A 72,089-nucleotide genomic window follows, 5' to 3' on the forward strand; every position below is an offset into this window, starting at 1 on the left:
GTCGTCTGCTCCGAGCTGCTGCTACTTCACTCCGTTATCCTCCTTCAACGAACAGCTGCTCGTCGTCCATGGCTGCCCTCAACCAACTGCTTTTGCTTTCTGTTTCAACGACCACAGTCCGTCGACTCCCTTTCACCATCGTTGCGTTCCAAACGTGCTGCTGCTTCCCGTTCCACCTTCTTCTTCACTTCCGGCTGCTGCTACTTCTGTTTCAACCTCGCCGTCCAGCTGCTGCCTCATCGAACAACCATGGCCAGTCTCCAAACGAACCAGCTGCTTCCGTTCATCACTTCTCTTTCGTTCCAGCTGCTTCCGTTCATCACTTCTCCTTCGTTCCAGCTGCTGTATCTTCAGACGAGCTGCTCGGTTGAGTTTTAGTCGAGGTCGTCGAGCGTCGTTTTGAGTTCGTCAAAGTTTACAAGGAAGGTGAGTTCGTCGTTGAGTTCGTCGTCGAATCCGGACAGATTCATTCCCATTTGAGGTTCGTCAAAACAGTCCGTACATATTTCATTTCGATCCGGTTAGTAGTTTTTGAGTTTTATTTTGTCCGTATTTTGCTTTGATATTTTCGAATCTAAAATCGGCAAATGTTTGTTTTGTTTATCGTTTGAATTAATTTTTAGTTCATGTTCATGTGTTGTTTGTTAAATTAATTTTTCAGATTCCAAATGAAGATTAATTAATTGTTTTTCATGTTATTTCATGTTTGTATTATTGTTTAAGTGAATATTTGTTAGTTTAATGTTTGTTAGATTCAAATTGAAATTTAATTAATTATTTCTTCAATTTGTTTCATGTTGTTATGTATTTTCCAGAAATTATTAATGTTGTTTGAGTCGTTAGAATCCGTCATGTTTGTTGCTTAAAAAATAGATTTAGTTCATGTTCATCTTTGTTTGAAGTTCATGTTTAAATCCAGTGATTTAATGTGAGTTTATGTTTGTTTGTGATTTGTTGATTTAATTTGAATCATGCATATTGTTGTTTGTATTGTTGTCTCTTTGTTCATCCATTGATGGTCTAAATTAACCAGGATTGGTTCCCGATATGGTTGATTTATTCCCATTAATTTGGAGTTGTGTTGTTCATCGTGTTCATACGATTTGTTGTTGAAGATTGTTGAGAAATTGTTCATCTTGGCTATATTTTGGTCAAGTTATGATTAATTGAGTGTTTAGAGCTGAAGGGGGTAATTTGGTAAATTGCAATCCGTTCAGGGGTAGAATGGTAATTGCAATAATGTCGGAGGGGTAGTTTGGTAATTAAACATTATTTTGATTCTTTATGTTAAGCATGGGGGACAAATATAATGGGGTGGGGTTTTGATGTACTTGTTTAATATAATGGGGGACAAGACAAAACATAATGGGGAGGAATCTTGTATTTATTTAATGTAGGCATGGGGGACAAAGTTTAAAATAAAGAAAACATTAAGTAGTGGAACAAAGCATGTCATTGGGGGAATAATTTGGGGTTGGGAATTGAAGACTTGTCTTGCTATATATATAGAGTCATTCTTGACTTGAAAGAGAGAGGACATTGACTAAAAAGAGAGTTGAGAGAACTAAAACATTAAGAGAGACTTGGAGAGTTGACAGATTTTTTTACACTTGAGAGTTGACATACTTTTATACTTGAGAGAGTTTTTGAGAGTAAAAGAGAAAGACAATTTGAACTTTCACTCGAACAATTCTGTTTGCTTTTCTTCGAGTGTTATTCAAAAATCAGAAACTACTGCATCTCGTATCTTTTCTCTTCTCTGCTTTGATTGTGCCTGCACTTTGGCATTGCTGATTTTTCAATCCGTTGCTGGGTTATTCTACTGGTTGTTACTGGTTTTGCGGTGTTGCTGAACCTGCTGTTGCCGTGTTATTACTGCTGCTGACTCCTACTTCTTTTGTTCTTGTACTGTTGTTTCCAGGTACACATTTGTACACTCTTGGCTTGAAGCGAAATGAAATATTAATCAGGCTCATGTTCCTGTTGAATTCTTCCTGTTTAGATTTGTGGTTGAATATAATTTTTCTTTCTTCGTATAAAGATGTAGTTGAATGATTAATGAATAATGAGGTTGCATATGTATACTTTCTTCATCTAATAATGTTAGTTTAAATTAATCGGAGAATAATTAATCTGTTTTGATATTATGGTCAATCTCATGTTCTAGTATTATTGAATAACAGAATATAAAATGAAAGCAGTTTTTCTTTGTACAAACTCGATCGCAATTTTCCATTCGCATTAGCCGTAAACTAATAACTAATAAGTTACGTTTTTCAGCATGTAAATAATTAAGAGATTTTCTTTTATTTTAGAGACGAACTTAATAGAAAATATAGTCATTGTAGGTTTATCCTTTAAAAATAAAAATGAGACGAGCCTCGCCAAATAAAACGTATAGATTGCGGGGCCCTCACAAAATGTATGGTTTAATTAGAATTCGGAAGGACCGTTTAGCGAATTTCACGGTCTTCCCCAAAATAATAACGCGATAGTCTCTTTAGGCGCGTGTTTAATATTTTACTTTCTTAAGCCTGGGTGTGCATTTCATGCGACCCGAATCCAAATCCCAAAACATCAAATAAAACGTGTTCCGGATTGTGGGTGCATTTCATGTGACGCAGTCCAAAGACGTGTTTTAAGCGATGTTCACATTTCTTTTAAAAACAATAATAATAAAGCGGTTAAAAGATAAAATTTGCACATAAGTTCATATTTGTATAAAATCAGATAATCAAGCCGAATATAACAGTTGAGCGACCGTGCTAGAACCACGGAACTCGGGAATGCCTAACACCTTCTCCCGGGTTAACAGAATTCCTTATCCGGATTTCTGGTACGCAGACTGTAATATGGAGTCATTCTTTTCCTCGATTCGGGATTAAAATTGGTGACTTGGGACACCCTAAATCTCCCAAGTGGCGACTCTGAAATAAATAAACCAATCCCGTTTCGATTGTCCTTTAATTGGAAAAAACTTCTTGTCCCCTCGCGGGTATGTAAAAAGGAGGTGTGACAATTAACATTTGTAGAAATGCTTTAGGTACGCATTTAATCTAATATTGCGATTATGTATACTTTTGTGTAACATAATTTTGATTCCCAAATTAAATTGAGGTATGCGTTCGCGCAACTTCGGCCAAACAATCTGAAATTAATAAAGCGTGACTAATTGTGTACACGTACGTGTGACATAATTTTAGCGCCCCCAAATAAAGCGGACTTACCCACATGTCTGTTTCAAAGATTAAATCCATAAATGTCATTATTAAAAGCAGTAAAAAAGATAAATGCATATAGGTGATAAAAATACGTAATTAAATAATTTAATTATGACAGGTATGATTAAAGCGACTTTGTTAAAATCACAAAATCCGAGAATGCCTAACACCTTCTCCCGGGTTAATAGAATTCCTTACCCGGTCTTCTGGTTTTGTAGACTTTAGAACAAAGTCAAATTTCCTTGTTTTGGGATTTTAAAATAAACTGGTGACTTGGGACACCATAAATATTCCAAGTGGCGACTCTGAGTTAAATAAATAATTCCATTTTGATTAATGTCACTTTGATTGGAAAAACTCCCTATCCCCTCGGGAAAAAAAAGGTGTGACAGCTCTGGCTACTATGCTGGGGAACGAACCCAGAATCTCTGGTTCAGGGTTCAAAATTCAATCTTATTAATTTAATCCGTACTTGGCTTTAATGTTTGTTGATATTACTGTGTTTATGTGCCTAATTTGCTCATTTCTGCTTATTTACCACTTTGATATTATTTGAACTGTATTAAACTATCTCCTTACGCCTCCCTTCTGAGTCTTCTAAAAATATGGTGCACACGTACACGTGGCCCACTTTTTGTTAGAATTCATACCGAATAGAACGAGGTTGGGTCAGCAACTAGGCTGGGCAGACTTTCGTGCTCCCGGTACATTGCCCCTATTTCGGCTTGAGCTGTCCGCTCGGGTAAGCCATGTCTAGAACGCATCCCTAGGTTTAAACCTAGAATAACATATTCTCATGTCATATCCCTAGTAGGAATGTTTGTTTGCATCACGTGCATTTGACTTTGGGGACTCAACACAGGGGTTGCATCCCCAGCTTTTGTTTTCAGTACTTTGGTCAAGAGAATGAGCCGACCCAGCTTCGGTTGCATCTTGATCCATTTTTGCCGGAATAGCCTTAGAACATCTTCAAATTATCGAAGGGATATTTTCGGAAGAACATATGTGTTTGTCAATGGGACATCACTTTTTCCATAAAGTGCCCTTCTCCTGCCTCAAACTTAATTTTAAAATGTGAAGGGGACATTATTGCTAAAATAGCCATTTCTTGCTAATATTGCATAAGTAGCCACCCTCCTTTGATTTTTCTTTAGAAAATTAAAAACTTGTTTTGCAAAAAGAGTTCACTAGAGTCTGCCCTAACCCTAACCATCCACAGGTACAAAATGAACATTGTCCAGAATCTGTCATTAACGATAGTAGAGCAGGCTCTGCCGCAGCTTTAAATGTGGTGGTATGACTTAGACAAAGATGGTCAGGATTGGATAACAGAGCATTTGGGCGCTCTCATAGACATCATGAATATTAAACTGCGGGATCATCTGATTAAGGCCTTAGTAACTTTCTAGGATCCCGCCCAAAACGTCTTCCACTTCTCAGATTTTGAGCTTACTCCCACCTTGGAAGAAATAGCCAGATATGTTGGTTTTGGTCGGGACTTGAGAAATCAGCAACTTATATTCCTAAGCCCTCCCTCTATGCACCACTTCTTTGATATCTTGAACATCAGTAAGCAAATGAGGAAGACCAATATAAACAAAGGATATTATTCCTTTTACTTCCTCTACTCCAGGTTTGGGCACTCAGCTAGGTTTGAAACACATGAAAAGGGGTTAAACAACAAGCAAAATAAGAGTACCTGGAAAATTCATCGCCGCTTTGCTTTTATAGTGGAGTTTTTGGGAATTATGGTCTTCCCAAATGCAAAAGGGACAATAGATATCTGCATGGCCAGAATTACGCAAGTCCTCATTGCCAAAGAAGATTGCACGCTTGCTCCACTGATACTGGTGGACATCTATCGAGCATTAACATTGTGTAAGTCCGGGGCTAAGTTTTTTTAAGGTTGCAATATTCTTATGCAAATGTGGTTGATCGAGCATCTCCGCCATCACCCCAAATTCATGAGTTATGGCCTGAGGAAGAATAACTTCATTGGGAGTTATGAGGAGAGGGTGAGAGATTAAAATTTGCTAAAAGGTGTTGAAGCCTGGATCTTCCACCTAAGAACTCTAAAGGCAAGCCAGATTGAATGGACTTTGGGGTGGCTTCTGGTAAGGGAATTCATACACACGACGGCTACAAAAGGCTATTTGTTGTTGATGGGTTTAAGAAGTGTCCAACGATACAAACAGTAGAGAGTTTTAAGGCAGTTGGGAAGATATCAAGTGGTGCCCGAAGATGAAGATTTGAGTACCCAAGTCATTGAGCTACACCCAGAAGCTTCATTACCCGAGGCTTTAGTCCAACAAGATTGGAATGGTTGCTGATATCTGAAATATGACACCCAGGTACCAGATCCCGCGAGAGGAGAAGTGGAACCAGATTATGCCATATGGTTTGAGAGAAGGTCTTATGCTTATGATGAGATAGAGCCCGAGCCTAAAGGCCCACCAAAAGATCTCATGTTCAGGCTTTTGATGATCAAATCTGAGAAAGGTTGGCCTGGGGAGAAAAGGAAGAAATATCAAGACACCATTCATACCTTAGAATAAAAGTTGAGAAATGTTGCATTTAATAATGACTTACAAGCGCAAGAAGCTGAAGGCGAAAGGAGAAGGTTGACTCGGAAGGACGAGGCACTCCGAGCCCAACTCCGGGACATGAGGATAGCTGCTGAAATGACTGTGAGGAGCAAGAAGCATGAAAAACTCGTAAGCAGTTTAAGGTTAAAGGTGCATGATTATGGGTTTGACCTGGAAAAGGCCAAGGATGAATTGGCAAAAGCTCAAGCAAAATTGGCAAAGAATGCAAAAGAACAGAGAAGGTTTGCTCAACAGCAAGGCAAAAGTATGACAGAGGAGTCACGTTTTTAAAGAAGAATCTGACTACTCTTGAAAATGAAATGGTCAAGCAAACAAAGAATTTCAAAGTGGAAAGAGAGCATTGCTATACATTGATGTACCGATTGGAAGAAGACATGGTGCAATTGCAAGATCAAAACCATACGGCCACGTAGGTCTTGGAGGCCTGGTCTCAGTAAATTGGATGCCTACTCCAAGAAAAGGGTGTCATTAGAATGAGGATTAAAGAAATTTCTGATTATGTCGCAATGAAGTGCCATGAATGCGAAGATATGACCAGGTCTATGTTCTTTGATGTTGTGATGACTTTTGTCTGTCAGGTGATGGCTGATTTAGAGTACCTTCAAGAGGAGATTTCACGTAGGCCCGCGTCAAGATCGACTGATGTCCTGCGGGCCCCCGGAATAGCATTGGAGGCTCTTATGTTTCCTAATTTTCTTTTGGCTTTGAGTCTATATTTCACCTTTTCGAGTCTGTTAGTCTTTTCGAAAATCTGTTTGTTCTTCTATTTTGAGTCTGTACGTTCTTTTATTGTCAAAATTTCCGAGTCTTTGTAATAGAAAACACCAAAAAAAATTATTAATGAAATATTGAAAACCCAAAAATTTCTTTTCTTCTATTTCGCATTTTTTCCATGAACTACATAATGATCTGATTCATGCGGTGTCGTGATACATAGGAAATCTCCATCGGATTCGATCATAGCTATTGACAATCTGAGTGAAAAATAAACCCAAAAAAAGTGAAGATAGAAAGAGAGAAATACAAAGGAAAATAGGGTGAAAAGAAAGAAAGAGTGAATAAATAAAAGAGCGAAAAACAGCAAAATAGCAAGAAAAGAATCGGGATTCAAAATTCAAGAAAAGAGATAGCAAAGCCAGGATGAAACACACAGTCGTGCAGAACATTTAGAAACGTTTAACTGTTCAGGTGCATTGCATCCCTAATATGCAATCCCCTATATGATAAATTTCTCAAACTAACTGGCTTATTGTGTGGCAATTAGACATGTCCTGTTTAAGATGGTTGGTTTTGTGGTAATATGGCTTCCCATCCTTACTTCACAACATCCAAAGGCGTTATTCCTATGGCTTCTGAAAGTCATTTACCAATTATTAATCCTTCAGAGGCTAGCCCAGTATAGGTTATCTCACAGTTAGAATCAACAACTGCTGAAGAAAACAGAATGTTGTGTTGTCGTATGTTAGAGATGTGGGACGCTTGGTCTAATGGAAAAGAATCGCCTAGTATAATCCCTAGATTTCCTGAACTGGTTCCTAGGACAAGCAGAACCTCCAACGTCCCTATTCCCTTAACCAACCCATTCATCCTGTTTGGGCACCCCACTATATCAGCTAATTTCACCGGTATGCCTTCTGAGGTTCGCCCCCAGGTACTGTTTTCGGGAGTATCTCCTATAGTATTCACCGCACCACCAGTCTCTACTACGGCACAGCCAACAGTTCCTAGACCATGCTTCAAGCCTCCCGCTTTCACTTTTCAAGTACCACAATTTCAGCTAGACATAGCTCATGTCACCCCAAACTCCTACCATTATCACCCACGATACGAGTCTCTAGTAGAACAGGAAAGAACGGCAAGAAACATCGAGCAAGAAGAAATGGCTCGAAAAATGAAAAGTCTCGAACAAAGTCTTAAGATACAAGACCTGAGTGGCCAAAAGCGTGCTTCGTACTACAATCTATGCATGTTTCCTCATGTTCGTTTGCCCATTGGCTTTAAAATGACAAAATTTCAGAAACACGATGGGCATGGAAACCCGATTGCTCATTTGAAAAGATATTGTAATCAGCTAAGAAGGGTGGGTGAAAAGGAAGAACTTTTGATGGCCTATTTCGGGGAGAGCTTGATGGTAATTGCATTAGAATGGTACATGGACCGAGACATGTCCTATTGGCATATATGGGATGACCTGGCCCGAGATTTCGTCAGGCAATTTCAATACAATGTTGATATATCCCCAGATAGGAATTCCTTGACCAATTTCAAGAAGAAAACTACGGAAAGTTTTCGTGAATACACTATCAAGTGGCATGAGCAAGTAGCTCGAGTGAAACCGCCAATGGATGAGACAGAAATGGTAAATGTTTTCTTGTAGGCCCAAGAGGCTGATTACTTTCAGAACATGATGTCTACCATGGGCAAACCTTTTGCAGAAGCCATAAAGATCAGAGAAATGATAGAATATGGCCTGAAAACTGGTCGAATCATAAGTCACTATGCTTTGAGAGCCACTTCCCAAGCCATCCAGAACGGTTCGGGAGGTTTAGCAAATCGAAAGAAGAGGGAAGAAGGAGCCATGATGGCTTCAAGTTTGAGAGGCTCCCGTCGATCACGTGATCATTCTTACCTACCTCCCAGAACCCCACAACACTACTACCCTTATCAAGATGCAGCATATATCGTGGCACCGCCTCCCTATGGGGTGATGAATGCCCAACCCTATACACGGACACAACAGTACTACAACCAAAACTGAGCTCCACATCAAAGAAATAACCATCCTCACCAAGCTCCATATAACCCCCGTCCACCACAAAACAACTGCCAACATAATACACGCCTCCGTGAGACTCCTAGAAGAAACGACTTCACCTTTATTGGTGAGTCCTACTCAAGCCTGTTTCTGAAATTAGTCCAGATAGGTCTATTGCAACTTGTGCCTCCAACCTGGAAAAATCCAGAATCTCCATCATACCGGCCCGGTACCAGGTGTGCCTATCATTCTGGGGCAGAGGGTCATGATACGGAGGATTGTTGGACTCTAAAGAGGGCAGTTGAGAATTTGATAGAATAGAAATGAGTGGTTCTGAGGGATGAGGAAGTCCCTAATGTGACTAACAATCCATTACTAGCTCACAACAATGGGCCGGTTATTGGAATGATTTGTGATGATAAAGAGTTTAATCCAGCCTTGAAAGTTGTCATCGCCCTTGCCTATTCGGAAGCAAGACCTAAAGCAGCGGCGAAACAGACCAGAAATGAGAAGAAGAAAATCACTCCAACTCCTCAAGTTGCAGAAAAAGCCGTGGAAATAAAAACAGGGGAAGTACTTGCTAAGGACGTAATTCTCTATGTTCCTAGGGACCCAAGGAAAGAGCAACTCATGTTGAACACTTCCAAAAGATTTGAGCAAAAGAAAGTCACGCTGAATGTGCCAAAGTTGTATATGCCAAAAGGGACTTATGTGGCGTGGGGGCCGGTAATTTCACCAAGGCTGACTGAGCTCGTAGTTATCAGACGCACACCATAGAGCCCTATGAGAGACCCCACAACAGTCCCATGGAATTATAGCAAAACAGTGGCTACTTACAAGAGGAAATAGATTATGGGAGAGGTGGACGAAATGAACCAATCTAGGAAGTACCATAACCCAGAAGCGCGAAAGAAGTTAAAACTGAACAAGGAGAAACGATATCCACCCAAGAAGCCTGTGAGTGCTAAGAAGCAGAAGAGTTCTTCCGAAAAATGAAAACTTTGGAATACGCCATAATTGATCAACTCCGAAAGACTCCTACCAGGTTTCTTTTTATCTCTATTGTTGAGCTCAAATGAACATTAGAAGGTACTCTTGAAAACATTTAACAAGTCATATGTCCCGATTGAAACCTCAATCGAACAATTGGAGAGAATGGCTGAACGATTCTTCGAAGTCAACATGATTTCTTTCAACCGTGATGACTTGCCCCCAGAGAGAGCTTCACAACAAATCCCTTCACTTGACTGTCAAATGCGAAGGTTATTATGTGAAGAAGGTCATCCTAGATGGTGGGTATGGGGTCTACATTTGCCTTCTCTCAATGCTTCAGAGGATGGAAATTGGAACAGAAAGAATTCGACCAAACAATGTCTGTGTGCGCGCTTTTGATAGAGTTAAACGAGACAAAATAGGGGAAATTAATTTGATTCTGACCATTGGCCCTGTGGATTTCGAAGTGACTTTTCGGGCTCTGGATATGGGTACTTCATATAATTTTCTCCTAGGAAGACCATGGATTAATATTGCAGGGGTTGTGCCCTCCACTCTCCACCAAATGGTCAAGTTTGAATACGAAAACCAAGAAATTGTTGTCCATAGGGAGGATGAACAGTCCATTTACAGGGACCGGTCAGTCTCGTGTCTCGCAGCTAGAGAAGGAAGTGAGCACATTGTCTATCAAGCCTTCGAAATTGTGGTCATCGACCAATGTGAAGAAGGGGGCCCATTTCCTCAACATTGCTTATCAAATGCATCGGTCATGGTAGCCAGTGAATTGATTAAACATGGGTACAAGCATGGGAAATGGCTCGGGGTATCTCTACAAGGCATCAAGAGCCCATTACTTCAACCACCAATGAGAAGTTCTTTGGCATAGGTTTCTAAGCTACAAATGCCGACATAAAATGGGGTGATGAGCGCAAAAAAATGGATGGGTCCTGCCTCAGCCCGTTCCGCATCTTGCCAAGTCATTTGTTAAACCCAAGTATGTAGAAGAAGAAGAAGAAGAGGCATTCACGGCCGAGGAAATTGAGGACATTTGTGAAGCTATGAAACAAATGTTGTACGAGTTCCACACGGTCCAACCGGGGGAAGGCACGAGCACTGCTGAGGTGTTGTACATGGGACCAAATATAGAATTGGAAAGCTACCCCATTCCTTGTTAGGCGGGAATCCCGGTAGTCCAGTTTTGCCATGTTTTCTACATTATGAGTTATTTTAGGGTGTAACTCGAATGTTTTTATTTTATTGTCTTTTGATTTTGATGTAAACCCTCCTATCTTCAAATTCAATGAAATAAAATAATATTTCATCATTAATGGATGCCTCCTTTTTCGTTATTCTGATTTTGTTATTTTTCTTATCTTTTTCTTTTCAGTTCTAATAATGTGGACTTAAATAACATGGCATGCTTGCAGACTTCATACCTAGATCCTAAAATGATGTCTAACCATGAAATAATGAATCAAGAACCAGAATATAATGAAGATAAGATTTTTAGTGAAATAAATCGAGAACTGGAACAATTTGAGAATAATCCTAAGCAAACTTAAATGAAACCGAGCCAGTTAATTTGGGTAGTCCATAAGAGGTTTGGGAAACCACGATAAGTTTTTACGCCTATGAAAGAACTAGAGATACATTGATCCAACTTTTGTTCGAATTCAAAGACGTGTTTGCATGGTCCTATGATGATATGCCAGGACTAAGCATTGATTTGGTAGTGCATAAATTGCCAACTTATCCCGGTTATCCACCTGTCCAACAAAAGCAGAGAAAGTTAAATATGGAAAGATGGGAAATATGGTCCCAGTGCCGAAGAAATACGGGAAAACTCAAGTGTGTGTTGATTATCGGGATATGAACAAAGTAAGCCCCAAGATCAAATTTCCATTGCCAAACATCCACATTCTTGTGGACAACTGTGCCAAGCGTGAGATACAGTCTTTCATGGATTGTTATGCTGGATATCACCAGATTTTGATGGATAAAGAAGATGCAAAAAAGACGACTTTCACTACACCTTGGGGCACTTACTGTTACAGGGTCATGCCATTTGGTCTGAAAAATATCGGGGCAACCTACATGAGATCCATTGTGAGCACGTGATTTTTGCCCTATGAGAACTACTCCCAAAAATTCAAAATAAAATGATTTTGTGTTGTTTGTAATTTATGTGTATTTTGTCTGCGCGCGTTTTAAATGAGAAAAATACAAAAATATGTGTTGCATGTACATTTAGGATTTAATTATGCATTTTGGAATTAATTGAACCATGTCCTATTTTAAAGAATGAAAATCACAAAAAATATGAATTTTGGTAGTTTTGTCATTTTTATTGTTTAATTATGCGATTTTTATTTTTCGATCTTGTGTGTTAATTGTTGTTAAGGGTTAATTAATATCTTTTTAAATAATCTTGGTTTTACAATTCAATTTAGGAATTTTGGTTTTAGGAATTAAAAAAGAAAATGGAAGAAAAAGAAGAAAACAAGAGAAAAATCGGATTGGGCCAATTTTAAAAGGAAAGTTTAGGCCTAGTCCAAATCTCCTTCTACTCGGACCAGCCCGTTTCAAAGACACCCAAACGGCATCGTTTTGGGGAAGCCCTGATCAGGGTCGTTGATATCACTGGATCAACGGTCCAGATCACTCCGCCCTCACCCATAACCCCATTACCCGACCCGTTACCCGGATCGACCCCGACCCCAACACTAAACCAAACAACACGGTATTTGATTAGCTCCTTGATCCTAGCCGTTGGTCGTGCTTGATCCAATGGACAAGATTAAAACACCCCCCCCCCCCCGTATATAACCTTGATTTCTTACCCCCACCCCGGTGGTCCAATGACCCCCATCTTCACACCCCTGAACCACCACACCCTCCTCTTTCCAAATCTACCGTCTGTTGTCCTCGAATCATCACCGTCTTCTTCGAACGGAGAATCAGTCTAGAACCTTAGTTCGTCCAATGACCCCCAAATTAACACCCCTAGAACATCTAACCACCCCCAATCCATATCCAGTACCTGTTTGCTTCGAATCATCCTCAAACTTCTCGAATATTCATTCGAAGATTCGAGCAAAACCTGGACCTACCCCAATCCACCCTGAACTCACACCCTGGAACCCCCTGACCTCCTCATGCCCAAAACACGCTTGGTTCCATTCGAATCATACCAGAACCACTCGAACCCCAAATCAAACCCCCAAGAACCCTAGAAAGCCAGAGGTTGAAATCCGTTCCAACTAAAGGATGATTTGGGGTCTAATCGACTTTAGTCAAAGTTTTCTCAGTTGAGAACACTCGATTAAGTTCCATTCGACCTCGAACAGTTCGAGTTTGAATACAAGTCAGGATCGTCTCGTCTCCGAGTTCCTGAGGTATTTTTCTTTTCCTGTTTGTTCCATTTTTTGTGTTTGTTTATTCTGTTTACTTTGTTTGAATGTAGGTTCATTGATTTTTCAATTTTGTCGATTGATTCTATTTTTCTTCATCAGACCTTTTATTTGGTCCAATTGTATCATTGCTTCTATTTGTTGTCATTGTTATATGTTATAATTTGTGTAATCGATTGAATAAGTGTCGTCGTTTAGTCTGGTATGCTTAAATGTTGGTTAAGCAGGATAATAGTCTAACTCGTGGTTCATTCTCGTCTGTTTCCCTCCTGCTTTGTTGTGTTCTAAAGTTTGTATTAAAATGAGCTCGTTGTTATATTTGAACTTAGAACTGAGCCTGTTGGTATAATCAGTTCATTGAACTGAGTTTATTGGTCAATTGTTATCCTGAATCATTGTTCTTCTGTTGATGCCATTTGATGTGATTTAAACTCTAGTTTGAATGGTCATTTGAATTCAAATTGAATTGGTTATAGCTGAAAGATGTAGTATAGATTAAAGGGTTTGAGGTAGGACAATACACAAGGGTTAAGGGGGTAATTTGGGGATTGAAAAGTTCAGAAATTGGCTAGTTTAAGTGGGCTGTCAGTAAAGCACTTAAGTAACATTAAACTAATGCATTTGTTAGTGCTAATGGGGGAAAAACATAATATCATGGGGGATTAATTGAATATTATAAGCTGTCCATACCTTTGGACACAAGACACATGATAATGGGCTGTAAGAGAACATCATGGGAAGAAGATGGTGGTGGTATTAGTTTAAGTGCTTTTGAGAGGGGGAAGGGTCTGTTTTTGGGCAGATAAATAGAGCAAGGTTTAGTCAGAATAGGGGGTTTTTTTGGAGAGAGTATAGGGGCTGGAGAGCAGAAAATCAGTTTCTCTTTCGACTTTTTTAGAGGCTGGTCTGGCTGTTCTTTTGGGCAGACTTTAGAAGAGAAAAGGTCACTGTTTGAGAGGATTTTGAGGTCAGTTTTAGTCAGTTAAAAGAGACAGGCCAGAAAGCTTGTGAGGTTTCAATTGTGAGAGTGTTTTAACTTGAGTCTAGAGTGTTAGGTTACTGTTTCATCAACCCTTTGAGCAAGGCTTCAGTTCACTTTCAAATCTGAAGTGCTTTGAGTAGCTTGAGATTCTGTTTTGTGCTTGTTTGGTTAAGTGGGAATCCGGAGCTAGATTTTGCTTCAAAGAACTGCATCCCATTGTCTGAGTTTGATTGGTTTTGGTCTGAGTTTTGGTTTATGTTGTTGCTGCATTGCTTGAAGTCCTTTTCCTGATTTTGGTTTGTTGTTGCTGTTGTTTTACAACTTCTCTGGGTTTTTTGGGGTATTGATTGAGTCACTGCTGCTGGTGTATTGTTGTTGTATTAACTGCTACTAGTCTGTTGTTGACCTCTTTCTTTTCTCATTTACATCGCCACTTCCAGGTACACAGTTGTAACCCTGGTCATTTGTAAGCTGAAAACATGAGCACGAATATACATGAAGATTTGAAGCTTTAAGTTTGATCTAGCTCTTCTACTGACTTGTATATTAGGATATCTCACTCATTAATATCATATAAATACCTGCGGGATGTATAACTGGACAGTTCTTGTAATGATTTAATCTGTAAACTTTTGAATGAACTTTATATCATGTATCTGCTCTTGTCTACTTCGAATGTATAGCTGTAGTCAATAATATTTGGTTTGTTTTAGCTTGATTATTATGTAGTGTATTTAGAATGCATGTCCGTTAGAATCCGACCTAATAGACTATTTTATTAATACAGCAGTCTACTTGTAACATCAATGGCTTGAGTTTAGGATTAGGAATAGATATCTAAATTACCTCTTTCTAACCATTGCTCTTCTAAAACCTGTAGTAATATACTTAATTAGATATACTCATTTCACATTTCTGCGTGGCAAATCATTGAATGCGTAGAATAACTTAAGTAAGTTTCATTAAGTGTTTAGTTCGCTTAAAATCGGAAGAGTGATGTGTTTTGTCGAAAAGAGATCGATAGCCCGTATTTAGGCGGATTGGGCCTCCGCACTTGAATAAGATGGCCCAGGTCCTGTTTTTAACACTACATTCATTTGGACCTAGGACCAGGTTGGTGAATAGCCATGCCCGTGTGCGTACTTAGGTTTTGACTTTAAACGGGTGGTGTTCATGACCCAATTATAAAAGCTCTTAAACCATATAATTAACCAGGACTCCTCCTTTTATTTTTGGAAACGAACTAAGTAGAACACTATAGATTACTCTAGGTTTACCCTTTAATCAGCGAACGAGATGAGCCTCGCCAAATGGAGCACCTAGATTTCGGGGCCCTCGATAAACGTATATATTAAATACTTAGACTCCGGGACGGGCCGTTTAGCGAATTTCACGGCCTCGTCCAAAATAATAACACGTTAGTCACTGCAGGCGCGCTTTTAATAACATTACTTCCCTAAACTCGGGTGCGCATTTATGTGACCCAAATACAAATCTCAACGAAGTCGAAATGTGTCGCTAATCACGGGTACATTGATTGTGATGTGGTTCGAGATGCATTTCCACGACGTTGCAAATTCTCTTTTAAATAAGGAATGAGACGAGCCTCGACAAACAAAATACATAAGTTGTGGGGCCTTCTATAAGTGTTTTTGTAAAATTCCTTAGACTTCGGGATGGGCCGTTTTAGCAAAAGTTCACGGCCTTCCCCAAAATGATAATATGTTAGTCGCTTTAGGCGCGCCTTTAATAATTTACTTTCTTAAACTCGAGTGCACATTTATGTGACCCAAATCCAAATCTCAACGGAGTTGAAATATGTCAATAACCACGGGTGCATTGATGTGACGCGGTTAAAGATGTATTTTCACGATGTTGCAATTCTCGGTAAAAATAATAATAATAAAAGCGGTACACAGTTAAAAATTTGCACATAGGTTCAACATGTATTAAAACCAGATAAATAAGCCGAATATGACAGTTGAGCGACAGTGTTAGAACCACGGAACTCGGGAATGCCTAACACCTTCTCCCGGGTTAACAGAATTCCTTACTTGGATTTTTGGTTCGCAGACTGTAAGATAGAGTCAATCTTTTCCTCGATTCGGGGTTCAACCGGTGACTTGGGACACCATAAATCTCCCAAGTGGCGACTCTGAATTAAATAATAAATCTCTTTTCGATTGTCCCTTAATTGGAAAAACTCCTTCTACGCCCCCAGCGGGCGCGGGTGAAAAAAGCAAGTGTGACAGCCATGACTGCCATTTTCCACGACAAGAAACCAAGAAATCGAGGTGTATGTGGATGTGATTTTTAAGAAAATTCTTTGAGCGTTTGCGCAAGTATGACTTGCAATTGAATCCACCTAAATGTGCATTCGGAGTTCCATCTAGGAAATTTCTGGGTTTATAGTCAGCCGGAGGGGTATCAAGTTAGATCCAACAAAGATAAAGTCTATTCGAGATTTTCCACATCCAAGAACCAAGAAAGAGGTTATGAGTCTGCTAGGAAGATTGAATAACATCAGCAGGTTCATCGCTCAGCTGACTACCACGTGTGGGTCCATATTTAAGCTGTTGAAGAAAGATGCGGCAATCAGATGGACAGATGAGTGTTAAGAAGCTTTCGACAAAATTAAAGAATATTTGTCGAATCCTCTAGTATTGGTTCCACCCGTGCCAGGGAGACCTTTTTTCTTGTACCTTACAGTCCTGGAAAATTCTTTCAGTTGTGTCCTAGGGCAATATGATGTGACCGGGAAGAGAGAGCAAGCCATATACTATCTGAGCAAAAGGTTCACTAGTTATGAAGCCAAGTACACTCTGTTGGAAAGAACTTGTTGCGCCCTAACTTGGGTCGCCCCAAAGCTTAGACATTATCTGTTGGCCTACACCACATATCTCATAACCAAAATGGATCCTCTAAAGTACATATTCCAAAAACCGATACCCATGGGAAGTTTAGCAAAATGGCAAATCTTGCTCACTGAATTTGACATAGTCTATGTCACCCACACGACGAAGAAAGCCCAAGCCTTGGTAGATCACCTAGCTGAGAACCCGGTTGATGATGAATACCAACCCCTAAGTACTTACTTTCCGAATGAGTAAGTAAATTTAGTTGAAGTAATTCCAAAAGACACCAATTCTTGGAAAATGTTCTTAGATGGAGCTGTAAATGCAAAACGTGTCAGGATCGGGGCAATTTTGATTTCGCTCACTGGTCAGCACTATCCGGCCACAGCCCGACTTTGGTTCTTCCGTTCAAACAACATCATTGAATATGAAGCCTGCATTATGGGTATGAATATGGCATTTGACATGGATGTGAAAAAATTGTTAATCATGGGAGATTCTGACTTGATTATTCGACAAGCCCAAGGAGAATGGGAGACTCGAGACATCAAACGTATCCCATGCAAGTAACATGTGGAAGATCTTAGCAAATAGCTCAAGTCCTTTGATTTCGGGTATATTCCTCGATTCCAGAATGAGTTAGTTGATGCCTTAGCTACTTTGGCCTTAATGTTGCCATACCCGGGTAATGTCCATATTGACCCGCTAGAAATCCAAATTCGGTAAAGGCATGGTTATTGTAATGCAATTAAAATAGAACTAGATGTTCAGCCATAGTACCATGACATCAAAAGGTTTTTGAAAACAAAGGAATATCTCGAGCAGGCTAGTGGAGACCAAAAGAGAACCATTAGAAGGTTTGCCAACAGTTTCTTCTTGAGTGGAGAAGTCTTGTACAAAAGAACTCCAGATCTGAATCTTTTAAGGTATGTAGATACCCAAGAAGATGAAAAGATCATGAACGAAGTTCATTCGGGAGTATGTGGGCCCCACATGAATGGATATGTCCTTGAAAAGAAAATCCTTCAAGCGAGTTATTATTGGATGACCGTGGAAAAGGATTGCTTCAGTTTTGTCCGAAAATGCCATTAGTTTCAGATACACGGTGACCTGATTTATGCACTGCCTTTAGAGTTGCATCTTATGTCAGCACCTTGGCCATTCGTTGCTTGGGGTATGGACGTTATTGGGCCAATCAAGCCGAAAGCTTCAAATGGGCACAGATTCATCTTGGTTGCCATTGATTATTTCACAAAGTGGGTTGAAGCGGTCACTTTCAAAGTCGTCACCAAGAAAGCGGTGGTGGACTTCGTGCATTCAAATGTTCTTTGTCATTTTGGTATTCCTACAACTATCATTACAAACAATGCTTCAAATCTAAACAGCCACTTGATGAGGTAGGTAGAGGAATAATTTAAGATTACGTACCGTAACTCTACCCCTTATTGGCCCAAAGCTAATGGCGTCGTTGAAGCTGCAAACAAGAATATCAAGAACATCCTTAGGAAAATGATTCAAAGTTCTAGACAGTGGCATGAAAAGCTGCCTTTTGTATTATTGGGATATTGCACAACCGTGCGCACATCAGTTGGAGCCATGCCCTACTTTACGACACGGAAGCCGTAATACCTGCAGAAGTTAAATTCCCTCTCTTCGAATCATTGTTAAAGCCGAGATCGAGGATGATGAATGGATCAAGACCTGGTTGGAACAATTGACCATGATTGATGAAAAGTGGATGGCCACAGTTTGCCGTAAGTTGTTGTACCAACAAAGAATGTCCCGTCCCTACAACAAGAAAGTACGGCCTAGAAACTTTAAAGTGGGGCAACTCGTTCTAAGATGTATTCTCCCGCACCATAAAGAAGCTAAAGGAAAATTTGCTCTGAATTGAAAAGGTCCATACATTATAAGAAGAGTGTTGCCAAGAGGAGCGTTATACTTGGAAGACATTGAAGGAAATGACCCCTAAAGAGCTGTCAATGCAGATGTGATTAAGATATATTATGTTTGACCCTTTTCGCAACTTTAATACTCTCCGATTGGGATGACGAAGGCTTTCATTCCCGCTACCCTAACACTATCAACTTTTGCAAACCTTTTGAGCTGGTTCCTTTCTTCTTTGATCACCCTCTTTGGAACCTGAAAGTTATAGTACAAAAATGTGATGAAAAGAAATCAAAAACAAAAGTTTCTTGAACTACGTTTGACTTGATTCTGAAAGGATATGTAGGCAGCCTGTCTCTGGGGTTCAGTCACACCAAAACAAAAATCCAAATTCCCCAAAAGTGAAACTGGGGTAGATGTTATAATGTTTCGGTAATGATTTCGCCTGAAAGATTCAAAAGTTGTAATTCAGTCCAAATTCTTTTTACCCAAATCCTTTTTAAGTCCTTATGATCAATCAGCAAGAATGTTCAAAAATTGGAGGATACAATCACTTAGATCTGATACAATCAAAATGAGAGTGTCTTATTGGTGAAAACCCTCACAGACATCATAAGGCGATGGTAAATAGAGGAATTAAAAATGAGAGAGTCTTGTTAGTGAAAACTCGCAAAGAGCACTATAAGGTGACGGTGATAAAAGAAATGAGAGAGGTCAGTTGGTGAAAACCGCAAAGGGCGCCACTAATTGAAAAAGGGATCCTCACAGCCATCGGCATCGACAAAATCCTGGCAAGGTTTCTCAATTTTGAGGTATAAGTTATGATAAATTTCTGAGAGTTGGATGGTTTACACAGATTAGGTATCTAGTCCAAATGGCATGTTATGTTCATTGAAGTCCGCATGCACTCCAAATAAGTCCTTATTTCTTTTCCCCGAAAGGGATACCTCTCGTCTAAATTCGTTTGTCCATTCCTTTTCTTGTTTTTCTTTGAATCCCTTTCAGTCTAATTCTATTTTGAAACTAAGACAAAGAAAGGATGGAAAGATTGATTTTACAGGGCTTTGTCTGACACGATCCAATATTCAAGAAATCACCCGGCCTCGGTAGGTGCATCGAGTCGGCTTCGACTGGCCATGATGGCCAATGCTTTCAAATCAAAAACTCTTGGAAAGAAAGAAAATCAAAGTCAAATACCCACAAAGGCAAAAGGCTAAGTCCAACGTGATTAACCATCATGACAAAGTCGGAAAAAGCCAGAGGTTCTCCAGGGTCAGAAATACAATCGGTATTCAGGAAATAACCAGTTGTAGTTGAAAGGGCCGAGATCAAATGACCGAAACATTCAAGGCCACAAAACCAACCACCGTTTCAAACTAACAAATTGTTCTTTGTTTGAAAAATAGGAAATAGGTGCAATCCAAAGCAACTTTGCGAGAAGCAGGTGAAACCAAAAAAAAACTGCCGCAAGGGTTAGAGACAGCTATGCAGCAACAACCCCCAAAAGGGAAGTTTTTCTCCAAATTCGTTCCCGCATTTTACTCATTATCTTAAATAAATGAAAGAAAATTCAAAATCATGGTAGTATAGGGTCCCCAATCCCTAGCAACTTTTTCCAACATAGGGTCTCCACTCCCTAGTTGATTTTTTGTAGACATAGGGTCTCCACTCCCTAGTCTTCTTTTCCAACAAAGGGTCTTCACTCCGTAGTTGATTTTTATTTTTAGACATAGGGTCTTCACTCCCTAGTCGTTTTTCCAACATAGGGTCTCCACTCCCTAGTTGATTTTATTTTAGACATAGGGTCTCCACTCCCTAGTCTCTTTTCTAACATACGGTCTCCACTCCCTAGTTGGTTATTTTTTAGACATAGGGTCCCTTCTCCCTAGTTGCTTTTCCAACATAGGGTCTCCACTCTCTAGTTGATGATTTTCCAACATAGGGTCTCCACTCCCTACTTGATGATGTTTATACATAGGGTCTCCACTCCCTAATCTCTTTTCTAACATAGGGTCTCCACTCCCTAGTTGATGATATTCCAATATAGGGTCTTCACTCCCTAGTTGATGATTTTCCAACATGTGGTCTCCACTCCCTAGTTGATGATATTTTAGACATAGGTTCTCCACTCCCTAGTCTCTTTTCCAACATAGGGTCTCCACTCCCTAGTCTTCTTTTCCAACAAAGGGTCTTCACTCCGTAGTTGATTTTTATTTTTAGACATAGGGTCTTCACTCCCTAGTCGTTTTTCCAACATAGGGTCTCCACTCCCTAGTTGATTTTATTTTAGACATAGGGTCTCCACTCCCTAGTCTCTTTTCTAACATACGGTCTCCACTCCCTAGTTGGTTATTTTTTAGACATAGGGTCCCTTCTCCCTAGTTGCTTTTCCAACATAGGGTCTCCACTCTCTAGTTGATGATTTTCCAACATAGGGTCTCCACTCCCTACTTGATGATGTTTATACATAGGGTCTCCACTCCCTAATCTCTTTTCTAACATAGGGTCTCCACTCCCTAGTTGATGATATTCCAATATAGGGTCTTCACTCCCTAGTTGATGATTTTCCAACATGTGGTCTCCACTCCCTAGTTGATGATATTTTAGACATAGGTTCTCCACTCCCTAGTCTCTTTTCCAACATAGGGTCTCCACTCCCTAGTCGATTTTCTAACATAAGGTCTCCACTCCCTAGTTTATTTTTATTTTAGACATAGGATCTCCACTCTCTAATCGCTTTTCCAATATAGGGTCTCCACTCCCTAGTTGATTTTTATTTTTAGACATAGGGTCTCCACTCCCTAGTCGTTTTTCCAACATAGGGTCTCCACTCCCTAGTTGATTTTTATTTTAGACATACAGTCTACACTCCCTAATTCCTTTTCTAACATAGGGTCTACACTCCCTAGTTGATTTTTATTTTAGACATAGGGTCTTCAATCCCTAGTTGCTTTTCCAACATAGGGTCTCCACTCCCTAGATAGGGTCTCCACTCCCTAGTTGATTTTTATTTTAGACGTAGGGTCTCCACTCCCTAGTCACTTTTCCAACATATGGTCTCCACTCCCTAGTTTTATTTGTTAGATATAGGGTCTCCACTCCCTAATCTCTATTTTCCCAAGGGTGCACAACCCCGACTTTTAATGCTTTCAATAATGAAGTAGTATAGAGTTGTGGTTACAAATAACTCATGAAATTTTTCTAGTGAAAATTGGGGCAATAATATTTTGTTCGTTCGTTTGTTTTGGTGCCTGAGTAGGTTATACCTCGAGGCACAGGGTTCGAGATAACCAAAAGAAGAAATCTCAATTCAGGATAAAGAAAAAGAAGAAAAAGAAAAAGAAGTGAAGTCGAAGTGCAGAAGCGGAGAAAAGATGTGAACTGCTCAAGACATGATCAAAGTCACAAGCTTTACATGTTCCGCCTTGATCTGAGACGCTGAAAAGAATGAACCGGCACCTGCAGCTAACAAGCATCATGATTCAGATCAGAGTTCACATGAAAAACCAGCCAAGACTCAAGATCAAGCTCCAAAAGACTCATAGATATGAATCTTGTAACTCGTAGCTGATAGGCTTAGTTTGTCTTCTTAATTTTGATTTTGGTGTAATAAGGAGCTCAGAAAGCAGTAAACAACAGAAACAACAGTGAAATCACAGTTTTTCGGTAGTCCTAACTACCAAAATTTCCAGAACAACACTGACATGATTCCTTTATAGCTAATTATATGTAGGCAACTTTTGAAGCAAGGTTCGGTCAAACTTTTTCAAAGTACTTCCCATAGAGTGTCCTAACGGGGCAAAAATCGCTCATAATTGCTTACTTTATCTTTGTCCGAAAATCATTCATGTTTCTGAGCAAAGAGGGGCAGTTGTGAGCACGTAATTTTTGCCCAACTAAAATACTCCTACAAAATTTACAAATAGATTTTTTCCTTAATTGTTTTTAATTTTATAGAATTTGTAGGAATTTTTGTTAATTAATTATTTGCATTTAGTTGTATTTTTCATGCATTTTTAACATTTTAAAATCATAGAAAAATACCCAAAAATGTGTCTAAATTACTCGTCGCATAACATTTTAGGTTTATTTGCATTTAGGATTTAATTGCATAAGTTATTTGCATTATTAAACAAAAATCACAAAATGGTCATTTTTACATATTTAGCTTTTAGTTTTAAAATTAATATTTTTCTTTCTTTAGTTTTAAGTTATTTAGTTGTTTTAATGGTAGAAATAGATAATTAATTACTCCCTCTGTTTCATATTAGATGAGGTAGTTTGACTCGGCAAGGAGTTTAAGAAAAAAAAAGACTTTTAAAACTTGTGATCTTAAAAGCTTAAGGGGTAAAAAGTGTGTGGGGCCATGACATTTGTGTGGCTATAAAAGCTTTTCATTAAAGGTAAATGGGTAAAATAAAAGAGTTTAAAGTTGAATTATTTCCGAATTTAGAAATGTGTCATTTATTTTGGAACAGACTAAAAAGGAAAGTACCTCATTTAATATGAAACGGAGGGAGTATAATTTACAAATTAGATTGATTGAGGGCTTAATTTAGGTTTTTAGTTAATTTCATTAGGATTTAAAATCAATCAAGAAAGAAAGAAAGAAAAGTTTGTTTGGTTCCGAATTTGGGCCAAAAGCAATTTCTTGGCGCAATCCCATTAAAATTCCTTCAGCCACAACCCAAGCCCAGACTTCCCAAAATCTGATCCAACCTTCCCCCAGCCCAAAACAACAGCGTTTGGACTAAACTGATCTCAATCGTCCATATCTCCCAATCCTACGGTCCCCAACTCATCACTTCCACCCCTTAAAATGTTGGACCCCCACCCCACCCCAAAACCCTAGAGACGACCCATCATTTTCTCTCCACCTCTCATCTCTCATCTCTCTAAGCCTCCGCCCACAACCGTCACGGAAAATTGCCTGCGGCGGCGGCGCTACTCCAAACCACCGTAAAATTATACCACACCTTCCTAAACCCCAATCCCTCGCCAATTTCCTCAAATAACCACCCAAATCCCTTGAATTTTAAATCTTAGAAGATTTCGAAACCCTAGCCATTTGCCCTTTTTAAATACTCGACCAATTTCACCCTATTTACGGCTGAAATTTACATCAGTTGAAAGCTCTTGATAAGAGCTATCCATTGATGTAAGATTCACGCCGTATCTCGGAGATGGCATTTTGGTCGGATCCGTGTTTGTTCGTCGGAGTTCTATGTCCGCTTTCTTTTAAAGATTAATAGGTAATTTATTTCTTTCTTTCTTACTCATTCTGATCAACTCGCCTTTCTCTTAGTTTTTTTACTGCATGCCTAGGTTAACAGCTAATCGCCTAAAAATGCTTTAGCTTTCTGAATAATTATTTGATTCCATCCTACTTGAATTTCAGTTGATTGATAATAAAGTTTTGGCTTGAAATCACATATGTGCTTAATTGATAGGTTAGCTAGTTTGTTATTTTTGATAGATTAATTTTAAATTAGATTAATTAGTGTTTGTTTAGTAGTCGTTGTTTTTGCTTATTGAAAGAAGATAGTAGAGTTAGGTTAGAAGGCACTAATTGGTAACTAACAAAAGCTAAAGGGGCCAAAAGAAATCAGAAAATTAGGAGTTTGAGATATTTGTATAGGAAACTTCCAGAAAAGGATTGAAATGTATCAAAACAACTGAATTAGGTCAGAATTTGGGATAAAAGGGTTAAATTCAGGAGATAAAAGGGCTAAAACATATAGGGAATATCTGGATAATACAGTTGTCCCAACAACTGTCCATTTTCTGTTAAAAAGATATTTTTTTCCCTAAATTTTAGGGACTGCATTTGTTCAAATTATTCCCTCACCCTTTGTTTATAAAAGAGACCCCCTTTTATATTTTGAGACAGAATTTACACACGGAAAACACTCTCTCCACTTCAGAATTTTTCCTTCATTTTTACACTGATTTTTGCATTTAAAAAGAAAGGACACAGAATTTTCTGAAATTTACACTCACTCACATAAAATTCAGAAGTTCTGGTTTTGTTTTAACCCTTGGTCTTCTTAAGTTGGTTATTGAGCTAAAGTTGAAGTTTATTATGGAGTTTCTTCATTGCCCTTTTTCCTACTTACCTGTTGTTGCTTTTTTCTGAGTTTGTTGAGTTTCCTCCTTTGGTTTTCTGACCTTTATCTGGTCTCAGTTCTGTGATTTCTGCTTTAGGTATGTTAATTTTCACCCATATTATAAATTAAGATTTAAATGTTTGTCTCCATGGCTATATTCAATCTCATGCCTTATCTTTAAGCTGTATTGTCATATCTAACCTATCTCTGTCTTTCTTTTAGTGATTATTTTTGTTTATCTGTTTTTTCTGATAAAAGAATTATTAGTTGTTCCGTGTTTCAAAGAATGTATGAAAGATGATGAAGTATGTCGAAACTTGATGCTAATCTATATGTTATTTTCAATTAAAATGGTAGCTTGTCTATTTGGTCATCTCAAGCTTAAAGCTACTTATTTTTAGAATTTGAACTTGATTCTTACGAATAGATAAAAGGTAGGAAACTACTAAAGGTAGTAGGAAGATTTCTTATGAGTGTTTGGTGGTATAGAGATTTTAGTCATAGCTCTGAAGTGGATTACTGTGTTAAATTTTAGTAAAGATGTTTACATAAGTGTTGATCTGTATAAAGGAGTCTATAAATTAACAGGATTCATTTTGGTTTTATATTCACCTTCAGTTCTCTTAGAATAGCAAGCTTTGTAATAATTTGTTCTTCAAAACAGTTATTTTCCCCATTTATCCTATTGTTGTATGATTTGTTGCAAGGCATCTATCAAATGAAGCATGAATAATCTATCAACTGATTACATGTGATTTGAATATGAGAATGTTTGTTTATATGGTATTCGAATGGGCCCCAAATGAGTTTGTTTAGCAAATAGCTGAATATTCCCTTATTTTGGGCCCATGTCGGCTCATGAACCAGATGAGCCTATTTGTTTTAGGGCCAACATGGAACATCTGATTTCTCTTCTCCTGAATGAAAAACTCTAAATGCCTCTCCCCAATAATTCTAAATTTTATATTACCAAGCACATGAAGCGTGGATTGTTCCTCATTTTCCAAAAAACTGTGCAATTTTAGTGTTTCCCAAGCAACATATAGCTAATCCCAAGTTCTACCCCAATAGTCTAAAATCATGCACAATAAATAACTTATAGGTTTTACTTTATCCCCGAATAAAGTATAGGAGAATAAACAACTTATTTACATCTGTAGAAATGCTTTAGGCACACATTTAATCTACTATCACGATTATGTATATATTCGCGTAACATAATTACGATTCTCAAATTAAATTGTGGTATGCGTTTGCACAACTTCGGCCAAACAATCTGAAATTAATAAAGTGTGACTAATTATGTACACGTACGTGTGACATGATTTCAGCGCCCCCAAATAAAGTGGACTTACCCACATGTAGTCTGCTTCAAAGATTAAATCCATAAACGTCATTATTAAAAGCGGTAAAAAGGTAAATGCACATAGGTTCTAAAAATACGTAATTAAACAATTTAATTAAGCCAGGTATAATTAAAGTGACCGTACAAAAATCACGGAATCCGAAAATATCTAACACCTTCTTCCGGGTTTACAGAATTTCTTACCCGGTCTTCTGGTTTCGCAGACTTTAGAACAGAGTCAAATTTTTTCATTTTGGGATTTTAAAATAAACTGGTGACTTGGGACACCATAAATATTCCAAGTGATGACTCTGAGTTAAATAAATAATCCAATTTCGATTAATGTCACTTTGATTGAAAAAACTCCCTATCCCCTCGGGAAAAAGGAGGTGTGCACAACTCATCTCTGATTTAGGATTGAGTGGTGCTAAGACAATCTGAACTCCCATAGATCTCAACCAGAAGTTCACTTATGTTAAGTTTGACAGACACGCTGGCACTACAAGTGATAAAATCCTCACATATGTGAGTGAATACCAAAGATTGATTGGTAGGTTGATTTATTTGACTGTCACAGGACCAGACATTGTGTTTGCAGTCCAAACTCTCAATCAGTTCATGCAAGAGCCAAAAAAATCTCATTGGGATGTTGCTTTAAGAGTAGTCAAATACCTAAAATATGAACCATGCATGGGGATAATTGTGAGTAGTGTAGGTGCAGATAGTTTGATGTGTTTTTGTGATGCAGATTGGGCAAGTTGTCCAAACACACGAACGTCAGTACCTGGTTATTTAGTCAAGTTTGGCAACTCACTCATCTCTTGGAAGTCCAAGAAGCATCATATAGTGTCAAGAAGCTCTGCAGAAGCAGAGTATAGAAGCCTAACAGCTGTGACAATAGACTAGGAGTGCCTATCAAGCGACATGTGGAAGTCTATTGTGATAGCAAGGCTGCTCTCCAGATTGCAGTCAATCCTATCTTCCACGAGTGTATCAAACATATTGAGTTCGTTTGCCATTTTTTGCGCGACAAGATCAAACAAGGTGTACTTAGCACACAGTTTGTGGGAACTGAAGATCATCTAGATGATCTTCTCACTAAAGGTCTTGGACAATCTCAGCATGCATTTCTACTAGGCAAGCTTGGAGTGCTTATCATCTTGCACCCTCCAACTTGAGGGGGAGTGTGAGCTATTAGTCAGTTTTGTTAGTTAGCATATGAGTTAGTTAGTCGGTTATAGTTGTGGGACCTAGTAGTTAAGTAATTAGTTAAGTTCATACAGAATTGAGTTAGTGTATAATTGTATATAAAGTTGTACTCATCCATTACAAAATACATATTTTATTTTTCTCTGTGATTCCTCTTTTCTCTCTTAAATTCATCCATTCTACTCTCAAACCTAATTTCTTGGATGATTTTGGAAATTAAATTTAGATTCACCAAGCTCACATATATCGACAGGGATTCGTTTATTTTTATAAGTGAGTACTTTTTAATTATGCTAATTGATAATTTTGTACGAATATTGATAATGCTCAATTGAGCTATCATAGTAATCCTTTAGAACTATAATAAAACTAAGATTATCTTACCCACCACAATTTTAATTAAACAAATTACAATGAAGGTACAATAAGAAGGACGAGGATAATATAATAATTGTTAAACATTAAAAAAAAATTAAAGGGAAACATAACCAAGAACAATTACAAATTAACTCAAAATACAAAAAACATATATCTCTATTCTCTAGTAGTACAATAAAACAAGAGGATGCTCTTAGTATTACAGAGACCGGAAGTTCCAAAACGTAGAGAAAAGTAGAAACGTGGAAAAAAGAAAATTATCGAAAATATTTGTTAATAACTCAAACGTTAATCATGGTTTGGAGCTTGATTTGGTTAATTAAATCTTACATTTAATTCTTAAACATGACATGTGGATTTCATCCAAGTAGAAACTTGGGGAAAAAAGAGAATGCGAAATGAAGAGGAGAAGATATTTTGCTGACATTGTCTCGATAAAGCAAAAGCAGACAGCCCAATGCATAAAGCACCTCATATTCACGCATTCCCAAAGGTGTGATGTAGAGAGACTATCCTAATGGAAGCGTTAGTGGTTGCAACAACAATACCTATTTGAGTCTAAATTTTTTTTCCTAACTTGTTTGTGAACAAGTTTGAATGCGGATTCAATTTTGGACCTCGTTCCTTTGGGGAGATCCCATAAAAGAATTAATATAAGAAATTCTTGGACCTTTTTTTTATCATCCTATTTTGGACCCTAGAGGTGAAATTTTTGAACGGATGATAAATATCTCACAGTCACATTAAACGTGATTTTTATCTTAGGGGGAAAAAGCTTCTTGTCTTAAGTTAACTACATAATGAATATCGATCGAGGAATAATATAAAAGTGTATTCTCCTCTACAGTATGTGGAGAATTCTCCACTTATGCTAACCCATTTCTCCTTCTCTTCTAATAAAGTAAAATTAAACACAAAATCAAAGTAAGGGTTGTTGTTTCACAACTGTTCCTTTACAATTATATTTTGCGCAACATGATCACGAATGAAGCTTGAATCTCCACAACATTTATATTTTGCTCACTAGTAGCGGTTGGTTAGGCTAGGTCGGTTAGAATCTTTTTGCAGTTTTCAATTCTTATTGAATTAGGGATGATCAATATTATTTGAAAAATTCCTCATTAAGGATTTTCTTTGAGAATTTTACTTATATATGTCGACATGTGTAAAGGAACTTTTATTTTATCAGGTTAATTAAATAAAATTATATGTAACCCTTCATAAAGAATGAAATCTTAAAAATTAGACAACTTAGTTCTTAGAACATGTAATATATAATTTTACATCGTCGTGAAGAGAAACTTTTATTTCCTCAATTGACAACTTGGGAGATCAATGTTAATATCCAAATATGTTCCAAGACCAAAGTTAACATCCAACAAAAACCAAAAAATTATAATTTCGACCCTATATTCTTTTCCAAGTCTCCAAAACACCCCAAAACAAATTTTGCTCCACCATCACACCCTTTCTTCCTTAGGCTGCTGCAAAATAAGCTTTAACCTGAAACAAAAACCAATTTATATTTTTCGGCATAGCCATGGCCATGAATTCTTTTTTTCGTCAAACTACAAAAACCAATTTATATTTTTCTTTAATGAAGGACACTAAAAGAAGCTTTAGTTCTTTTTCAACAAGTTTCAACTCAAAACCTTTCACATCCCCATTTCAAGGTAACCCTCCATTATAAAGTTGGTATTTTCAATGTTTTTTAATTGTTTTTCATTGGGTAATTTGATCAAACATGTGTTGCTGTTATTTATGAATGCTTCTTATATCTGCATATGGGAGTTGAAATATTAAGGTTGAACTTTATCAATTGTTTTAAGACTCGGGTATTTTAGGTAGATATGCATTTGTTTTAGGGTGTAATGTCACACGGGTTCGAGGTGTAAAAACAGTGTCCTCGAAGCACTTTGTACAAGTGGGATGTGGGGAGGGTAGTGTGTAGACCTTACCCCCAACTTGCCACCTTGAACTATTGAAGGTAGAGAGAAAGTTTATGATAGACCCTAGGCTCACGAAAGACGAAAAGAAAAGGAGTAGCACCAAGCAGTAACAACAACAAGATAGTAAGAAAACAAAGCGAAAGGAACAAGTAATACTAAAAAAAAGTCTAATATAGGCGTTACATATTAGTTGAGAATATATCTTAGACGTTAGCACTTTTACTGTAGGTCCTATACTTTTTAGGAGTGGTTTAGCTTTTCAGAGATTTATAGGTTTAGAGAATATACAGATTTTCTAATACTTTTTATTTATATTTTGCATAATATAGGCATGAGATGAGTTTAAATGGATTAACTTGTCAGTGAAAATTCATACAGCCAACCCCAACTTTTTTTGGACTAGGAGTAGTAGTTGTTGTTCTAGTGTGTGCCAACAATGCAAGTGGTGTTCCATGTTAAAAACATAAAACGAAGACCTTTGTCCCCGCAATGAATTCAGACTTGAAAAATGCAAATGCCAAGGAGGGATTCAACTTTGTCAGTTATTTCTCAAAAGAGAAGCCAGTAGTCCTGATTCTACTTAGGTGTTTGTGTGAGACCAACAACGGAAGATTTGTGGAACCACATCTTTAAAGCCAATTCAGCATTTGAAACCCTGCCTTTTTAGTTTGTTTGTATCTTACTCTATGCATTCTATCAACACCACCCGAGTTCTAATGATAACTTATACTATATCTAGTGTAGCAATTGATTGTTAAGACTTAGGACAAATACGTGGGAAACAAGAATCCGCACAGCTACTTTTGCACATAACAGTAAACAGTAAATGCCAACTTGAATCGTTAAATAGAGCATGAGTTCACGTATTCTTGACATTACAAAGAACAATGTTTAAGATGTTTTATAAAGAACAACTTTGTCATTGTTTTAAGTTCCTCTCATCTTTGTAGTAAGATCGGTTACAACTCCCACTGAAGCTTTTGTTGGCTTCAATGAGATGGTTCGTGGGACACAACGGAAGTATTTCATGTTAGGCGGGAAAGGAGGGGTCGGGAAGACTAGCTGTGCTACTTCTCTGGCAGTAAAATTTGCAAATCATGGTCACCCGACTCTTGTTGTTTCAACTGACCCTGCCCACTCTTTGAGTGATTCTTTTGATCAGGTAACTGCTACGTACTTCTCTGTTCCAAAAGAGGGTAAAAGTTAATGTATTTAATATTTTGTGTTTTCTGTAGGATTTGACTGGAGGGGCACTTGTTCCAGTTCAAGGAGTGGATTCTCCATTATATGCACTAGAGGTATATCTCTTTCTTATGATTGCGATGCTGGTACTTAGAGCACAGTATCCACTTGTTTAAGACAAATATATCATATAATAAACTGCTGTTCAAATAGATAAACCCTGAGAAAACAAGGGAAGAGTTCCGTGCTACAAGCCAACTACAAGGTGGCAGAGGTGTCAAAGATTTTATGGATAGCATGGGTCTCGGAATGCTTGCTGAGCAGGTGACAGCACTAGCAAAATGTTTCATTTTTTTTTCTTTTCCAAATAAATCCCTCTCATTTCATTGGTTTTAACTGTACATGCCTAGTCTTGGTTTCTCCTTGTTTTCTACTCCCTTTGTTCCCCTTTACTTGGCCAGTTTGGATTTTGTACTCCCCTTAAGAAAGCATTAGTTAAGTGTTTATTTTACTAAATTATCCTTATTAATGGTATTTTGGAAATCTAAATTTGAGTACTGCTACTCCAATTAGTTCGGGAAATATTTACATAAAGATTAGGGTAAAATTGGAAAAATATAATTAATTCTTGATTTGCTAAGGAGGACAAGTAAAAGGGAAAACCTATTTATAGTATACTGATACTTGGACAAGTACAAGGGAACTAATGGAGTACTACACAACTACCAATTTAACTGTATCTGATTTAATCATAGATCTTTAAGCAATTCACCATGTCTCTGGTTGTTGTTTCAACTTTCAATTGATAAAGCCTCTAAACTCGACGTTACATGTTAAGTTCAGGTTCAAGTTTCTTTTTCTATTGCAGCAGTTGAAAGAGCAACTGTTTAAAAAAAGTTTCGATTTTGGCGATCGGCAAAGTATGTTGTTCGCAAGATTCCTTGTGGTATCTGACTCTGCTCTTATTAACTTGTGATAGTTGGGAGAACTAAAACTTGGAGAGCTGCTGGACACTCCTCCACCTGGTCTAGATGAGGCTATTGCAATTTCCAAGGCATGTATAGTGATTGTTCGATGCTGTTTTTAGTATCAATGCTCCACATAAACAACTGTCTTATTGTTGTCTTATTCCAGTCTCTTTGACCATAGGATGGTTCTGCAGGTCATGCAGTTTCTTGAATCAAAAGACTATAGTAGCTTTTCTCGCATAGTTTTTGACACAGCCCCAACGGTGAGTTGAAAGAAATTGGCTTAATGTAAAAAACTTGTTCTCTGGGCTTAAAGTTTGCATTTACATGTTGATACTGCAGGGGCACACACTTAGACTACTATCGCTTCCAGATTTCTTGGATGCATCAATAGGCGAGATGATGAAGGTAAATACTGTTATGCTACTAGAAGGACATTACAGGTTATTTCTTCCATCAAATTGTTTCCATGTTTAAGAATGAGAACTCTCAAGCCGATACGTCTTTCTTCTCCTCTTGACCATAACTTATTCCAGTGGTTTTAGCATGTTTAAATATGAGACTTTGTGACAGTCCTTTCATTTCAAGTTTGTCAAGCAAAGTATTACTTTTGGGCACTTCAGCATTATAAGTACTATTTTGTGTGTCACAGCTTAAAAAGAAAATAGCATCAGCAACTTCAGCTTTAAAATCCATGTTCAACAAGGCGGAGCCACAAGAAAATGCTGCTGTAAGCATTAAAGTTGCAATATTAGCTTTCCTGCTATGCTAATTACTTTGCATTGAGCATCATTTCTTTCACTGCAGAGTGACAAGCTTGAGCAATTAAGGGAGAGGATGGCAAAAGTTCGAGATCTTTTCCGTGATTCAGCAACTACAGAGTTTATCATTGTGACAATCCCCACCGTAATGCGCCAAATTCCTTGTCTTCTTATTTTAACTTGAGAACTAGGCAGCATAAGTTTGCAACAAATCAATTCCCTAACTTTAGTGTCCAATCATAAATAGCATCCCCCAGCTCTTGTAATTTCATATAATGTGATTCGTGCTCCTTAGAGTTGGGTTGTTATACCGGCAAGTCCAATATTATTCATCGTATGGAGGCTTCTACAGAATATTTTCTCAGGGTTGAAAAATATGGATCAAATTAAGTAATGCATATTAGAGAAACTAAAGAATAAAAAAAAACATTGCTATCATGCTGCGGAAAGATTTGGAATCTTGGTGACTTCATTGGTTGAAAAAGGCTGCTTTTGTGACAAGTTCTTGAACTCTTTAACAATTTTTCCTTATTTTCACTTAATCTTCCATTCAATTACCCAACAAAAAACCTTCATTTCTTTGTGCATTCATCTTAATCCTCCTATATCACGTGGTGGGAAGATAAGATTGTACAGCTTTTGTTGGGGTCTATCTGAGATAAGATGAGTGCAGCTAATTGCTGCATAAATATCTTTCTGTGCTGCTCACCTTCTTTTTAGGGCTTTTCATAATACTTGGAGCAATAGATAAGCAAGTATGCTGCCCTGTGGTATTGTTTATGCTTATTTTTTATTGTCTCAGAGGCCAGTGTCATTTCTATTATATTTGCTTCTCATGTATTATTATCATGACTTCCTTGCTCTGTTAAACGTTTACCTGTAGTACCTCTAAGTGCTACTTATGCTCAACCAATCAATATGAATTGATCAAAACGTCAATCATGTAGGACAAGCTATTCTTTGCTTGTGCTTGCAACTTCTTTTTGAAAAATTGTTGAGTGACCTCTTTGTGGAAAAAAAACATTCTGTACAGGTTATGGCAGCAAATGAGTCTTCACGGCTCTGTGCATCCTTGAAGAAGGAAACTGTCCCAGTAAGAAGACTTATTGTCAACCAAGTCCTACCTCCGTCTACATCGGACTGCAAGTTCTGTTTGATGAGAAGAAAGGTAACAGTTGACTCTTCAAATGGTCCGCCTAGCGAAAAATATTCTGATTCATCCCATATCTCGAATTAGTGAATGGTTGATTCTGATCCAAATGATTTCTCTTTTTTAAGTTAAATCCTTCACAATTATACTGCTAAACGAGATTTTTCTTTTGTGAAGTATTAACCTAAGTTGCATGAAAGAATACCCTGTGCACAGGATTTGCAGGAGATTCCCTTGCATATCTTTTTTGCATCACCTGGAAGTATGTATTAAAGGAAGTTGAGCTAGGTGTCCGAATTTCTAATAGGGAATAAATTTCTTTTGAATCATTTATATGTGTCAAACCATTGATATATCTCAGTTATTGAGCAAACAAGATGTAATTCTTGAAAAGTAATTTTAAAAAGGCCCTGTAGATACCCTTTTCGGAGAAGTTAGGGAAGAAGGCATGGAAATCCTGAATGTACACTTCCACCATGTGTATGTTTCATAGTTCCAAGATATCCTCTTCAATGAGGTTTTAGGGGAAACACATTGGTTCTGTTGTCTTCATATGGAAATGCTAACTGTTTCATAACTTGTCGTATGGTGGGTTGCGCCAAGTTTTTTCCACGTGTCACATTATCCTTTAATTTCTACATCTGCAACTTTTAACAAACTTTGCACGAGAAAAGGTACTCATGACCAAACCAATACATCATAAATCAAGCATGCTTTTGATTTCATTACGGGGGCACTGAGAGCTACTATATGTTATAACAGAAATAGGATGTCAGATTGGAGATTCACAAATGAAAATGTACTTGGCGTTGATAAAAGAAGTGGCATTAATTCTTTAACTTGAATCCAAGTAATATGAATGTTGATTTAGATTAGGTTGATGTTTTATGCTGTTACATAGAGTGTGTAAAACGAGAAGATGTAGAAGAGAAAAATTACTAGGATTTCTGGGTATTTTCTCTATCTCTCATGGGAAGTTATTCTGTCTTATGGTACCTTTCCTGATGCAAATTTCAGTCATTTAACAAATGGCCCAAATTTATCTGTCATATAAGGGGTTTATATCATGACAAGATGTCAACACAAACCAATCTAATCCTTTACATCTATATTCTAATCTTACAAGTGCAAATTCAAGACCTTGAAACTTTTAGCTTGAATTAGAAACTGCATTATACTATGAATCTCTAATTTCCCTGATCTTCTCTTGCATAGTTTTGCTGATGTCTCAGTTGTTCTATACGTTACAGGATCAGATGCGTGCTCTTGATATGATCACTAAAGATCCAGAGTTAGCAAGTTTAAAGATAATCCAAGCACCATTGGTTGATGTGGAGATAAGGGGCGTCGCTGGACTAAAATTCTTTGGCGACATGGTTTGGGAATAAATTTTGTTCCAAAAGTTGTTGTATTTTACCAATAGTAGGCATTCTAGTTATAGATTTCTGAACATTTTAGGAGTGAAAAATATTCTTCATCCTTTTTCGGGTAGGGGTCGGGGGGTTGGGGAGGGGGAGGTCCTAGGTAGGCTTCATCATTATTCTAACTAGGCATTTTACCAGGGAAACACAATTTTTTTAAATGAGGCAACAGTAGTTAAAAGTTTTGTTATTTCTTTTGTTATTACTCTAAAAGTTTTGTTAGTATCCAATTTCTTTTGCTTTGCGAAACTGATTTTTGTGCACGCACAAATGTATCTGATAATGACTGTTGGAGCAGTTTTTTTTATGTTGGTTTGTGGGGGGGGGGGGGGGGGGTGTTCAACAAGTTGGAAATATACTGCCTACTCAAAACTGAATTTATGCTGTCAACAAGTTGGCATTATGACATTTGGCTGCAGTTGCCATTTCTATAATTTGATGTTTTGTATCTTGATCTACATCAACTTTTGGGTACACCCTCAAATTCTGAAGTGTATTCTCAGTCATATCCTTGACAACTTCACAAAGACGAGACGACATTCTCGGTTATCTCTCTTGATGATTATAGCTACATCATGAGGCCCAGGAAGCAGGTAGCATCAATCTCCAACAGAAACTACTACTAGCACATATGTTACACTTTTTTTTTTGGCCAAACAAAGAATGATAACATCTAACCTTTTGATAGACTCTTGCTGCCATATACAGTTTGTTTTGAGTAAATTACACTTTTGGCAAGAATCATATCTAGGTTATGTGCAATAATTTTCACAAGGGACCCAACTTTGAAGAGGCTTCCCAACATTTTTCGGCATGGTGGTGAGCCTGTAAGCTGGCATTCTCGTTTGTGCTAATAGTATGCCAACCGATGAAGCAAGAGAGCAACAACACAAGACTTATTTTTTCTGGAAAGTTACCAAAAGGACAAATGCTACGCAGCGACTGATAACACCAAGAAGCAGGAGTGATATTAAGGAAGGATACCAATGATCAAGTGCATAGCCCTTTTGCTTTAGTGCACCACATCTTGTGATCAGCCACACTCCAGAGTACCTAAAATCCGCGAAAACAAAAATCAAGAGGAAAAAAAAAAGAAATTAAAATCTACCCGGGAATGAATAGATCAACATGTGGAGACTTGTTAAACGCCTGATATCAGGTGCATTTGATATTCAACAGCTGATGGCTAATGATTTACTAATAATACTCCAACTTTGAGCAAGTATTAGTTAGTAAGGTAGCCAAAATGCAAGAAGAATTCAGATATAATGGGATTATGGGAGAAGGATACAACAAACCTCTTTGCATTTGCAATTATAAATGCTTCCATGGCCCACTTTGTATAGCAATAATCTCCTATTTTCCCCATTATTGAGCTACTGTCCTGTCTAGCTACGAGAGTTAAAACAACTGGTAGCAACACCGACAACTGAAAGACAAATTAGCTTGTTAGTAAAGAATGATGGAGATAGAGGATAATGGCATAGAGATGAAATGTATTTCATGATCAAAGTTCCAAGTACACACCAGTTGAGCTTGACCAGGGTTGAAGTAGATGGCAAGTGCATACGCTATCCCAGTAACACAATATACAACACAAAGCAAGACGATATAATTATCCAAAATGGAAGATCTTGGATTATTGAAGAAGTAGAACATTGATAGATAAACTGCAGGCTTTATAATTGTGCTGATATGGTCAATGGTATCCTTAGCCATAAAGTATGCCAAACTGCTCATGCCACATGCACTCTCTCTCCAGTAGTGTAATTTATCTAGAGAAAATGATCTCAAAGCTGAAATCTTGGTGAGAAGAGCTGGAAAAAAATTTAGGAAGATTAGAACTAAGGGAAAGTAAAAAGTTAATGAAGATATATGAGAACTGCCAATAACAAAATTTTCATATAAAAACCATCAAACGATAAGGTATCAAAATCCATATTTTCTGACACGTGACATTTTTCTATAAAGTAAATGCCACTGTTTCAAGGTAAAATTCACCATGCCAAATCCATGATTCAAATTCTCGGTCTAAACTTTAAACCTACATTTCCAAGAGAATTTCTGGGCTGGGTGTGAAAAATGTTGTAACTTCTCTTTTACTCTCTAACTTCTGCAATCCGTTGTACCATCTCCTTTTCTGAGATGCTTTGTTTATTTGAGATTTATTATTTCTTACTTCAGGTAAGCAATAAGGAATGGTTACTAACAGTAAGGAGGTTAAATAAAGTTTCTTTATTTAACTTTAAAACACTTTGTCAGTTCATGGCAGAAAGTTTTACACTACACATGCACAGTATGCTAATCTTAGATCTGCGAACCTCATTATCTGTAAAAAGATTTACAAAATGATGAACTGCATGAAATAAATCATGATTTTATTTAGCACGTTTCTGGAACAGAGTTCAAAATATGATTTTAAAATTGAGTGTCCCAAGTTTGCAAATGAAAAATAATCAACTGTCTTTAAGTCATTAATTCTCCTTAATAAAGATGAAAAAACTTAAGTATATACACTGTTCCAAGGTTTTGAACTTACGAACTGCAATGACGGTGTAAAGGTACCCCATAGTTCCGAAGGTTTCATCACTCACTTCAGCAAGTGTTCCCAAACAGATTCCAGCAAGCAATAGAATAAGAAAATCAACTGCTTGCATCCTGGCTTCTCGCAATCGCTGCTTGCCGACTCTGACAGTATGCAGTATCATAGATGCCAATGTCAAAACAAATGCAAACTCAAAACAAAAGAACTGTACACGTATTTGAATATAGGACAGCAAGCACAAGATAATCAAACACAAGCACACAGTAATTAGAAGGTATACGACTGAAAAGGAGAGAAATTTATCATTACCTTCCAAGGAAATACTTATATTGGAACAATACACCAGGGGTTCTCCGATTGGACAAGTCCTTCCATGCCAAAAAGTTGTATCGCATGCGGTCTTTCTTTTGTTCAACATTGGATTTGACCTCTGACCACAGGTCTCCAGTAAAAGATTGATCGGAGGTAGCAGTTGCAGGACTTGCTCCATCAGCTGAATTTTCTCCAACCGAAGATGCTCTTGAACCAGAAGAATCTAGCATGTCTGGTGGTACGGGGTAACCATTATGAAGCATCCATCTGAGAGGAAGATCTTTATAGTTCACTGCTGTGTTCGGAAGTTTAACAATTCCTTCTAAAATATCAATGAAGTGATCAGGAGGGTTAACACGATCAGGTACAGTTATTCCAATGCCTGCAAAGTACTCTTCAACTGTTTTCACTGGTCCATGATATACTGTAAGGCCACCCTTGGCTAGAAGTATCAAATCGTCAAACATCCTGAACAAAGTATAGCTGCAAAAGAAGAAGTGATTACTGAGATAAGGTGTCCATGGTAAGGTCCGGTTAGCAAAGATATCTTTTTTTTTTAAATATTTATTACATAGAACCAAAATGAAACATTGTCAAACCATCCAAGTTGTGGCATTTTTTCTTGCATCTCGGTTTGGTTTAGCTAATTTTTGGTACAATCCTTTCTTCTGAAAGATCCTCTCCAGAAGAATGGTGGAGCACAAAAAACATTCATGACCTTTAGGATGATTAACATTTTTTCAGAGGCTTGCTTATCAAAAAGACATTTTCCACAGGCTTGAGTGACTGTTTCGGCGTGTAGTTACACATTTAAGAAGACAGATCCCACTCACTGAAAGTAGAATTCCCCAAAATCCACTAGTTGCAGCTCACTAGCTACATGTTAGTCCAATTAGTCCATAAGAACATCAAGCTCTTTATTTGGCTTTCATCACTGTAGTTCAAAAATAAAGTAATTTGAAAGGCCATCATTACGCTGGAGGATAAAACTACTTAAATTTATATATTTATAATTCCACATGTTTTATGATTGCAATTCGTTTAACGATTGCGAGGATAAACAAAAAGATACTGCAACAGATAAAAGTCAATATGATAACCACCAGGGAATGCAGATGGAAGAAGAAACAGAGTAAGACCAAAGAAAAGAGGCTATCGTCCACAACATCACCTTGGTTGGTGCACCACCATGCATATATTCACTCCTTCAAGAGCTTCACGACGGAGTGCTCTAAGCAATAATTGAGATGAAGAGCTATCCAAACCAGAAGTGGGTTCATCTAAGATTAACAAAGAAGGTTCCATAACCATTTCCAGCCCAACATTGACTCTCTTCCTTTGACCCCCAGAGATGCCTCGCTTCTCCACCGTCCCCACAAGAGAATCTCTCACGGGTTGCAATCCCAAGGACTCTATGACTCTTTCAACAACTAAAACCTTTTCTGGTTTAGGCAAATCAGCTGCCAATCTGGACGAGTGATTCAATAAAGAAGAGCAGTCAAGCGAAAGATGAATATAGTATCAAAAACAGCAATGCTAACAAGTAAAAGCAGTAGAGCAAAACTAACTTCCTTTTGGATAATATAAGCTGGTCATATCTCTGCCTAATTTGTGTTTAATAACAATAGAAGGGGCATAGATTTCTCACAAGAATACTTTGAAATGTTATGTGAATGCATAGCTTCAGACTAACAGAAGTATGACAGCATACCTGCACCGAGCACTAAACCAAAGATTCTCCTCCACCGTTAAATTTCCGTGTACTATGTCATCTTGAGGTACAAAGCCAATAATTTTCTTGTATGACTGCATCGGGTCGGGCTTCCCATTTATGAGAATCACACCAGTCGTGGTACACCCAGCAGCCTTACCAGTCAATGCAGACAGAAACGTTGTCTTTCCAGCACCAGATGGACCCATAACAGCAGAAACACGGCCAGGTGATAATTTCCCTGATACGCACCTCAATAAATGCTTGTTTTTCCCCTTCAAAGTAAGTGTCAAATCTTTGAAACACACCTCAATGGGAGGTCTAGTTCTTATCTCAATCTCACTTGCCATTGAGATTACACCAGAAAAGGTCAAATTCTTATTCTGCTCCTGCAGGGCTTTTTCTTTTTCAATTTGACCATATGCATATTTAAAGATTTGACTCTTGGTATGCAACTGTTTAGCCTTGGGCTTTTTCATATTTTTGTCCCCAACTTGCTCAGGTGTTTTCATATTTTTGTCCCCAATATCAATATTGAAACCGTCATGACTATCAGGATTTTCTTCAAGCTCTTGAACCATCTTTGTGAGGTTGGTTTGCTTTTTAGCTTTGGCATGAGACATACCTAAGGGCAATGGGGGTAAGGCAGCTTCTGAACGAGACCTAGCATGACTGGGCGCCTTATGCGGATCCTGTTGACTTACAAATTTTTTTCGGGAGAATGTCCTTGACAATTGAGATTGTAGACCAGTTGCATGCTTGCGAGCAATCTCTTTAGCAGATTTCCATTTCTCACGTGCTTGTACGGTCTCCCTTGCACTTTTTGCTGCACGTTCCCTGGACTTTGCTTGTTTTTTCTCTCTGCTGCTCAGCACTTGGCCAGAACAGTTGTATATAATGAGAAGTATAAGTGTGATTGCACCCTATTAGAAATGGAGAGGCCAGTTACATGTCGCAACCTGTGTGAAATCTAAATCTTATCCCAACTAGGTAATAAAACATGCATGTTCGAGGCTGAAGCATGACTAGTTTACAGAAGTCATATCTATTAGATATTCAACGCCTCTGAAACACAAAAAACTCAGGACAGATGGAAGTCTTTTCAGACTAAAGGAGACTTGGAAACTGATTACCTAAGAACATGTCATAGTTCAATTGACATATTCAAAGAACTTTCACATTTTGAATCTCTAACAGATATCCATTGAAACCATACACGTGTTTCAGCAAATGCCCATGGATCTGATTATTACAATGAAACATGAATATCAATTTGACGTTCATTCTTGATAATTAGTGATGTACAGACTCTTCAGAGATAAAAAATTATGACTTCCTTAGGAATTACCAAGGAACCAAAAGCATTTGTTCCTTCTAATGTATCCATTGGGAACTCCGAGAAATGAAGTTAATTAAATCAGAAAACTTGAAATGAGAAGAAGAAGAAGAAAGTTATCAGAGAAGCTTTTTGGTTAGTTGTGAGTTGTGACTTGTTACAGATGAAATCCGAAGAGAAGGAAAAGTAAGATGTTATATCTTGTGCGATCTGTCCTTTTAGGTTCAGCTGCATTATTTATGCAGCCATTACTCCACTATCATTAAGAAAAGAGGGGTAGAAGCTACGTCAAGACGAATCCCTCCCATTTCCTCCTCCTTTGGTAAGGCAATAGCGAGCATTAGCTGAAGGCAGATCTTTCTTTTGCTGGTTCTATTCTGTTCTTTTTGGCATGCATTTCTCACTTTCCTTCTCCCACTACAAGCCTAAAAAATTAAGACATGCATGGCCATACTAGCTAACAACCCAAGAGCATTATTTCAAAAGTAGAAACCTACAAAGATCATTAATATTTCTACAGCCTAGGAGTGAGGAGATGACTTACAAAAAACATAATACCATAAGCTGTGATATTTTGATTTGCTGTCTGTGATTCACAAATAGCTAATTTATAGCAGCCTGCATGTCGATAATAATGATGATGGAAGTGTTCAGACCAAAAAATATTTCCACAAACAGAAATTGAGAAGTACATGCAATGAGTTCTTACTTAATATAACTTTTCATCTTGTGAGATTATCTTCAAGTTACAAGTAACACATACTCTGTAACATGACAACTACATGATGTCTCATCTCAGCAAAACGAGTTCAAAGAAATCTATCTCTTAGTAGAGAAGAATGTGAGGCACACCCCACCAACAAAATAACAATCTTGGTAAGGTGGATGTCCAATATGCTCATATCTTGATACGTCCTGCTCATTTCTAGTAGTAGTTATTGGATATCCATCTAATATATTTTAACAGTACTGGTAGCCTAAGCAAAGAAGATATTGGATATGACAGCATGCCAAATTTGCGTCCTAGTATTCTTTTTTGTATTTCACTTTGAAGATAATTGTCTTTCTTTTTCCTTTATTTTGCTTTAGATGTATGGTACAAGTGAGACAGCAGAACCAAACAGGAAATTTTACTAGTACTATACATCTGGAAGGATCAAAGTTAATCCATGATTTATATTTTGTTGAAAAGTCAAGAATAAGAAATGAAGCAACGCAGAACTCAGTACAGAGAAAAAACAGACTGTCACATAAGATGAGGACTTACTTGATTGAGATGTAGAACCAGCTCTACAGTAATGGCTGGAAAAAGCATAAACAGACAGCATGATAAGTGAATGGATTAACATGAGCTTCTAATATGAGCAAAAGTATCCACCAAGTTAAACAGAAGTAGCATTTTGCTATTTGCTGCCTAAACCAGCAGGAGAAAAAAAGAAAGCACGCTAAGATACATGTTCTCCGGTTTTGGGATAAATATAAATACCCTTTAGTGCAAGGAATCTTCTCGGTAGTAGTTGGACAGTAAAATCCCGCTGAACAAAATAGTTCAGTAGTACTCACAAAATCACCCCAGACATCTGCTCCACCACAACTATGATTTGACTGTCCCGGAGGAGGTTGATAACGATACCTTCATATGTTGAGGCAGGCAATATCAGTTGAAGGATGCAAAAAATTCTGGTCAAGTAAGAATAATTAAGTTCTCCAAAAGATGTACGAAACTTACGGGTCACATGCACCAGTATCATTATTGAGTTTTGAAAGAGGACAATACGCGCCTAATGGGCAGGCTTCAACCGGAAAATAGGAAAATGAAAACAAACATAAATTTGTGATTGTTTATTAGAGAAGCAAATTCATCACTTCACAAAAAAGTGTAGAAATCACCTCAGAATAAAATAAAATAAAAAGAAAACAGTATGTCTTGGTATTAAGCAATTCTGAAATGCTTGAAAACACCATGTCTTGATATTAAGAAACTCTGAAATGTTGTTTGGTCTAAATTGATTGAGATTTCGTATCTACTTCGGATAGCGAACCAGGTTTAAATGACTATAAGCTAATATACTAGTAGATACTTACGTATCATGCAGGTGAGACCACGAGGACAGAAGAAACCTTCACAACAAGGTTGACAATCAAGAATTCTAGGTGGCATTTCCTTTGAATTTTTAAGGTCAACCTGCATGTCTTTTCCAACACTACATGCCCATCCTGGCTCACATCCAGAAGCCCATGATACCAGATTACAATTCTTGTTAGGTTTCAGGTTTCCTCTTCCAGCGCCTTGCGTTAAAAGTTGAGAATAGAACTTTACCTCTGCTGCTGTACACAACCGCTTTATTACATCACCTATTGGACCAACAAAGACATTGTGAGTATGAAAATAAAGACAATATAGAACAATCCATGCCATTGGAAATAGAAGCAACTAAATATTAAATGCTGTACTTGTGTAATTACTATTGATCACCACAAAAATGAACTTGCTATTCAAATGTTTACCAACCCAAGGAACTCATATTATTAGCTTATCTGAAAACGTAAGCCCACATATTACATCTTTTCACAAGTTTCTGAAGTTTAACTGATGCAAATCTTATAGAATATCATGAACTAGACCAGCAGGCTTCAAACTAGAAAAGATACAATCTCAGAGAATCTTATCCAGTAAATTAGTACCTTTTGTCTGTCTAACACATGCTGTCAAAAAATCTGTGTTGTCTGTAAAATTAAAAGCCGCGTTCCACTCAGCATCCCTACAACACGATCAGAATTCATCAACTGAAAATTAGCTGCTTTCAAAGTTCTATAGATGAATTGTCAAGCCAAACACGTAACAACCAAAGTGAAATACGATTTAGGAAAAGCTTTCGAAAATTGACTTAATGACATAGGAATTGAAGAATGTGCCTTTTTCTAAAGCAACACAAAAGACGTTTTCCGATACATATATTCTATTATGACACAATTTAAGTTAAAGTACTAGTAAGATAGTAAGAGCACGAACACCAAGATTTACAGTCTATAGTACGGTAGGGGTTATTATGGGTTCAACGGTACCAGTAAGAATAGGGCTTTGAGAGTCCACACTATGTTCATCGTATCATATGCATCAAATCCTAATCAATTTAGGTTGACCTTTTTTTATGACAGTGTTGTCCGTAACTATTCCCCAGGCACCTGCTACCTCCTATCAACCAAGGCTTGAATAGATGAGAAGAAATCACCCAATATTTTTTGTCTAGCTAGGATTTGAACCGTTCTCCTCCCACTTCATTGACCACTAGACCACACCGTTCGATGCAGTTATGTTTGACTATGAGAATCTTCACTATACATGTCACTCTATTTAAACCCGTCACAATCCAATATTCAATAACTTAGGTTTACCAAAACTAAAAGTTATCTACATATTCAAGTAACATAACAAATTATAACAACTAGATTAAAAGACTCCTAATGAACAATACACCTAAATTAAGTCTACTACAGCCATGCTCATTAATTGAACTAATACGCTTGCAGTTCCTACTTCCTAATCTAAACAGTTTCACAATACATTGAATTGGCACAAATTAAAAAAATAGTTTAAGTTATATATACTGTTAGTATAACGAAATTTGTTAACCCAAAGGATATCCCTAAGGAATGAGCCTCCATAAGAAGTGGGATTTGTATTCTTAAAAATAGAACATATTGCCTACTATAGCCCCTAATAGTTAAACGCGACCTAATAGTGTAAGAGATTCTTTACAAAAAAAAATGCATGAAGAGAAATATTATAGAAAATGACTTACACATCTTCGATGCAAAACCCCAATTCCTTGGTAACGCCAGGGTCAAATAAAGAGGTGAAATTGCTGAAACTGCTATAAAGGACCTGGGTCAAGAGCTGAGCCGACCCGGAGTTACCGGTCTGCTGTGCTGTCGCAATGTGATTCGTCGAGATGATGCAAAGCAAAAAATTGGTAAGCAAGGCATTTTTGTATTTTTGCCTTTTTGTCTGCACATTTTCATCAAAGACCATCACAATAGATGGATTTTTCAGGTGAGATATGGTAAATTTTGGTTGATGAAAATGGAGAGAAAGCTAGGGTTTGGATATGGGGAAAGGAAAGTGGAAGAAGGAGAATGGTGATTTCTCGGAGGGAAGAAATGGCGGGGAGGGGAAATAGGAGAACTGGAGAGAGATGGCATGATTTTGTATTATGGACCGTTAGATTAAGCAACGGTATTTCAAACCATGAAAAAATATATTATCTGCGACATAGTTCTCAGTCATACCAATGACGGCAATCATTTTTAATTAATTTTTCAACTCACCAAGTTTTTAATACAATCATTATAAGTAGAATCCTAGCATTGATTAATAATAGAATGCGTAAAGAGAATGTTCATCTGAACCCATAAGTTTCTACGCGAAACATATATTTATGAGTAAAAATTCATTAAAACTGTAAAAAAAATAGTATGCTTGAACTCATAAATTTAAAAATATAATATGTACAATATTAAAAGGCTTAAATATTGAACCCATAAATTTTAAATTCTGGATCTATCTCTAACTCTCTTGGGCAAGTGTGGATTTATAGAGGGAATTGTGGGGTACGTGAATCCATGGTCTTTCCGTAAAATTAGATATGTACATATTTGAAATTAGTATAATATTAAGTTATTAACTGTTGGAATTCATGCTCCAAGAAGGTTGAATGGTGCACTTGGTCGAAGGTTGAGTTATTTACCTAAAGGATGAGAGATCAATTCTCATTTAATATATTTTTTCTCTTTTTTTAGTAGTACACTCATGTACTAGAAATCCTAGATCCGTCTATGCTCTTAGAGCATTTGCATATATACCCATTTTTGGGGTTGTTGGTTTTTTTTTAAGTATATTAATGCTTAAAATAAGGTGAATGGGAAATGGAGAAAAAATGAAATATTTGAGTTTCATTTGAGATTCTCTCCTTGTAAAAGGGACATTGTCCCGTATTGGAAGAGGAAGAGGTTTTTGATGGGTATATAAGCAATTGCTCTTCTTCTAGCTCTTAAAGAGTTGAGAAGAAGGCAAGTCTCGCGCTGTCGTTTTCGGCTTCGGATTCGGATTTGGTCAAATGGTTGATTGATTAATTTTTTGGACCAAATTTATTTGTTAATAGTAAATATTAACAAAAATGTTATTAAATATTCGTTTTAATAACAGAATATTAATATTAATATTAAAATCCAACGGAACCATTTTCAGTTTTTCAGTTGTGTAACTGAAAATTAAACTTTCCTCTTCAATTCCCGATTTATTATTGCATAAATTAGCCATTTATGTTATGGCATTTATGCTATGGGCGTTTTGCATAAACAACCATTCTGAAGAGTTGCACCTCTTCAGCTTTCAGCTCAATATTGGCTATAAATACAAGTCTATTCTCTCAGAATTTCCATACGATTTTCTGAGTTCTGCTCCTTCCTTCTGCATACGTTTAACTTCAAAGAAAGCAACAATAAGTGTGATTTGCTACCGATTTTTTTGTTCGCTAAAACACTGGGGTTTGAAGTACCACTACACCTATGTGTAATTCGTTCTATCCTGGGAGGAAATAATCCATAACCTTAGGTACTAGGAGGGGATTAAATTCCTTAAGAAAACACTATAAATTCAATGGGCTTGAATTAACTTCTTTTTCGTTTATATTTCTGTTTATGTTATTTTATTTTCTCTAGAATTATTTTACAAATACAGTTTATTAACAAGCTTAAGGAATTTAATTTTGTATTTGTATTTGTGTTATATATTTACTGTTCTGGAAATTAAAATCTTTGTGGTTTTCTACTCCATTGGAGATTAAAATCTACGTGATTTTAACGTTTGTTTCTGCCATTATTTTACAGAAATGACTAATGATAATGGAAACCAAGTTGTTCCGATTGTGACTGCCAATGCGTCGACAAGCCGAACACCGGCGGAGAAACCCGAAAAATTTTCCGGGTTAGATTTCAAGCGGTGGTAGCAGAAGATGTTCTTTTACTTGACTACTTTAAGTCTGCAGAAGTTCATTAAGGAAGATGTTCATGTTCTGCCCGATAAAACTCCAGAGAATGAACACTTTCTTGTGATTGAGACATGGAAGCATTCTGATTTTCTGTGCAAGAATTATATTCTTAGCGGACTGGAGGAAGATCTGTATAACATCTACAGTGGCGTAGAGACGTTAAAAGAATTGTGGGTTGTGCTTGAAAAGAAATACCAGACTGAAGATGTCGGGTTGAAGAAATTCATTGCCGCTAAGTTTTTGGACTACAAAATGGTAGATAGCAAGTCTGTTATTACCTAAGTCCAGTAATTGCAAGTGATTATTCCCAATCTCCTTGCTGAAGGTATAAATCGAATTAATATTGATGTTGAAAGTAGTAATTTTAGTATTTTTACTAACAGAATTTTGATTGAAGGTCTTGTCATCAATGAAGCATTCCAAGTAACAAAGATGATTGGGAAGTTGCCTCCTATGTGGAAAAACTTCAAAAACTACTTGAAACACAAAAACAAGGAGATGTCTTTGAAGATTTTATTGTTCGGTTGAGAATCGAAGAGGACAACAAAGTTGCTGAAAAGAGAGGCCATGGAAACTCAACAATAATGGGAGCAAACATTGTTGAGGACACTTCTTAAAATAAGAGAAAAAGGAAGCAGGCTTCTGGATCGAAAAGCAACCCAAGCAAAAAGCGGTTCAACGGAAATTGCTACAATTGTGGGAAAGCTGGGCATAAATCTACGAAGTACCATTCTCCAAAGAAAGACAAGAAGAACGGTCAAGCAAACATGATTGAAAAGCATGAAGATGTTGATGACCTGTGTGCCATGCTTTATGAATGCAACCTGGTGGGAAATCCTAAGGAGTGGTGGATCCACTCGCCATGTTTGTGTTGTTAGGGAAGCCTTTGTAACATATGCTATTGTTAGACCCGAAGAGACTCTTTCTATGGGAAATGCTGCAACCGCCAAGATTGAAGGATGTGGGAAGATCTTTCTAAAGATGACTTCTGGCAAGGTGATGACTTTGAACAACATCCTTCATGTTCCCGAGATTAGGAAGAATTTAGTCTTTGCTGGACTTCTTGTTAAGAACAGTTTTAAGTGTGTTTTTGTATCTGATAAGGTTGTAATAAGTAATAATGAAATATTTATAGAAAAAGGTTACCTTACTGAGGGCTTTTTCAAGCTGAATGTAATGGTTGTTGAGAATAATAATAAAATTTCAGCTTCATCTTACTTAATTGAGTCAAATGAATTATGGCATATACGTTTGGGTCATGTCAATTATAAAACCTTGCGAAAAATGATTAACTTGGAAGTATTGCCTAAGTTTGAATGCGACAAATCAAAATGTCAAATATGTGTGGAATCTAAGTATATTAAACATCCTTATAAGTCAGTTGAAAGGAATTCAAATCCTTTAGACTTAATTCACACATATATTTGCGACATGAAGTCAATACCATCTCGCGGTGGAAAGAATTATTTCATAACTTTTATTGACGATAGTACTCGATATTGTTATGTTTACTTACTTAATAGTAAAGATGAAGCAATAGACGCATTCGAGCAATACAAAAATGAAGTTAAAATGCAACTTAACAAGAAAATCAAAATGATAAGAAGTGATAGGGGTGGTGAATATGAATCTCCTTTTGAAAAAATATGTTTATAATATGGAATTATTTATCAAACAACAGCCCCTTACACGCCCCAATCCAATGGGATTGCGAAAAGAAAGAATCGTTCATTAAAGGAGATGATGAACGCATTACTGATAAGTTCTGGTTTGCCACAGAACTTGTGGGGGGAAGCCGTTCTTACGGCTAACCGAATATTAAATCGAGTACCCCATAGCAAAACACAATCCATTCCATATGAAAAATAAAAAGGAAGGAAGTCTAACTTGAATTATTTTAAAGTGTGGGAGTGTTTGGCAAAAGTGCAAGTTACTAAACCCAAAAGGGTGAAAATAGGATCGAAAATCGTTGATTGTGTTTTCAAGGATATGCGATCAATAGTAAAGCATATCAATTTCTGGTTCATAAGTTAGAAAATCCCGACATTCATAATAATACTATTATAGAATCAGATAATGTTTAGTTCTTTGAAAATATATATCTGTATAAAAAGCAATGTGAGTCGATTGGTGAAGGATCTAAACGACCTCGGGAAGAAACAAAAGAAAGTACATTAATCAGGAGGATCCAAGACGTAGTAAACGTCAAAGAATGTCTACTTCATTTGGACCAGATTTTGTGACTTTCTTATTGGAAAATGAGTCTCGAACATTTAAAGAAGTTATATCTTCTTCGGAATCATTATTTTGGAAAGAGGCAGTCAATAGTAAAATAGAATCCATATTGAACAACCATACATAGGAATTGGTTGATCTTCCTCCTAAAAATAAACCGTTGGGTTCTAAATGGATCTTTAAGAGGAAAATGAAAGATAACGACACTATTGATAAATTTAAGACAAGACTTGTTCTCAAAGGGTATATGTAAGCACGTGATTTTTGCCCTATGAAAGAATTACTCCCAAAAATTCAAAATAAAATAATTTTCCTTGGTGTGCAATTTTGAGAATTTTTGTGACATTTTTGGATAATTATTTGTATTTGTCTGTGCATGTTTATTTGTTAAATTAATAAAAAAAATACAAAAATATGTTCGCATTTTGCATGTAGGATTTAATTCTACAATTGTTAGTAATTAAGTTTGTTTTACAAAAATTGAAAATTACAAAAATAGGCATTTTTTGCATTTTTAGCATTTAACGTCCAAATGTACAATTTTATGCTTAATTATTACTTAATTATGCGTTAATTGTTATTGGGAGTTAATATGCGCTTTTATAACTTAATAATAATTTAAGGATTTTTAGAATTTAGTTTTAGAAAAAATAAAAGAAGAAAAGAGAGCAAAAATATAAAGAAAATCGGAATTGGGCTATTCTTCAAATTCAAGCCACAAGCCCAAAAAATACCCAACCTTCCCCATAACCTGGTCCATTTCAAACCGGGTCGACCCGGTCCATAACCCAAATACCCAACACCCCTCTATCTTACATGTGACAAAAAAAACAAGAAAAAACCCTAAAAATTCCATCTGCCCCCTCTCTTTCTCTCTTCTCCTTCACCATCCCAAAGACCCCAAAAAACTCCAAGTAGCCATGGATGCTGCCCTTTCCCCGATCATCGAACCTCCATAGCCACACCAAACGACCCCGCTGCCACTGCTGCATCATCGCCTCACCACCACGAAGCTCGTTTTCTCCATGTCGAGCTCGAAGCTCGTTCATGGCTGCCCTCTCCTTTCATCTTCGAACCAGCTCCAAACGACCACCCCCTTTGCTGCGTTTTCTTCTTCTTCTACTCCTCCAAGCCCTAGCTTCAGGCGAAACCCCATGACTGCCTCATTCACTTCCCCAGCTGCCTCGTGACCTCCAGCAAAACCCAAGCATTCACGTCCCAAACGACCTCCAGCTCGGCGACTCAACAACAACAACTACTGCGTCCACCATCGATGTTGCTTCTTCCTTTCCAGTCGCAGCTTCAGGCAGTTCACCATGGTTGCTGCTGCTCGACGACCATGATGCCAGTTCACGCCACTGCTGCCCTCTGCTGCTCCGTCACGTTGTTGCTACCTTGGTCTCGTCCGTGTTGTTGTTGCTCGATGTTGCTGCTTCATCCAGCTTCATTCAACATCCATGGTGGCCACTACTCAACCACAAACAACTACTGCTCGACGATCTTCAGTTTCAATCCGTCAAGGTCGTTATGTGTTGTTTTGAGTTCGTCAAGGTTAAAAGGAAGGTGAGTTTGTCGTTGAATTCAAGATCCGTTAGGTCGTTGGCAGTCTTGGTGCGATAATCGTTTCCGGACAGATTTGTTCTCATTCAAGTTCTTCGTCGTTTCGATCCGGTTAGTGGGTTTTGAGTTTCACTTTTTTCCGTATTTTGTTTTTTGATATTCTCGAATCTAAAATCGGTAAATGTTTGGTTTTTGTTTTGTTCGTGTTCATTGTTTTGTTAATTTTCAGTTTGTTCATGTGAAATTGTTAGTTTAATGTCGTTAGATTCAAATTGAAGTTTAATTAATTATTTCGTCAGTTTGTTTCATGTGTTGTTATGTATTTTTTCAGAAATTGTTAATGTTGGTTAAATCATTTGAATCCGCCATATTTGTTGTTTAAAATAGATTTAATTCATGTTCACCTTTGTTTGAAGTTCGTTTGTAACCCCAGTAATTTAATGTGAGTTTGGGTTTTGGTTTTTGACTTATTGATTTAGTTTGAATCATGTTTTTTGTTGTTGATATTGTTGTCTCTTTGCTCATTCATTTTTGGTCTAAGTTAACCAGGATTGGTTCCAAATATGGTTAACTTATTCCCATTAATTTGAAGATGTATGATTCAATATGTGTTCATGAGATTTGTTGTTGAAATTTGTTTTGAAATTGGTCATATTTGCTGTATTTTGGTTGAGATTGATTAGGTGATTGGTTATAGCTGATGGGGGTAGTTTGGTAAATTGTAGTACGTTCAGGGGTAAAATGATAATTTCAGTAAGGTAGGAGGGGCATTTTTGGAATTGAACATTTGAACAATTGTTTAATATAATGGGGGACAAGACATAATATAGTGGGGGGAATAATGTAATTGTTTATATTAAGCATGGGGGACAAGACATAATGTAGTGGGGTGGGAATAATGTAATTATTTATGTAAGCATGGGGGACAAGGATTAAAAAATAAATAAGACATTAATTAGTGGGGACAAAGTATGCATGGTAAATTGTAGTACATTCAGGGGTAAAATGATAATTTTAGTAAGGTAGGAGGGGCATTTTTGGAATTGAACATTTGAACAATTGTTTAATATAATGGGGGACAAGACATAATGTAGTGGGGGTTAATAATGTAATTGTTTATGTTAAGCATGGGGGACAAGATGTAATGGGTGGGGTTGATATAATTGTTTAATATAATGGGGGACAAGACATAATGTAGTGGGGTGGGAATAATGTAATTATTTATGTAAGCATGGGGGACAAGGATTAAAAAATAAAGAAGACATTAATTAGTGGGGACAAAGCATGCAATTGGGGGAAATATTTCGGGTTGGGGATTCAAGACAAGAGTCTTGTTATAAATAGAGTCATTTGACACATTTTAGGGGGGGCTTTAAGACTTGAGAGCTTTAAGACTTGAGAGGAGAACTTAAAAAGGGAAAAAGACTTGAATATTATACTTGAACTTGAAAGACTTACTTAGAGAGAGAGGGATACATTCTGAAAATCTGAATAGAGTGTGATAGAGTTTAAAAAGAGAAAACAAAAACAAAGTGAGAAACGAGTTTAGTTTCGGGTTTTAATAAACGCGTGGGTTGTTGCTGTTTAGTTTGTTTACAAACTTTTGGGTTTGTTCTATTGAGTTGTTCGGTTTTTCTTCAAAGTTTTCTGGGCCTTGAATCTGGTTCGAATTTGTTGATGTTGGGTTGTTGCTGTGTATTTACACTACTGCTGCTTCTATTGATTTTCATCTTCTTTCCTTGCTTTCCAAATACCAGGTACACAAACTGATACACTGGTTCATCTTATAAGCCACTCGAAGCATGAATGCAAAAATGAGAAAGATTTGAAGTTGTAGTTTAATGTAGTCTTTTCTTTCTTTTATTGTCTCTATATAGAACATTATATTCGTTGTCCATGTAAACTCTTTAAACGACTCATTTTCGAAACTTGACTATAATAACTCGAAAGTATGTAAATAAAGTAGGACATTTTCTTCATTTATTTTAGAAAACGAACTTAATAGAAAAATGTAGTCACTATAGGTTTATCCTTTTAAATAAAATGAGACGAGCCTCGCCAAATAAAATGCACAGATTGCGGGGCCCTCACAAAATGTATGTGTTAATTACTTAGAACTCGGGATTGGCCGCTTAGCGAACTCCACGGCCTTACCAAAAAATAGTAAATACGCTAATCGCTTTAGGCGTGCATTTTAATAATCTTACCTTCTTAAACTCGGGTGTGCATTTCATGCGACCCAAATCCAAATCCCCAAACATTGAATAAAAATGTGTTCCGGATTGCGGGTGCATTTCATGTGACGCAATCCAAAGACATGTTTTTAAACGATGTTCACATTCTTTTAAAAATATAATAATAAAAGCGATAAAGAGTTAAAACTTGCACATGAACGCATAATTGTATAAAATCAGATAAACAAGCCGAATATGACAGTTGAGCGACCGTGCTAGAACCACGGAACTTGGGAATGCCTAACACCTTCTCCTGGGTTAACAGAATTCCTTATCCGAATTTCTGGTTCGTGGACTGTAATACAGAGTTATTCTTTTCCTCGATTCGGGATTAAAATTGGTGACTTGGGACACCCTAAATCTCCCAAGTGACGATTCTGAAATAAACAAACAAATCCCGTTTCGATTGTCCTTTAATTGGAAATAACTCCTTCACCCTTCGCGGGGACGGAAAAAGGAGGTGTGACAGCTCTGGCGACTCTGTTGGGGACGATAACCCAGAACCACTGGTTCAGGGTTAGAAATTCGAGCTTATATAAATTGTTATATTTGGTTTTATCTGAGTTTGTTACATGTTTTGGCTCAATGTGCTAATTGGTTGCCTTTTACCGCTTTGATATTACGTGAACTGTATATAAACTGTGCCGAAACCCATCTCCTCTCTGAGTATTCTGAATCATGAAGAAGGGTGTACTTCGTACGACTTCTTTTCTGCATAGTGTCAAATCCCAATTTAGAACGAGGTTCGGACAAGTAGCTAAGCTGGTGAAGCTTTTGTATTCCCGGTATGCTGCCCCCCTCGGCTTGAGCTGTCCGCTAGGGTAAGCCAGGTCTAGAACAAACACCCAGGTTCTGAACCTAGTATAACAAAGCCACATGTCGGATCCCTAGAAGGAACGCTTATTTGCATCGTGCGCATTTGACTTAGGGGACTCAACACAGGGGTTGAGTCCGTCTAGAACTAGCAACCTGAAGTGAAAAGACCATCCTGTTGCATACTGTGTGCTTTATGCATTTACTTGTTTCGGACTTGCATGCTGACCGGCTTCGAAAAATCGGGAATATTGAAAAATTGCGAAAAAGAGGGAAGTAACTGTGTAGAAAGTTAATTGCCTATTTTAGAAAGAAAAAAAACCCAATGCCCCAAATACTGGCGAAATTCTGCCGAAATTTTGGGAAAAATGAAAAAAAAGAAAAATATTTTTTTATATAGTTTGTTTCACTCAAAAAAGCAAAAGAAAAAATAGGAAAGAGTCTCTTATTTTTAGGTTGAAGAATAGGTTGGTCATTTTGTTGAAACGAAAAGAAAAAAAATCTTCACTTTGTCTTGTTTTCAAAATAAAGAAAAAAGAAGAAAAAGAAAAATAGTTTGTCTTACCATGAAAAATGAAAATGAAAAAAGAGTCTTGTTTTTAAAATGGTTTTTTTATTATTTATTTATTTGTTTATGAAAATGCCAAAAATAAAAATAAAAAGAGTCTTGCGTTGAACGTGGTTTTATTATTTGTTGTAATATATATATATATATAAATCCAAAAAGTATTTTTATTTTTCCTTTCTAGAAAAGTTTTTTAGACCCCCAATTTTCAAAAAAAAATCCAAAAATATTTTCCATTATTGATTTCTTTAGAAAGTCTTTTTAATTGTTTTTTTTTTACAAAAAAAAAATTCCAAAAATATTTTCATTTTTCTTTCAAAATTGAAAAGAGAATTCAAAATTCAAAAATATATTTTAGAAGCGTTTCTTTCATTGGAAGTAAAATTCGAAAAATATTTTCTTTCTTCTTTAGATGTTTTTCTTTCGAAATTCAAAACAAAATAAAATCTTTTTCCTCTTTATAAGTCTTTCCTTCAAAAAAATATATATATATAAAAAAAGTTAGTTTATTTACTTTATTCATGATCACCCGAACTACGCGGGTTTGATTCTCACCGGATGTGAGATACGTAGGCAACCTTCATCGGGTCCAACCTCCCCTTTTTGCTAAAATAACCAAAAACAAACAAATAAATAAAAAAACATGTCAAGATTTTAATTTTGTCATAAAGAAGTCGGGTGACGCTTTTTTGTCAAAACATAGCCGAATGTTCCCGAAAGGGACGCCGGAGGGCTGACTTTGCATAAACAGCCACCTTTGGGTCATTTTTTTTTGGTATTTTTTGTCCAGTTGACCCACACAGCCTTAAAAATCTTCGTCCCCGAGGCGCTGAAGGGTCGTGTTTGCAACACCAGGTTTTTATTGTAATTTGAAAAAAAAACAAGGAGTCAGCGGTCAGGTGAATACCGTTTGGGTTTTTAGTCAAAAATAAGCCGAGCCAGCTTCGGCCGCGTATTAAACCGTTCTTGCCGAAATAGCTTTAGAGTATCTTTCAGTTGTCGAAAGGCTATTTTCGTAAAAGAACAAACAAGTTTGTAAAGTGTCATAAAATAATCCTCCTCGACCTTAAAATTCATGTGAAATTTGGAAGGGGCCACATTTGCAAAAAATAACCGTTCAGTTGCATTTGTCAAATGGAGAAAGGAAGCTCGCCATTTGTTTTTGGTGTTTGTAAATCTTTTGATTAGAATGTGTGGGTTGTTTGATTTTCGAGTTTGTAGGTCACCTTCAGACCTTTGAAACCCAGTTTGTTTTAATATGAAAATTGAAAAAAAAAATGTTTTATTATTATTTATCTTTTATTGGTCCGAACTACGCAAGGTCTGATTCATGCGGGGTCATGATACGTAGGCAATCTCCATAAGATTCGACCACAACACAAAAAAACAAAAAGAAAAAAAATCGAAAAAAAAGAAAGAAAAAAGAAAAAAGAAAAAAAAATGTTGTTAATAATGCAGACCGACTGAGTCCATTCTAACCTGTTTTGTTTTGAATCGCAAGGAAAGTTAAGGTGGTTGGTTTGTGGTAAGCCGGACAATGACACCCAGAATATCGCGCAGAATCCTTTACCTGCACATCATGATACACACTTTGCGGGGATCAAGCTTGATAACAGAAGCACTCGAATCCTATTGGGGACTTGTTGACGGAGGTTGATAATATTGAAGTTGGTAATGCTCTTGGCAGTATTGATGCGAAGATCAGTGGCTAAGATGCCAGTTTTGATAAAGTGGGAGGACGCTCCGTTCCTTGGTTAGCAAGAGAGAAGTTTGTGGTGGCTTATTTTGTTGTCATTTCTGTTGACCGGATTATTCTTAGGGTTGTAATCCGGATATTGTCTTGTGTCAAACTTTCTTATCTTTCCATTTTGTCATAACGGTTTGTTTAAGTTTTGTCCAGGTTGTTTTAGGATTTTATTCTGGTTTGTTTTTGTTTGTTTTGTTATTCAAACCATTTCACCGGTAGTCTAATGCAAATTCCGGTCTTTTATTATTTCTAGTCATCTTTTTGTTTAGTCCTTTTATCATTTTTATTCAACGCCAATTCTAGTGACATGACATGCGCACACAGTTTGGGCCTAATCTTAAAAGTTAATCATAAAACCCCGGAAAGGTGATCAGAACATTTAAAGGAATAAGGACGGTTTGAAATTATTCGTAGTTCGAGTCATGTGGAACTAGGGCAAGTAAAACACAAAGAAAACCGTTTAAAAGCAAGATTCGCCAAATTGGCACGAGGGTCGTTCATGATAATGAGAGTGAGAGTGTCGCCCAACGGTGCTTTAGAAATGACAAATGAAAAAGCAAATGTTGAATATAATTGTCAAGTCCAGCACCATCAGAAGAGGCTACAAATCTTTGTTTAAATTGTGTTGTTTGCACTTGGCATGTTTTGAAGACTGGAATGACGGAGGCATTTTGTTCTGCTACCTAAACACTTTATCCTTCGTTACCCCTTTTGAGCCATATTTATTTTTCTTTCATACCCCTCGTTCGGAATCATTAGCAACGACTAGAAAACACAAGCATGGCAGGTAAAGAAAAAAAAAAGAAAAAAAAAACAACAAAACAAAAAAAAAAAGAAAAGAGAAAAAGAGAAAAGAAAAATGATAACAAAAAACAAAAGAAAGTCAAATGAAAAAAGAGGAATTGGGAACTACGTTTGACCTGATTCCTCAAAGAGGATACGTAGGCGCTTCACGGCTCGGTCATAGGGTGGATAATGTGCATAGGGTGCATAGTGTGTATAGTGTAACGTAGTATAACAAAAATAAATAATCCCCAAGCAAGAAACTGGGGCAAGGGTTGCGCTTGCTGTAAACAAATATGGTTCCGAAGGTTGTAATTTTGAACCTCAAATTGATTTGTTTTTGAGCCTTTAATACCCTTTCTTTCTAGCCTATCTAAAAACCCACATTACGGTCCAAAGAAAGACCTTCTGATCAGTCTTCAAAAGATGCCAAGTCAGACAAATGAGAGTCTTACCGATGAACATAACACTCTGATCCACAACAGAAAGGACTCTAATCCCCAGTAGAGAGAGTCATATCGGCTACACTCCAAATCCCCATCTGGAAAATGATACAAATGAGAGAGTCTTATCGGTGAAAATCTTCACGGGCACCATAAGATGATGAAAGCTGAGAGAAAAACCAAAATGAGAGAGGCTTGATAGTGAAAACCCTTCGGGCACTACAAGTCGAATAAGATTGAGAATCAGATGGGGAATCACCAAATGAAGATCTTGAAAGACGATTGACGGCGGAGGATAAGCCACATGTGCATGTCATGACCATTAGAGTCGATATCTGCGTTTGATAGGTTTTTATTTATAGTTTCTTTTGTTAAAGAGTCATATTTTTCCTTTGTCTTTTATTCTGTTCCCTTTTATCTTTCTCCTCTCATAGAAAAATTCCCCAGTAGAGTCTGTTTGGTCAGAACAAGTGAGAAATGACTTCAAAATATGCCATCAGCTTTCCAATTATGCAAGATGAGATCTGACTAGTATATCCAAGTGGTATAGTCAGCAAGGAACAAGCGCGAGGCCAGTGTCAAGAAAGATATCCCCAGCAAAAGGGAATTGACAAAAGGATTGACGAGTGTCAAGAGGGCTATCCTTGCCGAAATCAAAGGTTATAAACCTCAAGGCCAAGGCCCGTGGACAAATCAAGGAGAGCAATGATCATGATTTGGGAAATTTATACGAGACTAAAAGGTCGGGGAAATTCCAGTTTCCGAGCTATGCCACAAAAGAAGAGGGATATCCCCAACAGAAAGGGATTATCCCCAGCAAATAATATCATCCCCAACAAGTTTTGGAACGCAGAGCAAGGAAGAAGAAAGGGAAAACCATCCCAGTAGGAGTATCATAACCAACCACCGCGTTTTAAACTAACAAATTTTGTTTGATTTGAAACAGGTGAAAGAAATGGCATTGATGACGGAAATGCATGCCACAAGGGAGATTGTCAAACTGGGGCAGAAAATTTTCCTTTCATTTAGAAAATTTTCTGAAAGTCAGATACTCATTTGGGGAAGAATAAATATAGCACCAGTCTCAAGGGAAGTGGTCTTTGAACCAGTGTTACCCCCAGCATAATAAGTTTTAATGAAGGAAGTTGTTCCCTAGCGGACGGAACAAAAGGATGAAACTTGTGCTCGGAAAAGCAAAAGGCCAGTGTCATTCCCAGCAGCCTTCCGAAGAGTGAAGCACTAGTTTTGAAGGAATCAAAATCCCCTAGCAGTGTTATCCTCGACAACGTTATCCCCAGCTGATGACATTTTATCCCCCAACAGGTAAGTAAATAATTCTCCAACAGTGTTATCCCCGGCAGTTGCGAGGGGAGACAACACAAGTTTTTAAGGAAATGATTCATGCATAAGAGACGCACTTCCTAAGTTTAGTTTTACCAATAGGAGACGAACTTCCTAAGTTTAGTTTTACCAATAGGAGACGCACTTCCTGAGTTATTTTTACCCATAGGAGACGCACTTCCTAAGTTTAATTTCATGCATAGGAGACGCACTTCTTGAATTAAGATTTCATGCATAGGAGACGCATTTCCTAAATTAAGTTTTCATTAATAGGAGACGCACTTCCTAGTTTGGTTCATTTAAGTTCATTTGTAGGAGACGCCCTTCCTAGTTTGAATCATTGAAGTTTCACCCCTAGGAGACGCACTTCCTAGTCTGGTTCATTTAAGTTCATTTGTAGGAGACGCATTTCCTAGTTTGAATCATTGAAGTTTCACCCCTAGAAAATGCATTCCGTAGGCTGGATCTTTCGAGTTATATTTTGCTTTAGGAGACGCACTTCCTAAAAATGAGAGTTTACCACTAGAAGACACACTTCCTGATTTTGGTTCATACAAGTTTTACTCGTAGGAGACGCACTTCCTATTTGGGTTCATCCGCCCTCGAATAGGATATTTTGGGTTCATCCGCCCTCGAATAGGATATTTTGGGTTCATCCGCCCTCGAATAGGATATTTTGGGTTCATCCGCCCTCGAATAGGATATTTTGGGTTCATCCGCCCTCGAATAGGATATTTTGGGTTAATCCGCCCTCGAATAGGATATTTTGGGTTCATCCGCCCTCAAAAAAGATATGTTGGGTTCATCCGCCCTCAAATAGGATATTTTGGGTTCATCCGCCCTCGAATAGGATATTTTTGGGTTCATCCGCCCTCGAATAGGATATTTTTGGGTTCATCCGCCCTCGAATAGGATATTTTGGGTTTATCCGCCCTCAAATAGGATAAGTTGGGTTCATCCGCCCTCAAATAGGATATGTTGGGTTCATCCTCCCTCAAATAGGATATGTTGGGTTCATCCGCCCTCAAATAGGATTTTATTTTCAAAGTTGTTGTTGAGGTTAGGAGCCCGCCTGAAGAGAGGAAAGACGTTTATTTTTCAAAGTTATTGTTGAGGTCAGGAGCCCGCCTGAAGAGAGGAAAGACGTTTTATTTTTAAAAGTTGTCGTTGAAATCTCGCCAACCTGAAGAGAGGAAAGGCGTTTTATTTTTAAAAGTTGTTGAAATCTCGCCAGCCTAAAGAAAGGAATGTCATTTTATTTTCAAAGTTGTTGAAGTCAGGAGCCCGCCTGAAGAGAGGAAAGGCATTTTATTTTTCAAAGTTGTTGAAGTCAGGAGCCCGCCTGAAGAGAGGAAAGGCGTTTTATTTTTAAAAGTTGTTGAAATATCGCCAGCCTAAAGAAAGGAATGGCATTTTATTTTCAAAGTTGTTGAAGTCAGGAGCCCGCCTGAAGAGAGGAAAGACATTTTATTTTTCAAAGTTGTTGAAGTCAGGAGCCCGCCTGAAGAGAGGAAAGGCGTTTTATTTTTAAAAAGTTGTTGAAATCTCGCCAGCCTAAAGAAAGGAATGACATTTTATTTTCAAAGTTGTTGAAGTCAGGAGCCCGCCTGAAGAGAGGAAAGGCGTTTTATTTGTAAAAGTTGTTGAAATCTCGCCAACCTAAAGAAAAGAATGACATTTTATTTTCAAAGTTGTTGAAGTCAGGAGCCCGCCTGAAGAGAGGAAAGGCGTTTTATTTTTCAAAGTTGTCATTCAAGTCAGGAGCCCGCCTGAAGAGAGGAAAGGCGTTTTATTTTTTTAAAAAAGTTGTTGAAATCTCGCCAACATAAATAAAGGAATGAAATTTTATTTTCAAAGTTGTTGAAGTCAGGCGCCCACCTGTATAACGAGAGGAATACTTTTCAGTCTTTACATTTCATGTCTCAGGCGTCCACCTACATAACGAGAGGAATACTTTTCAGTCTTTACATTTCATGTCAGGCACCCACCTACATAACGAGAGGAATACTTTTCAGTCTTATACTTCAGATCTTGAAATCAGTCACCCACCAGAAGGCAGAAGGTTACAACAGGAATCCCCAGCAGGAAACAATAAAAATCCCCAGCACCGGAAAGCGAAGGTTGCAACAAGAGGTCCCAGCACAAATTCAAGCAAATGAGTCAAAAGGAAGAAAAGACTCGTCTTGAAAGAAGCGGCTTGTGAACATTAAATTATGCCCAGCATAACAAATCTGATGAAGAAAGTCGTATCCCCAGAGGAACCGCCGAAAAGCCTAATGAAGGAAGCCATATCCCCAGCGGACCGAACAAAATGATGAAAACTGGTATTCAGAAAGGCAAAAGGCCAGTATCATCCCCAAATTCACGGAAGAAAAGCACCGGAAGAAACACAAGCCGACAAGAAAGCAAGGCAACAAGAACAAGTTGAAGATAGATGAGATCTTATGATCCGTAGTCTAGCCTAGCTTCTTGTTTTCTTTTAAGCACGGTGTAACAAGGAGATCGGTAAGCAGTGGTAATAGCATGCAACAGCAGTAACATTGCAGTCTCACGGTAGTCTCAGCTACCAAAACTTCCCGAACTACATTAACCTGATTCCCTTTTAGCCATGGATATGTAGGAAACCTTTGAAGCAAAGGTTCGGTTAAATCGTTTTAAAAAAAAATGCTTAACACGGAGTACTCGGATGGACAAAAATCGCTCACTTTATCTTTGCACGAAAACCCTTCGTGTCGTCGGGCAAAGAGGGGCAGCTGTAAGCACGTGATTTTTGCCCTATGAAAGAATTACTCCCAAAAATTCTAAATAAAATGATTTTCCTTGGTGTGCAATTTTGAGATATTTTGTGACATTTTTGGATAATTATTTGTATTTGTCTGTGCATGTTTATTTGTTAAATCGCATTTTGCATGTAGGATTAATTCTACAATTGTTAGTAATTAAGTTTGTTTTACAAAAATTGAAAATTACAAAAATAGGCATTTTTTGCATTTTTAGCATTTAACGTCCAAATGTACAATTTTATGCTTAATTATTACTTAATTATGCGTTAATTGTTATTGGGAGTTAATTTGCGCTTTTATAACTTAATAATAATTTAAGGATTTTTAGAATTTAGTTTTAGAAAAAATAAAAGAAGAAAAGAGAGCAAAAATATAAAGAAAATCGGAATTGGGCTATACTTCAAATTCAAGCTACAAGCCCAAAAAATACCCAACCTTCCCCATGACCCGGTCCATTTCAAACCGGGTCGACCCGGTCTATAACCCAAATACCCAACACCCCCTATCTTACATGTGACAAAAAACAAAAAAAAACAAGAAAAAACCCTAAAAATCCCATCTGCCCCCTCTCTTTCTCTCTTCTCCTTCACCATCCCAAAGACCCCAAAAAAACTCCAAGTAGCCATGGTTGTTGCCCTTTCCCCCATCATCTAACCTCCATAGCCACACCAAATGACCCTGCTGCCACTGCTGCGTCTTCTTCATCGCCTCACCCCCACGAAGCTCGTTTTCTCCATGTCGAGCTCGAAGCTCGTTCATGGTTGCCCTCTCCTTTCATCTTCGAACCAGCTCCAAACGACCACCCCCTTTGCTGCGTTTTCTTCTTCTTCTACTCCTCCAAGCCCTAACTTCAGACGAAACCCCATGACTGCCTCATTCACTTCCCCAGCTGCCTCGTGACCTCCAGCAAAACCCAAGCATTCACGTCCCAAACGACCTCCAGCTCGGCGACTCAACAACAACAACTACTGCGTCCACCATCGATGTTGCTTCTTCCTTTCCAGTCGCAGCTTTAGGCAGTTCACCATGGTTGCTGCTGCTCGACGACCATGATGCCAGTTCACGCCACTGCTGCCCTCTGCTGCTCCGTCACGTTGTTGCTGCCTTGGTCTCGTCCGTGTTGTTGTTGCTCGATGCTGCTGCTTCGTCCAGCTTCGTTCAACATCCATGGTGTCCACTACTCAACCACAAACAACTGCTGCTCGACGATCTTCAGTTTCAATCCGTCAAGGTCGTTGTGTGTTGTTTTGAGTTCGTCAAGGTTAAAAGGAAGGTGAGTTTGTCGTTGAATTCAAGATCCGTTAGGTCGTTGGCAGTCTTGGTGCGATAATTGTTTCCGGACAGATTTGTTCTCATTCAAGTTCTTCGTTGTTTCGATACGGTTAGTGGGTTTTGAGTTTCACTTTTTTCCGTATTTTGTTTTTTGATATTCTCGAATCTAAAATCGGTAAATGTTTGGTTTTTGTTTTGTTCGTGTTCATTGTTTTGTTAATTTTTCAGTTTGTTCATGTGAAATTGTTAGTTTAATGTCGTTAGATTCAAATTGAAGTTTAATTAATTATTTCGTCAGTTTGTTTCATGTGTTGTTATGTATTTTTTCAGAAATTGTTAATGTTGGTTAAATCATTTGAATCCGCCATGTTTGTTGTTTAAAATAGATTTGATTCATGTTCATCTTTGTTTGAAGTTCGTTTGTAACCCCAGTGATTTAATGTGAGTTTGGGTTTTGGTTTTTGACTTGTTGATTTAGTTTGAATCATGTTTTTTGCTGATATTGTTGTCTCTTTGCTCATTCATTTTTGGTCTAAGTTAACCAGGATTGGTTCCAAATATGGTTAACTTATTCCCATTAATTTGAAGATGTATGATTCAATATGTGTTCATGAGATTTGTTGTTGAAATTTGTTTAGAAATTGGTCATATTTGCTGTATTTTGGTTGAGATTGATTAGGTGATTGGTTATAGCTGATGGGGGTAGTTTGGTAAATTGTAGTACGTTCAGGGGTAAAATGATAATTTCAGTAAGGTAGGAGGGGCATTTTTGGAATTGAACATTTGAACAATTGTTTAATATAATGGGGGACAAGACATAATGTAGTGGGGGTTAATAATGTAATTGTTTATGTTAAGCATGGGGACAAGATGCAATGGGTGGGGTTGATATAATTGTTTAATATAATGGGGGACAAGACATAATGTAGTGGGGTGAGAATAATGTAATTATTTATGTAAGCATGGGGTACAAGGATTAAAAAATAAAGAAGACATTAATTAGTGGGGACAAAGCATGCAATTGGGGGAAATATTTCGGGTTGGGGATTCAAGACAAGAGTCTTGTTATAAATAGAGTCATTTGACACATTTTAGGGGGGGCTTTAAGACTTGAGAGGAGAACTTAAAAAGGGAAAAAGACTTGAATATTATACTTGAACTTGAAAGACTTACTTAGAGAGAGAGGAATACATTCTGAAAATCTGAAGAGAGTGTGATAGAGTTTAAAAAGAGAAAACAAAAACAAAGTGAGAAACGAGTTTAGTTTCGGGTTTTAATAAAAGCGTGGGTTGTTGCTGTTTAGTTTGTTTACAAACTTTTGGGTTTGTTCTATTGAGTTGTTCGGTTTTTCTTCAACGTTTTCCGGGCCTTGAATCTGGTTCGAATTTGTTGTTGTTGGGTTGCTGTTGTTGCTGTGTATTTACACTACTACTGCTTCTACTGATCTTCATCTTCTTTCCTTGCTTTCCAAATACCAGGTACACAAACTGATACACTGGTTCATCTTGTAAGCCACTCGAAGCATGAATGCAAAAATGAGAAAGATTTGAAGTTGTAGTTTAATGTAGTCTTTTCTTTCTTTTACTGTCTGTATATAGAACATTATATCCGTTGTCCATGTAAACTCTTTAAACGACTCATTTTCGAAACTTGACTATAATAACTCGAAAGTATGTAAATAAAGTAGGACCTTTTCTTCATTTATTTTAGAAAACGAACTTAATAGAAAATTGTAGTCACTATAGGTTTATCCTTTTAAATAAAATGAGATGAGTCTCGCCAAATAAAATGCACAGATTGCGGGGCCCTCACAAAATGTATGTGTTAATTACTTAGAACTCGGGATCGGCCGCTTAGCGAACTCCACGGCCTTACCAAAAAATAATAAATACGCTAATCGCTTTAGGCGCGCATTTTAATAATCTTACCTTCTTAAACTCGGGTGTGCATTTCATGCGACCCAAATCTAAATCCCAAAACATTGAATAAAAATGTGTTCCGGATTGCGGGTGCATTTCATGTGACGCAATCCAAAGACATGTTTTTAAACGATGTTCACATTCTTTTAAAAATATAATGATAAAAGCGGTAAAGAGTTAAAACTTGCACATGAGCGCATAATTGTATAAAATCAGATAAACAAGCCGAATATGACAGTTGAGCGACCGTGCTAGAACCACGGAACTCGGGAATGCCTAACACCTTCTCCCGGGTTAACAGAATTCCTTATCCGGATTTCTGGTTCGCGGACTGTAATACAGAGTCATTCTTTTCCTCGATTCGGGATTAAAATTGGTGACTTGGGACACCCTAAATCTCCCAAGTGGCGACTCTGAAATAAACAAACAAATCCCGTTTCGATTGTCCTTTAATTGGAAAAAATTCCTTCACCCCTCGCGGGGACGGAAAAAGGAGGTGTGATAGTATAGACAACGAGAAGGTCTTGACTATTTTGATACATACTCTCCAGTTACAAGAATTACGTTCATACGGATGTTAGTAGCATTAGATGCGGTGTATGGTCTTGAGATTCATCAAATGGACGTTAAGACGACCTTATTGAATGGAGATTTGGAGGAAGAAATCTACATGGAACAACCTGAATGATTTGTGGTTCCAGGTAAAGAAAAGAAAGTATGTAGACTTGTTAAGTCTCTGTATGTACTAAAACAAGCACCCAAACAATGGCATGCGAAATTTGACCAAACAATATTGTCAAATGGTTTTAATATAAATGAATGTGATAAATGTGTGTACATTAAAAATGTTCCAAATTACATAGTCATTGTTTGCTTCTATGTGGATGATATGCTGATAATGAGTAATGACATTGCTAACATAAATGCTACTAAGCGTATGCTAACTAGCAAGTTTGACATGAAGGACTTGGGAGTTACTGATTTAATTTTGGGAATTAAGATCCATAAGGCTCCTCAAGGTCTGGCATTGTCACAATCTCATTTTATTAAGACAATACTTGAAAATTCAAGTACTTAGGGTTTAAAGTTGCAAAGACTCCAATTGACGTGAATCTTGCATTAGAAAGAATAAAGGCAAAAGCATATCACAATTGGATTATGCTCGTGTGTTGGGATGCTTAATGTACATCATAAATTGTACACGATCAGATATAGCTTGTGTTATAAGTAAATTGAGTCGATACACGAGCAATCCAGGTCAATCTCATTGGATGGTAATGAAACGAGTTTTAGGATATTTAGAACATACACAGGGCTTTGTTTTGCACTACAGTAAATATCTTGCGGTGATTGAGGGATACTGTGATGTAAATTGGATTACCGGTTCAACTGATTCGAAGTCCACAAGTGGATATGTATTCACTATTGGTGGAGGAGCGGTATCTTGGAAATCATCCAAACAAACTTGTATTGCCCGCTCTACAATGGAGGCTTTCGTAGCCTTAGATAAAGCCGGTGAAGAAGCTAAATGTCTCTGGAATTTCTTGGAAGACATTCTATTTTGGCCCAAACCATTAGCACCAATATGCATGCATTACGATAGTCAAGCTACAATTGGAAGGGCTGAGAGCATTATGTATACCGATAAATCTCGTCATATACGATGGAGACATTAAACCGTTAGGCAATTACTCTCTAGAGGAATTATCACGATTGACTATATAAAGTCAAGCAATAATTTGTCGAATCCACTTACAAAAAGACCTAACTAGAGAAGTAGTTGAGAAATCATCAAGGGGAATGAGAAAAATAAGTCATTGTGGCGGTAACTCTACCTAGAAGACTGGAGATCCAAAGATCTAGGTTTAAGGATATCAAACAAAGTCATTAATGACGGTTCAATATTGTCAACTAAAATTTTGGTCCATTCTCGTGATGAGACAATGTTCAGTACAAGGATAAAACATTAAGGTTTTTTAATGATTTCTAAATTTGATACGGGGTATATCAAATAGTGTATCTACGGGATGACACGTTTAGGAATCACCTATGTAAGTGTGAAGTTTTAGCCGCTTCAAGGAGAACTTTGTAAGGTCAATTCTCTATGCACTTATGAAACCAGGCGGTGTTCATGGCTGAAACGAACACAACAATGAGAACCAAAAACGGTTAAGGGTTGGTTATGTGACTTATGGTTGTCTAGGTATGCACAAAATTTCTATGGTTCAAAGATATCAAATCTACCGATTGACCGAGTATATCCGACATAAGTTTACTACGGAAAGTTCAAAGGGAAACCTACTTATCCAGATGCAATTAATCCTTGCTTGCGAATCACACAGTTTTCATGCATATTTCCGTAATATAGCCATTCCCCATTCATGTGGGGGATTGTTGGATTTTTTTTAAGTATATCAATGCTTAAAAGAGAGTGAATGGGAAATGGAGGGAAAATAAAATATTTGAGTTTCATTTGAGATTCCCTCTTTGAAAAAGGGACATTGTCCCATATTGGAAGAGGAAGAGGTTTTTGATGGGTATATAAGCAATTGCTCTTCTTCTAGCTCTTAAAGAGTTGAGAAGAAGGCAAGCATCACGTCGTCATCGCTCGCTCTGCTTCGACTTCGACTTCGGATTTGGATTTGGTGAAATGATTGATTGATTAATTTTTTGGACCAAATTTATTTGTTAATAATAAATATTAATAGAAATGTTATTAAATATTCATTTTAATAACAAAATATTAATACTAATATTAAAATCCAACGAAACTTTTTTCAGTTTTTCAGTTGTGTAACAGAAAATTAAATTTCCTTCTTCAATTCCGGGTTTATTATTGCATAAATTAACCATTTATGTTATGGCATTTATGCTATAGGCATTTTGCATAAACATCCATTCTGAAGAGCTGCACCTCTTCAGTTTTCAGCCCAACATTGGCTATAAATACAAGTCCATTCTCTCAGAATTTCCATACGATTTTCTAAGTTCTCCTCCTTTCTTCTGCATACTTTTAACTTCAAAGAAATCAACAGTAAGTGTGATTTGCTACCGACCTTTGTGTTCCATAACCTTGGGTACTAGGAGGGGATTAAATTCCTTAAGGAAATACTGTGGATTCAGTGGGCTCAGATTAACTTCTATTTCGTTTCTATTTTTGTTTAAGTTATTTTATTTTCTCCAGAATTATTTTACAAATGCAGTTTACTAACATGGGTCACCATTGAATTTATACCCGCATTGCACAAAATTTTACAAAGTCTACCCACTCGGATCTGAAATAATTCAATCTCTTCAATGCAACTTAAGAAATCAAATCTGAAGTTCTCCTATCTTTCAAGTTTCAACTGCAACTTCTGAAATTCTAATCTTAAGTAGTTCAAGTTCTTCAAAGCAACTTCAAATTTCGAATATGAATTTCTTCTATCTTTCAATTGCAATTTCAGAAATTCAAATCTTAAGTAGTTCAATTTTTCAATACAATTTCAAACAACTTCAGATTCAAAATCTGAAATCTTAAGTAGTTCAGTTTTTTTATACAACTTCAGATTCAAAATCTGAAACTCTTAAGTAGTTCAGTTTTTTTATACAACTTCAGATTCAAAATCTGAAACTCTAAAACATAAACTTGTTATTCAAATTTCAACAATCTAACACAGGATTCAACACCTAAATCTACTCCAAATTAATGAGTTCAAATTTGAAAAATAACTTTCAAATATCATAAAGAATAATTTGTTAAAACAACAACAAATTTAACAAATCCATTTTGCAACGAAGAAGAAGAAGAAACTCTAAACGTAAGGAAGAAGAAAGCAGCAATGAAGAAGAAGAAAAGTTACTAAAAATGTACAAATTTAATCGATGGCACAAAACTGGTTTCCACATAAAAGTTTATGAACTCTCCTGACGTTTACTTGCAATATGAAAAAATATTTCATTAGATTAGTAAGTAACAAATAATTTTCTTATTTTTTTTTCTTCTAATAATTCGTTTAATGAAAACCTTTGTATATTCACCCTTCCACTTCATCCTCTTCTTGTTTCTGTTTTGTTTGAACCAAATTTTTAGGGGCATTTGAATTTGGGGCAAATTTCATAGACCAAATTTGCTACTTGATGAACTATTGGTCCCTTTATATGACTTCAACAAATTTCATTTTGCTAAAGATCTCAAACTAAATTAATGGTATCTCATAAATTTTAGAGTATTTTACAGGATCGGACTACTCTTTTGGCATATGTGTCTCTCATTCCTTTAGTTGGAAACCATATTCTATTTTTTTTTTTTTTTTAACTATGAAGATGAGAATTAGCCCCGACTTAAAATGCTAGCATACCAAAAGGTATTTTCTGGGGTAGCCTAGAGGCTGGGCATAGCCAAAAATGTATCAACACTAATATATATATATATATATATATATATATATATATATATATATATATATATATATATATATATATATATATATATATATATATAATACTTGCATTAATCAAGCCAAAATGAGTAAGTAAAATAATTTGGCTCCTCATATACTAATCAAGCCAAGAGGGGTTGCTCTGATGGTAAGCAACATCCACTTCCAACCAAGAGGTTGTGAGTTCGAGTCTCCCCAAGAGTAATGTGGGAAGTTCTTGGAGGGAAGTATGCCGGGGGTTATCACTACCTTTCTCAGATCCTGGGTTGTACTAAGTTGTTGTTGTTGTAGTATATACTAATCAAGCCAAAAGGAGTAAGTAATTTATCTAGTTTTTTCCTCTTTCAAAATTGTTACTATGGTAAGGACGCATATTTTTACTATTATTTAGAAATGGGAGTTGGGGTGTACTAACAGGGGTGCACGAACAGGGCAACTTAGTAATTATGAATGTCTGTCATGGATTTTCTGGTACTTTGCTTTTTAATTACTGTCTTTTAGGTTTTCCTCATGTCACTGACACATGTTAGCCTTTTTTTTCCTCTGCGACACCTGTCTTCTATTCCATTTCATTTCGATGTTTCTAATTCTTTCTTGGTTCTTCAGTGCGTTATTGCTCTGTAAATTTCCTTTTGCTTCCATTTTTTGTCCTTCCTTAAACAATGGCACAAGATAGCTAAACAAGACATATATTGCATGTCTGTCTTTACTGGTAAGTTTTCCTATGATCTTATTTCTATTTAAATGCACCTTTTTATTGTTAATGAGATTTTAATGGGTATCTGATACTTCCTCTGTTCTTTTGGAATTTTCGCTTGATTTTCACACTCATGGCGTTAATTGTATCAGATTTGCACACTTATGCACCGGGAGTGTTTGATAATATGTCAAAGCCACTGATTTTCTTAAACTTTTTCTCATTTGCTTGCCTTCTGTTAGATTTTTGTTTTTCTTTCTTTTTAAATATAATTTCTTACAGAAATATGAGAAGCTGAAATTAAAACCTCTGCAAAATAATCTTAAAAGCGTCTGGTATTAGAGATTACTTTTGATAGTTATAGCTATAAGTTTATTAGCGCACATTGACATGTAGTAAGATTTCTCCATGAATTTAGCTGTTTCCTCTGTATAAGCGTTATGTATTCTGGCTTACGTATCTTTGTGCAACATCAGGTTCATATAAATGACTTTTAGTACTACTGCATTGTGCAAATTCAAAGTATTTGATCATATAAGTGAAACCACTAACTATATTTTATTTTATTTCTTTTTCAACATATTCTCCACAACATTCTGATCTATTATTTAACAACTCAAATGCTACATTATTAAATTCTTATTAGTTGTATCATATGATTTACATATATGTCATTTGTTGCCATCTGCATTTCCATTAGAATATGTATACTATTTACCTAACTTTATTTGTGTTAAAAAGATAATTAAATATACCACATTGTTTTTAGGATTTATATCAACTTACAGATATTAATTTTGTAAAACTGTAAACAACTTGCAATACTTGCAACATTTGTATCCGGAAACGAGGATACTATAGATTTGCTGCGCAGACCTTAAAAGAGTGAGGAACATTGAATTGTTCATCGAAATTTGTGACATCGCGGTAGATATGCAGAAATGTATCCGAGAGAAAGTAATTATTTTTGTCCCATCTACCAATTAAAAGAGTTGGATAAAAAAGGAAACACCATCAATATTCAAATAATACACTTCCATGATGTATAAATCGGGTAGAAAGCTTTGGGGTTGAGATCCGAATTTAATAACAATAGTATACATTCAAGTGGAAGTGGTAGAGAGGCGGGCTGAGATGTCAAGCTCAAAAATAGTGAATTTTCCAGGTTATCAAAAGATTTGAGTGATAAGTTTTAAAAGTTATTTCGGTGTTTAAATCATATAAACTAGATTAAACATTTTGCTATAGTATTGGGAAACTTGAGACTGGTTTGATTATTGACTCCATATTGTAAAGCAAATAGAGACTTTGTCACAGTTCCCCTCTCTTTATTGATGTACTTCAATATTCACTTACATGCTTCTTATTGTTGGAGAAAATTTGTTTAGCTAACATTCTATTTTGATTTTATAAGAAATGTGTTAGTCTGGCATAGCGAAGTTAAGGTCCTTTCTTTATCTTTACAGATATATCAAACAACTTTTGCCGTGCATACTTGCCAGGCCATAATTGTTAGTATAACAATTGAAAAAGTCAAAGGAAGATGTTACATGTGAAATGCCTTACTTCCATGAGCAAACAAAAAAATTGTGAAGTGAAAGAAAGAAGTATGCATAAAGTTTATGTGAACTGTAACTCTTTAAGTACTACTTTCTATCAATGTATCACTTCTCACGTTACTGCAACTTTCAGATTGGTAAAGTTATGTGTGCCTTTAGCTTTGATCAGATTTTTGTGTTATTCATGTGTTACAGCTTCTTCTTTTTCCTCTAATGTTTGAATTTTTCGTTCTTTCTTTCATTTTCACTTTTGCCTATGCAGTTTGTTACCTCATTATTTTGATATATCTTTATACAATGGAAAACAAGATTCTTAAGGAGTTTTACACATGCATTCTGGGAACCAAATTACATTAAATTGAAGAATTCTCAAATGCGCTAAAAACTTTGGATCCAAAATAGTATATTTAAGTGTTATAGTTTTGTATAGTGAAAAAGGCGAATAACTTGGTAAAGGATTCTCTTTCATTAGGTTGAGTTACAGATAGTTGGACTGATAAATTCATAGTTCACACATAATTGTTATAAAGGTTGTAATTGCTTAGGCTACATCAGTTTTCGAGATTGATAAAAATGAGAACTTG

The 72,089-nt window shown here is 37.0% G+C and overlaps 2 protein-coding genes across 2 annotated transcripts; one reads left to right on the plus strand and one right to left on the minus strand.

The window, feature by feature from the left end:
- The first annotated feature begins 29,180 nt into the window (after nt 1–29,180).
- On the plus strand, nt 29,181–35,428 carry LOC104239839 (ATPase GET3B-like). The gene is made up of 11 exons (XM_009794565.2): nt 29,181–29,421; nt 30,648–30,859; nt 30,933–30,995; nt 31,093–31,203; nt 31,859–31,933; nt 32,042–32,110; nt 32,190–32,255; nt 32,500–32,577; nt 32,655–32,753; nt 33,642–33,776; nt 35,009–35,428. The coding sequence occupies exons 1-11, from the start codon at nt 29,289–29,291 to the stop codon at nt 35,144–35,146; spliced, it is 1,179 nt and encodes a 392-aa protein (XP_009792867.1). The 5' UTR covers nt 29,181–29,288; the 3' UTR covers nt 35,147–35,428.
- A 412-nt stretch (nt 35,429–35,840) lies between these two features.
- On the minus strand, nt 35,841–45,351 carry LOC104239840 (ABC transporter G family member 28-like). The gene is made up of 14 exons (XM_009794566.2): nt 44,887–45,351; nt 43,769–43,845; nt 43,169–43,438; nt 42,813–42,876; nt 42,570–42,716; nt 42,351–42,385; nt 41,628–41,701; nt 39,748–40,670; nt 39,208–39,504; nt 38,034–38,519; nt 37,719–37,867; nt 36,707–36,996; nt 36,478–36,608; nt 35,841–36,232 (listed from the first exon to the last, which is right to left on the minus strand). The coding sequence occupies exons 1-14, from the start codon at nt 45,114–45,116 to the stop codon at nt 36,076–36,078; spliced, it is 3,330 nt and encodes a 1,109-aa protein (XP_009792868.1). The 5' UTR covers nt 45,117–45,351; the 3' UTR covers nt 35,841–36,075.
- Nucleotides 45,352–72,089: the final 26,738 nt, after the last annotated feature.

This window comes from Nicotiana sylvestris, chromosome 11, assembly GCF_000393655.2.
Source record: "Nicotiana sylvestris chromosome 11, ASM39365v2, whole genome shotgun sequence".
In the NCBI taxonomy this organism is placed as follows: Eukaryota; Viridiplantae; Streptophyta; class Magnoliopsida; order Solanales; family Solanaceae; genus Nicotiana; species Nicotiana sylvestris.

Excerpts from the sequence above, each read along its gene's own strand:
- LOC104239839 (XM_009794565.2), top strand. The coding sequence starts at position 29,289 with ATGGCCATGAATTCTTTTTTTCGTCAAACTACAAAAACCAATTTATAT. Across the intron at positions 29,422-30,647 it reads TTTCACATCCCCATTTCAAG|TAAGATCGGTTACAACTCCC; the intron begins GTAACCCTCCAT and ends TCATCTTTGTAG. Across the intron at positions 32,256-32,499 it reads CAATAGGCGAGATGATGAAG|CTTAAAAAGAAAATAGCATC; the intron begins GTAAATACTGTT and ends TGTGTGTCACAG.
- LOC104239840 (XM_009794566.2), bottom strand. The coding sequence starts at position 45,116 with ATGGTCTTTGATGAAAATGTGCAGACAAAAAGGCAAAAATACAAAAAT. Across the intron at positions 42,877-43,168 it reads TGGTCTCACCTGCATGATAC|CCTGCCCATTAGGCGCGTAT; the intron begins GTAAGTATCTAC and ends TTCCGGTTGAAG. Across the intron at positions 36,609-36,706 it reads ACCCTGGTCAAGCTCAACTG|TTGTCGGTGTTGCTACCAGT; the intron begins GTGTGTACTTGG and ends TTTGTCTTTCAG.